Below are 72089 nucleotides of genomic sequence, written 5' to 3'. Positions count from 1 at the left end.
AAATCGCTTAGCTTCTCTGTGCTTCAGTTACCTCCTCTGTAAAGTGGGGATTAAGAGTGTGAGCCCCTGCATGGGACAACCTGATCACCTTGCATCTACCCCAGTATTCAGAACAGTGCTTGGCACGTAGTAAGCACTTAACAAATACCATTATTATTATTATTTTAATTACAAAAGAGAAAATGAAGAACATTTGGATACCACCCTGATCCACATTTGCTTTGCACCCGATCATTTATTCTAGTGAAGAGTACTAGCCTGTTGAGAGGGCTCAGTGGTAGAAACCACTGCTTCAAGAGAAGCAGGTCTTTGACAGAACTACTGTTTCAAGAGACATAGCGGGGTTTAATAGTTAGAGCAGGGGCCTGAAGGTCAGCAGGACCCAGATTCTAATCCTGGCTCTGCCACCTGTCTGCTGTGAGACCTTGGGCAAGTCTTTTCACTTTTCTGTGCCTCAGTTACCTCATCTGGAAAAATGGGGATTAAGACTATGAGTCCCATGTTGGGCAGGGGCTGAGTCCAATCTAATTAGCTTTTATCTACTCCGGGGCATAGTAGGGTGTCTGGCATATAGCCCGTAGCAAATACAATTTTAAAAAATGTTCACACACACACACACACACACACACACACACACACACACACACACACACACCAAAAAACCTTGAGCCTGGTGCCACTTTGGTCCAAGAAGGATTCTGGCAATGCCCAAAACATGACTTATGCACAGTTGCCTGCAAGATGAACACTATCTCCTTCCTATTTCAATGCTTGTGTCACACACCCCCTTCTCTTTCTCCTCCTCCTCACCTGTATTTAATCTTCCATTTTTAGTCTTCATTTCTCAAAGAACTCTAAGATAACTTCAAAGAGTCCACTTCAAAGCTGCCCCTCTGAGGAATACCAAGCCACCTCAGTCTTAGGTTTTGGGATCTTCAGGCTTTTATTTGGTGATATGTTTTAAAGGAAAGATAGTGAATAGAGGTTTTTGCTATTAAAAATGTGTGTAGTTTAGAAAAATCAGGATATTAAAAACTACTCAGCCTGAGATGACCTCACAGGGAATGAAAAAGTATTGTTGTTTGTCTCAGTGTCTTAATGCTGGTAGTGTAATTCAGAGATGAAATCTGAATTTGTAGGAAGCATTTTCTAAGTGGCCCAGGAGGCTGAGAATGTTGGATATGGCAAAGAAGTCTTGGTTCAGATCTCTGGAAGATGAGAATTCCTTTGGTTTGGTTCGATTATCAGTCAGTCAATCAAAGGTATTTACGGGCTCTAATCCTGGTTCTGCCACTTGTCTGCGCTGTGACCTTGGGCAAGTTATTTAACTTCTCTGTGCTTCTGTGACCTCATGTGTAAAATGGGGATTAAGACTGTGTGCCCTAGGTGGGACAGGGATTGTGCCCAGCCTGATTAATTTATATCTACCCCAGAGCTTAGTACGGTGCCTGGCATATAGTAGGGAACTAACAATTCCATTAAAACCCCCCCCAAAAAAAACCTGCTTGGGAGAGTACAACACAGTTAATAGACACGTTCCCAAAATGATGCAAGTGTGAAAAGAAGTAGCCTGGAAAATGAAGGTTTGGTGGAATTCATGTGGGCTGGGAAGATGTCTACCAAGTCTGTAGTACTCCCTCAAGCACATAGTACAGTGCTCAATAAATACCACTGATTGATTCTCCCTTTGTGTCATTTAAAAACACGATAGGAAGCAACATAGGGGAATCACCTATATGAGGGGGCAGAAACCTGGTTTTATGGATGAATAATATCTTGACATTTTATAAAGCCTTCATTTTTACTAGTTATCATACAGTTTATTCCACTTTGCACTCAGAACATCTTAGGAGATAGGGAGGATCTGATCCCTTTTAGACTGTGAGCCCACTGTTGGGTAGGGACTGTCTCTATATGTTGCCAACTTGTACTTCCCAAGCGCTTAGTACAGTGCTCTGCATACAGTAAGCTCTCAATAAATACGATTGATGATGATGAGGAGGAGGAGGAGCAGCAGCATGGCGTAGTGGGTAGAGCATGGGCCTTGGAGTCAGAAGGTCATGGGTTCTAATTCTGGCTCTGCCACTTGTCTACTGAGTGATCTTGGGCAGGTCACTTTACTTCTCTATCACCTCAGTTTTCTCATTTGTAAAACGGGGATTGAGACTGTGGGCTCCACGTGGGAGAGGGACTATGTCCAACCTGACTTGCTGGTATCTACCCCAGCGCTTAGTATAGTTCAGGCACATAGTAAGTGCTTAACAAATACCATTAAGCACTTAGTATATTGCTTTACACATAGTAAGCGCTCAATATATATGATTGAATGAATGAGGTGCATGTGGTATTGTCCCCATTTTACAGATGCAGAACCTGAAGGCCAAGGAGGTTCAGGGGCTTGTCCAAGATCCCCCAGTAGACCAGTGGCAGATGAGGGAGGTTGAACTCCTCTGCCTTATACACCTCGAACAGCCTACCCTGCCACCGCAGAGCACTGTATGCCACAATTCCCATTCCCTGCATGGCAGGGAGTTGGCAGGGACTGAGTCAAATAGGTTTAAGTGCCCTCTTAAACCCCCTGGGCTCAAGAGTTTTCTCCATCACCCACCAATATAGATTCTGGGAGACTGCCATGCTTTATAACTAAGAACTGTTTTGCTTGGCACAAGAACTATTCATTTACTTGTCTTTACGTTGTTGTTTTGGTTGGTTTACTCTTGTTGTTTGCAACACATTGTTAGCATTGTTCTCAATCTGGCCACGCCCACCTATATTGTAAATACCATATTGGGCAGGGACTATGTGATATTTGCATCTACCCCAGCTGGTAGCATAGTGCTTGGAGCACACTACTTAATTAATTAATGATGTCATGTATTAAGCACTTACTATGTGCAAAGCACTGTTCTAAGCACTGGGGAGGTTACAAGGTGATCAGGTGGTCCCACAGATGGCTCACAGTCTTAATCCCCATTTCACATTTCACAGATGAGGTAACTGAGGCACAGAGAAGTGAAGTGACTTGCCCAAAGTCACACAGCTGACATTTGGTGGAGCCGGAATTTGAACCGATGAACTCTGACTCCAAAGCCTCTTTCCACTGAGCCATGCTGCTTCTCCAACTTTATGCATACCATTACTTCCAAAAACTAACTAACCTGAATGCAGGCCTTCCAAATTCAGAGTATCCTACCCTTTCCACTAGACCACAGTCTTCCAAACCCCTTAGGTTCATCTCTGAAGATGATTTGAATACTCTGTTCCCTCAATCCTGCCCCCTCTTAATAGTAATAATAATAATAATGGTATTTGCTATGCACTTATATATGTCAAACACAGTTCTAAGCCCTCTTCCTCCTTTCTCTCTACCTCCACTACTTGGATTTGCTCATCCCTTCAACCCTTTCTTTTCCTTGCAAATTTTCCATTTCAATTAAACAAACTAATGGCTGTTTTTGAGTCTACTGTGTGCCACACACTGTACTCTTTGGGAGAGCACAATTGAAGAAGACAACTAGGAAAGGAAAAGCTCATCCCATATTTGGCCCAAGGCTTTACTCAAATGGTTTATCAATATGTTCTCTAGGTTTTTTGACTGTAATCGCTTATAGAGAAGGGATGGGGCTGTGGTTGCATTTCATTTCTGTATGGTCCAGCACAATACTATGTGGAAGTGGGGCTAAGATTTGTTCTGGTTCTTTGGATGACACTGGGAGTGATGCAGAAAACCCTAGGCACAAAACTCTGTGTCTCTTTAAAATCCTTCCTGTCCAGAAACACCCATCTGGGGCTACTTTCTGTGGATTTGTCTGGAATTGAATTAGACACGGAAGAGTGGTTGCTTGGGTCACTCTATGTAGAGTAAATAGTTTTCTGCCTTACTGATCAATCATATTTATTTTACAATGTGTGCCCAGCACAGTACTAAGCGCTTGGGAGAGTACAATATAACAGAGTTCATAGACACCTTCCCTGTCCACTAAATCATCTCCAATGTTCCCAGAAATGCCCTGATGAGATTAGAGAAGCTGCTCTAATACAGCAAATCTGCTGTGTCCTAAAGCGGTGGTCAAATAAAGCCATAAGAGCACCGGCCTGGGAGTCAGGGGACCTTGGTTCTAATTCCAGCTCTGCCTTGTGCCTGCTGTGTGACCTTGGGTAAGTTACTTAACTTTTCTGTGCTTCAGTTACCTGATTTGTAAAATGAAGATTAAATATCTGTTCTCTCTCTGACTGAGACTGTGAATGTTGTGTGGGATAAAGGACTTTGTCTGACATGGTTACCCTCTCAGGGTCACATCTGGAGAGTTTCCAGTACTCTGCCAGTCTCAGCTACGGGAAGGAGAGTCAAACAGAGGCATACACGTTCTATTCCTAGCTTGAGCAGTGGCTAGCAAGTAGAAGGCAATCTGCTACAAGTCAAAACTCATCTTTCCTGGGCAGCAGTGGCATGGGGGAGTGTCAAGGGCAGGGACACAGGTTTACTGAATGGGAGGAGGCAATGGTAAACCACTTCCATATTTTTACCAATTAAAGTTTATGGCTACATTACCAGAACGATTGCAGATGGAGATGGGTTGTTCTGGGAGAGATGTGTCCATGGCATCGCTATAGGTCAGAGATGGCTCGACAGCATAAGACTGACCTGATTATCTTGTATTTTCCCCAGCGTTTAGAACAGTTCTTGACACATATTAAACAATAATCATCATTGTTTTTTGATGAAAGTAGTGTACACTGGGGGTTAGAGACTATTTTGGCTCCCTTGATTAACCATCAATGGAGCATTTGAGTTAGAATACGGCAGGACAGACTACTCTGATGTTTCATGGACAAGTAGCTCATATAAATTTGAGATGTCAGTAGTGAGAATGTTCATTATCTATGTGTTTTCTTGGCAGGAATAGTGACTCTCATCTGTGTGCTCACTTTTCCCGTAGACTGAATGGAGAATGAAAACAATGTGACAGAATTCATTCCTTTGGGACTTAGAATCCAGGGATGCATAAAATAATACTTAGCATGTTTTTAGCTGTCTACAGTGTTACTATGATTGGCAACTTGCTCATCATGACAAACATAACCAGCAGCAAGAATCTGGGATCTCCCATGTACTTTTTTCTTACTCATCTGTCCTTCATAGATATGATTTGTTCTTCTTCCTTAGCCCCCAAACTGATTGCAGACTTTTTCCGGGAGAAAAACATCATCTCCTTTGAAGTTTGCATGACCCATGTCTACGTGGAACACATCTTTGGAGGTGCTGAGATCATCCTTCTCACAGTGATGGCCTAGGATCGCTATGTGGCCATCAGTAGGCCTCTGCACTACCTGACCATCATCAACAGGCAGTTATGCAGGCTGCTGGTGGGGGTCGTCTGGATGGGGGGATTCTTCACGCAAAGATCCAGATTCTCTTCACGGTGAGATTACCATTCTGTGGCCCCAGTGTGATCGATCACTTCATATGTGATCTGTATCCTTTGCTGAAATTCGCCTGCAGTGACACTCAAACCCTCGGTCTCTTCGTAGCTACCAACAGCAGGGTGATCTACCTGTTCAATTGCATCCTTTTGATGCTTTCCTATGTTGTCATCTTACACTCCCTGAAAACTCACAGCTTGGAAGGCAGATGCAAAGCCCTCTCCACCTGCATCTCCCACATCACTGTTGTTGTTTTATGCTTTACTCCCTTTATATTTGTGTATATGTGACCCATGACCTCTTTGCTTGTAGGTAAAACCGTGGCTATATTTTATACCATGGTAGCCCCCATGCTAAACCCCCTAATCTACACTCTGAGAAATGCAGAGGTGAAGAATGCCATGAGGAAATTTTGGCGAAGAAAAGTGTCAAGTCTCAAGATAAATGGTCCAAAATGAAACTCATGTTCACACAAATGAGAGAAGCAGCTGACTTTCTAAGAGAAAATTGATCAAGAGAAATGTGGCCATTGGGGTTCGTGGTCAGAAATTTTAATTGTGTATTCCCTTTCCTTATTTAGAAACCTCTCAAGATTTTAGGTGCTTCTTTCCCATCTTCTTTCATCCATGTAAAGTGTGTGGTCTTAGCTTTCTACAGGAAATAATAATAATAATTCTGATATTTGTTAAGTGCTCACTGTGTGCCAAGCACTATACTAAGAGCTGGGGTGGATACAAGAAAATTGGGTAGGACACAGTCTCTGTCCCACATGGGGCTCACAGTCTTAATTCCCATTTTACAGATGAGGAAACTGAGGAACAGAAAAGTGAAGTGACTGGTCCTAGGTCACACAGCAGACTTTGGCAAAGCTGCTCTGCAGTGGCAGAGCTGGGATTAGAACCCACTACCTTCTGACATCCAGGTCCGTGCTCAATCCACTATGCCATGCTGCTTCTCAACCAACCTGCTGCTAAAGTTTGGGGTCTGTTTTCTGGATAAACACTACTATCTACTCTAATTTACCCTCCCAAAAAAGTCCCACCCAAAGCCCCCCAAACAGTAGCATTATTAATAGTGTCTTTGTCCTAGTGTTCTATTAGACCAGTTGTGTCTAGCTATAATCAGTAAAGGGTATCTGTGACCAGAGGGATAATATAAAAATGTAATGCCCTAGATGGCACACAGAGATGTTCATGCTTTTTTGTTTATGGTATTGGTTGAGTGCTTGCTATGTGCCAAGCACTGTTCTAAACGCTGGGGTAGATACAAGGTAATCAGGTTGTCCCACATGGAGCTCACAGTCTTAATCCCCATTTTACAGATGTGGTAACTGAGGCACAGAGAAGTTAAGTGACTTGCCTAAGTCACACAACAGACAAGTGGCAGAGCCAGCATTAGAACACACATTCTCTGATTCTGACAAGGACGTGCTTGTTCCACTAAGCCACCGTACTTCAGGATAATTTCAAATGGAGTCTTCTGCTGTTCACCATGTCCAGGTGGACTTGCAGAGGGTGCAGAGGTCTAAAAAAGAGCAGTTCAGGCTGTTAGCATTTTGAGGGTCAATCATGCTATTTGCAAAACTGCATCCAGTTTACCAGAGGGATAACTACTGAGAACATTGCTGAATTCTTCAGTTTCTTTGTACATTCCCTCCCACTGAGGGAAGCTTTGAGATGACAAATCAAAGTACTCTAACTGCAAGGAGAGGAAAAACATGCAAATAAGAATCAGAGAAAACTGGGGTGAACTCATCAGTGTTCAACTCCCACCTGACTCTCATCACTTAAACTCAGTCCCAAGCTCCCAAGTGAATGCCTCTTTTTGAGTTTTCTGATGCTTCTGGAATTCTAACCAGGCCTATTTTCTCCCAGAGGAAGATCATCTGGCTCTAGTCCTACCTACTATCACACAATAGGTGTCAGTGAATTGGGAGAGGTGAGTGAGCCAAAGAGTGTGGATGGATCAGGAACTGAGGAGCATCAGTTAATCAAAAAAGTTTATTGAGAACTTACTGGGTGTGAAGCACTGCATTAATTGATTGAGAAAGTACAATACAAGAGTTGGTATATGTGATGCCTGCTCACAAGGAGCTTATACCTACAGGAGCAAGGCCTGCTGGTGGTAGACTAGACTATCCCTTTTTTAGCAATCAATCAATGATATTTATTGTTTACTGTGTGCAGAGAGCTGGACTAAGTAATTGGGTGAGTATAAGGGAGAGAAGTAGCATGGCCTAGGGGAAAGGCCACGGGCCCGGAAGTCACAGGACCTGGGTTCTAATCCCATCTCTGCCACTTGCCTGCTGTATGACCTTGGGCAGGCCACTTAACTTCCTGTGTTTCAGTTCCCTCATCTGCGAAATGGGGATGCACTACCTGTTCTCCCTCATACCTGGACTGTGAGGCCCATGTGGGACCTGGTCAGTGCTTAGTACAGTGACTAGCACACAGTAAGTGCTTAACATATACCAGAATTATTATTTTCTCATATCTACACTAACAGTTCAGTGATTGACACATACTAAGCACTTAACAATTGCCATCATTATAATTATTATTACAACAGAGTTGGTAGACACATTCCCTTCCCACAAGGAGCTTACACACATCAGTGATGTCTGAGGAAGACTCAGCTGAATGGCACTTGAGTAGAAAAGGGACATTTTCAGGGGCAAAGTGTGTAAGAGAGAGTCTCTCTCAATAACACACTCGTGGATGCAGCCTCAACAATGGTAAGGCAATCTTGCACTGTAAATCCAAGAAAAGGTATGGAAAGGTGAGATCAGTTTAGGAAAAGGAAGAGTTTGGGAAGTATTCCCTCTGCTTTGCCCAAAGCATCTTGTTTGGATTCAGCAGTTAAATTGAATGCAGTATTCTAAATGCTTACATGGATTGGTCTTCTGAGCTCCTAAATCTGCTCACTGTGACAGCAGCATTTCAAAATGTTTTTCTCGAATAAGCTTACTAAGTCTCAAAGCATAAAACTCGTCTGTGTCTCCATGTTCTTACTCTATGCATCTGTCGATGAAACCTGCATTTATGATGCTGGCACCCACTCAATCCCTCTTCATCCCTTCCCAATAGAGAAAAAAGTTTTGTCAGTCAATCAATCAGTGGTAGTTTTGAGTGCTTACTGTGTGAAAGCACTGAACTAAACGCTTGGGAGAGTACAGATGGGGACACTGCTTGGCATACAGTAAGCACTTAAAAATGTCATCACTATTATTATATAACAGACATGTTCCCTTCCCACAGTGAGCTTACAACCTAGAAGGACTGGTCCACATGTTATCATTTAAGGTGTTGAATAAATGTTCTTGAATCATCAACTCATTTCTCAGCTAGACTCAGTCCTTACTCACTTGTATCTAGAAATGGCACCCTGTGATAATATAACAGGAAGCAGCATGGTGTAGTGGAAAGACCACAGGTCTGGGAGTCAGAGGACCTGGGTTCTAATCCTAGCTCACAACTTGTCTGCTGGGTGACCTTAGAAAAGTCACTTCACTTCTCTGCTCCTCAGGTAGCTCAATTGTAAAATGGGGATTCAATACCTGTTCTCCCTCCTACTTAGACTGCAGGCCTCATGTGCGACAGGAGCCGACCTGATGGATTTGTATGTATATCAGGGCTTAGAACAGTGCTTGACACGTAGTAAGTGCTTAGCAAATACCATTGAAAAATCCCATTTTTTTCTGTTCCTTTTTCATGGTGACACCTGAACGAAGCGACTCCTATATCTCTAGTGTCCCTAGAGAACGAATATGAAAAGAGATAAGACAAAGAATCAATAAATCATATTTATTGAGCACTTATTGTTTGCAGAGCACTGTACAAATAAGTTAGGAGAGTACAATATAACAGAGTTTGTAGACACATTTCCTGCTCACGACAAGCTTAGGTTCTAGAGGGGGAGACAGTAGAATCAGGTAGAACTATTATGGAATGCAGAAATTCTTATTAATTTTCTCCTCAAAATTATGGCCTAGAAGACAACAGTCATTGTTCTGGAGTTCAGTCATTTAGTCATATTCCTATTGGGCACTAACTGTGGTACTCTTGGCGTTCATGACTGAAATTCAACCTTCAGCTAGATGTTCCAAGTCTGAGCCTCAGAAGATCTGTACCTGTCATAGAGGATGGCCAATTCAAGAAAACAACCAGAACCTTCCCTCTTGTCTCCAGAGAAACAGACATTCATATTAAGTGTATTCTGCAATGAGCAATAAAACCCCTAAATGACTAGTTTTGTCTGTTCTTCAAACATTGCTTGCCAAGAGATTTTTTGAAATAACTCGGCTCCCTCAGCAGAGAGAGATATTTAATATTGTTGATGTAACAGTTGTGGATTTATTGAAAAATGGGTCACTTGGCAGGATTACCTAAGGAAAATGTCAAAAGACTGTTTTTCATGTTGATCCAAATGCTTTATGTTTCTGAGGAGAACTCCATTTCCCCAGAATTGAATTACTGAACAATAGTGATTAAAACTCATGATATAGATGCAAAACTGAATAAAAGTAAATGTAATTTAGCTCAAAGGGAATTTCAATTTGCTGGGTGTTGGTGTTAAAATTAATCAAAATGTAATACAGGTGAGCAAGTCTCACAAAAGATAAGAGTAACAGGTAATGATGAAATATTTGGCTTTTCTGGCAAGTACATTTCATATCTGACACAAGAAACAAGACATTTAAGACCTTTCAAAGAGGATAAATAGCACAAGAGTCAAAAGGTATTGAGTAAAAGAGCATTGTCACTACAGTATCCCGAAAGAGAAACCAAAATAATAATGGGTGGCCAAAAGCAAAGACACAGTACAACAATATCCATGTAATAATGTGGAGCAGAAAGGTATCAGGAGCATAAGAACCTAAATCAGTCAATGGTATTTTCTTTGCATTTACTTAGCAGAGCACTGTACTAAGCCCTTGGGAGAGTACAATAGAACCTAAAGTTGAGACAGTGACTAAGCTCAAATGAAAACAGAACTCTTCTTATTTATAATTGGTAAAAAACCGGTAATAATAATTGTCTGAAACTGGAACATCACCCCACAGTTACAAATATTAAATTATCAGTTATAGGTATATGATATATCCTAGCAGCCTGGCATAGAGGATAAAGCAAGGCCCAGGAGTCAGAAGATTATGGGTTCTAATCCCGGCTCCACCACTTATTTGCTGTGTGACCTTGGGCAACTCACTTAACTTCTCTGTGCCTCAGTTACACCATCTGTAAAATGGGGGTTGAGAATATGAGTCCTATTTGGGACAGGGACTGTGTCCAATGTGGTTTGCTTGTATCTACCCCAGCACTTAGTACCGTGCCTGGCACATAGTAAGCTCTTAACAAATATCATTGACATTATTATTATTTGTGAAATGCCTCAAAAATATCAACAATGACTGTGGATTAGGAAATCCCGAGACCTTGGTTAAAAGTGGTAATTGATCTCTTTTAATATAAGGGAAATGTGTGCTTTACTTATTAAAATTCCAATTTCCTAAATGTGAAATGCTGATTAGCATTATGGAGAGTGTAGTAACTAGAATTAAGACTATTTTTGTAAGTCAATATCATTGTTGTAGCATTGCATTCAAAAAAATTGAATTGGATTTAAATTTCCTGTGTATAACTGCCTGTCTAGGATAATTCCTGGGTATAGATTTATCAAAGAAGGGGCAAAATAATTTTAAAAAGACTATTTGTCAAAGCTAAACATTTAGGAGAGAGCTTCATTTGGCCTTAGGAAATTAACACCATATTTGGCAATAGGACCAATCACAACCAGAGTTTTCTTTCTGGAAGCGAAGTCATAGCCACACTTCCAATTAATTTAGAGGTGAAATGGGTAACAAAGGGGACATTTAGTAGAGATAGGATGTCAAGAAAACAAAGCAAGAAATTCAAGGATATGCTGCAGAATGGGTGAAAACATAAGGAATTTATATCTACTTGTATTTTGGGTTTAAGGATGCCAATATTGAGATTCTTATTGGGCTATATAAGTGTGACTAACAATTCCTTCCACACTATTGGCATGTAAAGTTGCTTCCTTTCCCCCTTTTTGGATATTTGCAAAGTGCTTACTACAAGTCAGGCACTGTTCTAAGCACTGGGGTAGATGCAAGGTGGTCAGGTTAGAAACAGTCCATGTTCTACATGGGGCCCACAGCCTTAATCCCCATTTTACAGGAGAGGTCACTGAGGCACAGAGGAGTCAATTGACTTGCCGAAGGTCACACAACAGACAAGCAGCAGAGCTGGGATTAGAACGTAGTTCTTCTGACACCTAGGCCCCTTGCTACACTATTGTGTTTGTCATCCTCAGTTTTAACCAGTGAATCAATGCCATGTATTAAGCACTTACTATGTGCAAAGCACTGAATTAAGCTTTAAAATAATAATAATAAATATGGTACTTGTTAAGCATTTACTGTGTGCCAAACACTGTTCTAAGCACTGGGGTAGATACAAGGTAATCAGGTTGTTCCACGTGGGGATCACAGTCTTAATCCCCATTTAACAGATGAGTGAACTGTGGCACAGAGCAGTTGTGACTTGCCCAAGGTCACACAGCAGAAAAGTGGCGGAGCTGGGGTTAGAATGCACGTCCTCTGACTCCGAAGACCATGCTCTTTCTACTAAGCCACACTGCTGGGAAAGTACAACATAATAGAGTTGGTAGAAGTGATTCCAGAACACAAGGACTTCATTTCTAACTGCTGAATGCCAGGCTGATCTGGCAGCTTCTGCTGTCTCCCAGATGATAGACACTATGCCACATTATTTGGGGTTTTGTTTCACTTGATCTTGAAAGCATTTCTGCTTCTGATCAATTGATTAATCAATTGATTGATTCTGTTGCAAACCCTTCTTATGGTTACCCTATTTCAGCTCACCCAAAAACAGCTGTTTGGGTTTCTTGGGTCATCCATTTTCCTACAGCGTCCCACCCAGTGAAGGAAACAAAGGGACCAGAATCGATATTGAGTGTTTACATAAGAAGCAATGTAATAAGGGCTTGAGGAGGGGGTGATACTTTGATGCCGATGGATTGCCTGTTTTCCAGGACCATGTTGTTTGTGACCCTCTCTAGTCATTGGATACTAAGTACTGTTCATAGGCAGAGTTGTTGGAACTTCTCTAGAAGTCAGATGTGGCATCTGTTTGTTATGGTATTTGTTAAGCATGTACTATATGTCTTATACTGTTCTAAGCACTGGCGTAGACAGACCTTTATCAGATTAGGCACAGTCTCTGTCCCAGATGGGGTTCACAGTCAAAGTACATGGGAGAACAGGCATTGTATCCCTATTTAAAGTTGAGGGAAATGAGGCAAAGAAAAGTTAAGTCCTTTGATCAAGGCCACACATCAGGTAAGGGGCAGAGCCGGGATTAGCACCTAGATAATAATAATAATAATAATAATAATAATAATAATAATAATAATGGTATTTGTTAAGCAATTACCCTGTGCAAAACACTGTTCTAAGCGCTGGGGGATACAAGGTGATCAGGTTGTCCCACGTGGGGCTCACAGTCTTATTCCCCATTTTACAGATGAGGGAACTGAGGCACAGAGAAGTGAAGTGACTTGCCGAAAGTCACACAGCTGACAAGTGGAATAGGTGGGATTTGAACCCATGACCTCTGACTCCAAAGCCTGGGCTCTTTCCACCGAGCCATGCTGCTTTTGATCCCAGATCCCCTGACTCCCAGCCCCATGGTTTTTCCAATAGACCATGCCGTTTCTCTCTTTTGTGTAATATAATTGTTCCATTTTAATTGCTCCATCCACCTTCAGATTCATTTGGATCTGGATGCCATGAAGGCTCCTACTCTCTAAAAGGAAGCATTAATGATCTTGATTCTGTTTTCTACTTCTTTTTCTATTTTTCCATCATTTAAGGATGTAAAGAATTGAGAGTCAGTATTTAGGTATGTCACTGTTGAAGATTGTTGTTTGTATATAGGGCTGTAAATAACCTTGATTTTCAAATGAATTACTAGTCCACAGAAATTTGCTGACAAGTGGTTCTTAGAGAAGCGGTCCCTAGGAAGAGCTCAAGCCTGAAAATCAGAGGATCCGAGTTATAATCTTGGCTCTGCCATATGTCTCCTTTGTGACCTTGGGCAAGTCATTTAACTTCTCTATGCCTCAGTGACCTCATCTACAAATGTAATGTCTGTCTCCCCTCATAGACTGTAAACTCCCAGTGGGCAGGGATCATGTATACCAATTCTGTTGTATTGTCCTTTTTTAGGGTCTTAAGTCAGTGTTTTGCACACAGTAAGCATTTAGTAAATACCATTGATTGATCTCAGAACCTTCTCCGACCCATTATTCCGTAGAGCTTTAGGGTAAAGCACCCTCTCAGGATCGCATTTGGAGAATTTGCAGTACTCTACCAATCTTGGCTTTGGGAGGGTGAGTAAAGCAGAGGCATACCCATTCTATTCCTGGCTTGGGCAGTGGTTAGCAAGTGGAGGGCAATCCGCTGCAAGTCAAAACTCACCTGTGCCAGGTAGCATGGGAGAGAGTCGAGGGCAGAGACTCATTTACTGCGAGGAAGAAGGCAATGGTAGACCACTTCCATATTTTAACCAAGAAAGCTCTATGGCTATGCTACCAGAATGATTGCAGATGGAGGAGGGGCAATCTGGGAGAGAAGTGTCATCTTCCTACCTTATTATTACCATAGCTTGTTAACTGTTAGCTACCCTCTGCGATGCCATCACCTACTTATATCATTGCTACTGTGTTATTGCTTCTGCATTTCAATTGTTAAGCTCCCGCTGTGCTGTCATTTACCCTGCTGACCTCACAATGAACTATCAATTCCCTTGCTCCCAACTGCCATTCCCATTCCTCTCCCCTTCCCCTCTCCCACCCAGCTTTTTCTCTCCCTTTCCCCCCCACCACCGCTCCCCCTCGCCCCCTACACAGGATCCCTCTGTACCTGCGCCAACCCTCAACTCCTCCTTCCCAGCCCCCCTCCCCTCCTCCCCACCCCCACCCATCCCAGTTTCCCTTTCCCATTGCCACCCCTCTTCCCACTCTCCCCGCCTAGGCCCCCGCCAACTCATCGCAATCCAAACCCTCCCCACCCCTCGCACCTTTCCCCCTCCCTCCCTTCCCTCCACAGCTGCTTCCAAGTGTGGCCTCTGGAACCCCCGCTCCATTATAGGTAAGCTCCCTTTCATTCTGGACCTATTCCTTTCCAGATCTCTACTCCTCCTCGCCCAAACTGAAACATGGTTGTCTCCGGACGACACGGTCTCTTCTGCTGCTCTCTCCAGTGGAGGCTTCTTCTTCTCCCACTCCTTGAGACTCACCGGAAAGGGAGGAGGTGTCGGTTTCCTTCTCGCACCCCAATGTCGCTTTCGCACTATCCCTCCTTCCCCTTCCCTTTCCTTCCCTTCCTTTGAAGCCCACATTATGCGCCTCTACCATCCCCTCCAGATTACTGTAGCCGTCATCTACCGCCCGCCCCGGCCCCACCTCCAACTCCTTTAACGATTTTGACCCCTTCCTCACCTTCCTTCTCTACTTTTCCATGCCCACTCTGATCCTTGGAGACTTCAACATCCACATGGATAACTCTGGTGACTCCTCTGCCTCCCACCTTCCATCTCTCCTTGACGTTGCCAACCTCTTGCTCCACCCCACCTCGCCCACTCACCAACTTGGTCACACCCTCGACCTCGTCATCTCCTACCGCTGTACTATCTCCACCCTCACCAACTCTGAAATCCCACTCTCTGATCAGAACCTTCTCACCTGCCTCCTCACTCACACTCCTCTCCCCTGTAAATCTATATTACTACCTCACAGAGACCTCTGCTCTCTCGACCCCATTCATGGTTCTAAGCGCATCACACCCCACCACGCCTCCCTTTCCTCTCTACCCAATCTTGATTATAAAATTACTGCTCTCAACTCTACCCTCTCTACTCAGCTCGACTCCCTCGCTCGCCTTTCCCTTCGCCGCTCTCGTTCCACTAACCCACAGCCCTGGATCACGGCCACTGTCCGCCTCCTTCGCTCTTAAGTTCGAGCTGCTGAACGCTGCTGGCGAAAGTCTAAACACCATGCCAACCTCGTTCACTTCAAGTTTATCCTTTCCTGCCTAAACTCTGCCCTCTCCTCTGCCAGACAAAACTATTTCTCCTCCCTTATTGACACCCATGCCCATCATCCCCGTCAGCTCTTCCATACATTTAACTCCCTTCTCAGGCCCCCTGTTCCTCCCCCTCCTCCTTCCTGCACCCCCAAAGATCTGGCCTCCTACTTCATTAATAAAATTAAATGCATCAGGTCTGAGCGCCCCAAAGTCACTCCCCTCCCCTTCTACAACCCCCCGGCTCTCAACCCTCTCTGCTACTCTCCCATCCTTCCCAGCAGTACCCTCAGATGAGATCTCCTCCCTCCTCTCAAGTGCTACTCCGGCCACCTGTACTTCTGACCCCATTTCCTCTCATCTTATGAAATCTCTCGCTCCGTCCCCACTCCCTTCCTTAGGTTCCATCTTCAATTGCTCACTCTCCACTGGTTCCTTCCCCTCTGCCTTTAAACATGCCCACGTCTCTCCCATCCTAAAAAACCTTCTCTTGACCCCACCTCACCTTCTAGTTATAGCCCTATCTCCCTCTTACTATTCCTTTCCAAACTCCTTGAACGAGTCATCTACACGCACTGCCTCGAATTCCTCAACGCCAGCTCTCTCCTCGACCCCCTCCAACCTGGCTTCTGTCCCCTACATTCCACGGAAACTGCCCTCTCAAAGGTCACCAATGACCTCCTGCTTGCCAAATCCAATGGCTCCTACTCTATCTTATTCCTCCTCGACCTCTTAGCTGCCTTCGACACTGTGGACCACCCCCTTCTCCTCAACACGCTATCCAACCTTGGCTTCACAGACTCTGTCCTCTCCTGGTTCTCCTCTCATCTCTCCAGCCGTTCATTCTCAGTCTCTTTTGCGGGCTCCTCCTCCCCCTCCCATCCCTTTACTGTAGGGGTTCCTCAAGGGTCAGTTCTTGGTCCCCTTCTATTCTCTATCTACACTCACTCCCTTGGTGAACTCATTCGCTCCCACGGTTTCAACTATCATCTCTACGCTGATGACACCCAAATCTACATCTCTGCCCCTGCTCTCTTTCCCTCCCTCAAGGCTCGTATCTCCTCCTGCCTTCAGAACATCTCCATCTGGATGTCTGCATGCCATCTAAAACTCAATATATCCAAGACTGAACTCCTTATCTTCCCTCCCAAACCCTGCCCTCTCCATGACTTTCCCATCACTGTTGACGGCACTACCATCCTTCCCGTTTACAAGCCCGCAACCTTGGTGTCATCCTCGACTCCGCTCTCTTGTTCACCCCTCACATCCAATCTGTCTCCATAACCTGCCGGTCTCCCCTCCGCAACATCGCCAAGATCCGCCCTTTCCTCTCCATCCAAACAGCTACCCTGCTCGTTCAGTCTGTCATCCTATCCCGACTGGATTACTGCATCAGCTTCCTCTCTGATCTCCCATCCTCCTGTCTCTCCCCAATTCAGTCTATACTTCACGTTGCTGCCCGGATCATCTTTGTGCAGAAACGCTCTGGGCAAGTTACTCCCCTCCTCAAAAATCTCCAGTGACTACCAATCAACCTACACATCAGGCAAAAACTCCTCACTCTCAGCTTCAAGGCACCCCATCACCTCGCCCCCTCCTACCTCACCTCCCTTCTTTCCTTCTAAAGCCCAGCCCTTACCCTGGGCTCCGCTGCCGCTAACCTCCTCAGTGTGCCTCATTCTCGCCTGTCCCACCATCGACCCCTGGCCCACGCCCTCCCCCTGGCCTGGAATGCCCTCTCTCCTCACATCCGCCAAGCTAGCTCTCTTCCTTCCTTCAAAGTCCTACTGAGAGCTCACCTCCTCCAGAAGGCCTTCCCAGACTGAGCTCCCTCCTCCCTCTTCCCCTCCTTCCCCTCCGCATCCCCCTGTCTTACCTCCTTCCCCTCCCCACAGTACTTGTATATATGTATATATGTTTGTACGTATTTATTACTCTATTCATTTTACTTGTACATATTTATTCTATTTATTTTATTTTGTTGATATGTTTTGTTGTCTGTCTCCCCCTTCTAGACTGTGAGCCCGCTGTTGGGTAGGGATCATCACTATATGTTTCCAACTTGTACTTCCCAAGCATTTAGTACAGTGCTCTGCACACAGTAAGTGCTCAATAAATATGATTGAATGAATGAATGAAAGGTGCCCATGGAGTCACTGTGGTTTGGAGATGACTCAACAGCCTAAGACAAGACAATAGGGTAAAACCACCCCCAAATGAATAAGCATCTCTCATTGAATTAGAATGTATGGCAACAGTGGGCAGGGAAGACATGGCTTCTTCATATTTTCCTATTTCAAGCATTAAGTACAGGGAACAGCATTTAGTGTAGTGCACTCAGTGGGTGTTCAATAAATACTTTGTCATAATTCTCCCATCATTATTATTATTATTTAAGTGCTTACTCTGAGTCAGCTATTATACTAAGTGCTGGGGTAGACACAATCTAATCAGCCAGGATGCGGTCCCTGCATCACATGGGGCTCACAGCCTAATTAGGAGGGAGAACAGATTTTTCACCCCCAATTTACAGATGAGGCAACAGAGACGTTAAGGGACTTGCCCAAGGTCACACAACAGGCCACTGGCAGAGCCAGGATTAGAATCCACTTCCTCCAACTCCCAAGTCTATGCTCTTTCCATTAGACCATGCTCCTCCGCATTCTTTAATGACACTCCTCTCCTTTATTCTCTATACTTACATTAGGAATGGCTATAAATGAATGACAAGTAGCCAGAGGATGGTGGTAAAACAACATCTAAAACTGGAAGATTTCCAAATTAACAAAGAAATGATGTTAATCTGACCTCTGACCTAAAATCTATGAAAACCATCGACCAATTTTCCCTTGATCAATACAATGTGTGTTCTTCAAAAAGGGGGGCAAGAACATTCTGCAGCTGATTTCCTCATTCATATTTATAGCCCTTTTCCTAAGTTGCCACTTATTCAAGGGGAAAAGTAACTGTTTTGCTCAGTGACTTTCTAATGGCATTTATCATCTCTGCATTTCTCAACGTGTAGATGAAGGGATTTAGCATGGGGGTTATCATAGTATAAAATACTGCAACAGCCTTGTCAATGGATGTGGTTGTTGTGTGCTGCACATATTCAAAGATACATGGAACAAAGAAGAAGATGGACAACGGTGAAGTGGGAGGCACAGGTGGAGAGAGCTTTGAGCCTACCCACGGCACTTTGGGTCTTCAGAGAGTGCAAGATGAAGGCATAAGAAATCAGCAACAAGACAAAGATTAAAACGCACATCCTGTCACTGTTAACAACAACCAGGAGGCGTAAGGTGTGAGTATCAGAGCAGACCAGTTTCAACAAGGGGTATAAATCGCATATGAAGTGGTCGATAACATTGGGGCCACAGAATGGTAAGTGCACCAGGAAGAGAATCTGTACTGTGGCATGAAGAAAACCTCCGACCCAGGCCACGGCCACCAGTGAGCTACAGAGATGTCTGCTCACGATGGTTGTGTAGTGCAATGGCTTGCATATCGCCACGTAACGGTCATAGGCTATCACCATGAGGAGAATGATCTCAGCCCCGCCAAAAAAATGCTCTCCAAAGACCTGGGTCATACAGCCTTTGAAGTAGATGATTTTCTTCTCAGAGAGGGAGTTGACAATCAATTTAGGTGTGCTGACTGAGGAATAGCAGACTTTGATAAATGACAAGTGAGCCAGAAGGAAATACATGGAGGAATCCAGAGTCTTACTGGAAGCCACGATTACCACAATGATCAGATTTCCCACCACGGTGACAATGTAAATGAAAAAAAACACAACAGAGATGATTGTCTGCATCCTTGGATCCTGTGTGAGTCCTAGCAGAATGAATTCTGTCACATTGCTTTCATTTTCCATCAACTTAAGGTAGGCAATAAGTACACAAGTGAGAGCTGCAGATTCGGTAAAGAGAACAATGATCCTTGTTAGGTTTGTCTTGAGATGATTAAACGATGCTTCATAAATGAGCTCAAAACACTTACATTCATTCATTCATTCAATCAAATTTCTTGAGTGCTTACTGTGTGCCGAGCACTGTACTAAGCTCTTGGAAAGTACAATTCAGCAGTAAAGAGATCATTCACTCATTCATTCTTTCAAACGTATTTATTGAGCACTTACTGTGAGCAGACCACTGTACCAAGCGCTTGTGAAGTGCAAATCAGCAACATATAGAGGATGGTCCCTACTCAACAACGGGCTCACAGTCTAGAAGGGGGAGACAGTCAGCAAAACAAAACAAGTAGACAGGTTATGAAACAAGTAGACAGGTGACATACGTAGACAGGTGACAAAACAAGTAGACAGGTCCTGCCCACATCAGGCATACAGTCTAGAAGGGGGGAGGCAGACAACAAAACAAGTGAACAGGCATCAATTATAAATACAAAGAATTATAGATATATGCACATCCAAAGAAGTAAGCAGGCATCTATATAAATCAATAGAATTATAGATGTACAAATATATACATATGTACATAAGTGCTGTGGGGCAGGGAGGGGGGAAAGGCAAAGGGGGGGCTTTGAAGGGAGGAAGAATGATTGGTAGTTTTGAGGAGGGAGGGCATTCCAGGCCAGGGGTCTGGACGAAGGCCAGGGGTCGATGGCGTGACAGGTGAGATGGAGGAACAGTGAGAAGATTAGCAACAGAGGAGCGGAGTGTGAGGACTGGGATGTAGAAGGAGAGAAGGGAGGTGAGGTAAGAGGGGGCAAGGTGATGGAGAGCTTTGAAGCCAATAGTGAGGAGTTTTTATTCCAACCATTGCAGCTCAATTTTCCATAAACTCTCCTCAAGAGTGGTTTTACTATTCCCAGCTTGTAAATTATGGCATTTATTAAGGGCTCACTATATGCCAAATACTGTTGTTAGGACTAGGGTCATTTTCACACGGGACTATTGAGATAATTGTTTCTCTGCTCAGGGTTCTTTTGCCACCATCCAGCCGGCCACTATTGAAAGTGGGAATTAAATTCAACTCACCAGAATCCAGCTCAATGCTCATGCCCTTGAATTTAGTTTCTTTTCAAAGTCTCAGGGACTGTAAGTTCAACATGGTGTGGCCTTATGCCACCACCTCCCAGAATCACGGGATTTAGAGTGGGAGCCTGTCCATTTTTATCCGGTTTTCCTCTCTGGATCAAGGCAGTAGGGAGGGGACTCCTGGGTCTCTTTCCTCCCAGAAACGTGGAATTTGGAGCTGAATGCTGTTGAAAAATAACCCATTCCAGCTCGAAGCTTTGCAGTTACTGCTAGGATTTGCTGATACACTTCAACAACTAAACGGGGCAGGTGGAAGCATTCCAAAATCAAGACCTTCCTGGACAAACTGTGAAATGCAGTCAACTGTGCAGCATGCAGTAGCCTTCACAACACCGTCCTTTCCATAGATAACAAACTTCCCAATTGTCTGTTCTCTTATCTGCCAGTTAATTAATGCATTTATGACGCCAGAAATGGACTCTATGACTAATATATCCCAGACCTTTAAAAAGGCTCCTAAAAATTTAGCTCGAGTTGTAAATCTAACACCAACTAGATAGGAAACCTGCATGACTTAATAATGATGATAATGATAATAATAGCAATAATTATGTTCCACATACTGTGCTAAGCCCTGGAGTTGATACACGATAATTAGACAGGACACAGTCTCTATTCCAGATGGGTCTCACAGCCTAAGGGGAAGGAAGAATAGCAGACATGAAAAACAGTGTGTCCTAGTGGATAGAACATGGACCTTAGAGTCAGAAGGACCTGTGTTTTAATCCCAGTTCTGCCTCTTATCTGCTGAATAACCTTGGGTAAGTCTATACACTGCTCTGTGCCTCCGTTACCTCATCTGTAAAATGGGGATTAAGTCTGTGAGGCCCAGGCCCAGGTGGGACAAGAACTGTGTCCAACCTGATTTGCTGGCAAATACTCCAGCACTCAGTACAGTGCCTGGCACAGAGTAAGCATTTAATAAATACCATAAAAACATGGCAAAGTCAGAATTAGAACTCAGATCTCCTGACTCCCACTCTCTTTCCATTAAGTCACATTGCTTCTCTTTGCTCTTCTCCTTGGGGTTCACTAAATCCCCCAACCCCAGGATGTGGGGAGAACCATTAAAGCAGGAAGGTGCTAAGTTAAAAATAACTCAATGGAATGCTTCTTCGTGCAGCAATTGGTGAGCACCTGGTGAGCACAGGACTTTGTGCAGGCACAGATTGTTGGGAGATTTGAGAAGGATTTGAACCAATTTGTTAACAAGTCATTCATACTTGGATACACAAGAGGGAAAGTTATGGTTATATGGGGAAAAGAAAGGAATGTTACAAAGTAAGTCCCTAAACATTAGGATCAGATGAAGTAACTGAGGCACAGAGAAGCTAAGTGGCTTGCCCAAAGTCACACAGCAGACAAGTGGTGGAGCCTTCTGACTCTCAGGCCCATGTTCTATCCACTACACTGTGACAGCAGTGGGCAGAGATAAGGGGTTGATGGATTGGGGATTTATAAGGACGTGAGAGGAAGCCTCCCAAAAGCCTCACAAAGCCACTGAAAGCACACACAAACAGGGAAGCAAAGGGAGAGAGAGTCACAAATTGAGAAACAGAGGGATTCAGAAAGGCAAAAACAAAATCTCGGATGAACAGAGATGGGGTCAGAGCCACAGAGCCATGAAGAACCAGAATTCAAAGACACGGAGAGATGTTCAGAAAGAACAGAGAATGCAATATAATTAAAATACAATACATTTTACAAAGCTTTTGAAGCTTTTAAGACCAATAAAGCTAAAAGCTCAACAAAATGTCTTATGTTGTCAATAATCTAGCTTTAGTTTCAGGTTCATAGATTCACTTTCTAAGGCTAATCAATTTCACCAGCATGAGGAAAAACCATCAGACAAGAAATTCTTAAAACCTCTCCTAACCAGAGTCTGTCCAATTGCTAGTATTCTATGTCAAACTCTTTCACCTCTCCTCTCTCAGCTATGCGTGTTTCATAAAGCTCTGATATGAGTCCCCTCTGCATCTACACCCATAATGTCTTGGTGCTTACCTAGTTTCATAGTTTCAGCTACCACCAGCATATGGAAAACTCCCAAAAGCACATATGTATATATCTGTAATTATATATTTATTTATGTGTATTCATGCCTGTCTTCCCTTCTAGACTGTGAGCTCACTGTGGGCAGGGAATATGCCTGTTATATTGTACTCTCCCAAGTGATTAGTACAGTGCTGTGCACACAGTAAGTGCTCAATAAATACAAGTGAATAAATGAATGAACTCACAAATCAACTTCCCAAGCCCTACCCCTCATGTTTAACCTGTAATCCCACATCCCTTTTGCCTCCAAGACATCTCCACTTGGATATCCCACTGGCCCCTTAATCACCATCAACATCAGTGGCATTTATTGAGCACTCACTATGCGCAGAGCATTGTACTTAGTGCTTGGGAGAGTACAATTCAACAGTTGGCAGACATGTTCCCTGCCCAAAATGAGCTTACAGTCTAGAGGGGGAGACAGACATTAATATAAATAAATAATTCATAATATATAATTTAAAGATATGTGCAGAAGTGTCATGTGTTTATTTTCTGTAGTGAGGTCCTTTACTCCCACTATGTACTCAATAAATATTACTACTACTCTTTCTTCTTCTCCCCTTTTTCCTACTCCACTCTTCCTCCCCTCCTCCTCCTCTTCCTCCTATTACTATTACTACTATTATTACTATTGTAGGGGATCTGAGAAGACAGTGACCAGAACAGGTAGAATGATTTTATTTTCTTTAAGAATTGCATCCAACAATAAGAGATTCTGGTGCTCCTACCAGTGATGAGGTTTGAGCCCACAAAGGAAACAGGAACCAGAACTGGTGTAACTAAACTTTCTGAATTTCAATGTGCCAGACGTCTTGCTAAACAATCAATCGACCAATCAAACATACTTATTGAGCACTTACTGTGGGCATGGCATTGTACTAAGCGCTTGGGAGAGTGTAATTTAACAGAGTTGGTACATACGTCTCCTGCTCATATTGAGCTTACAGTCGAGAGGAGGAGAAAGACGTTTATATAAATAAATTAAGGATATGTACATAAATGTTTTGGGGCTGAGGAGGGGATGAATAAAGGGTGCAAATCCAAGTGCAGAAGGGATGCTGAAGGGAGTGGGAGAAGAGGAAATGAGGGCCTAGTTGGACAAGGCCTCTTGTAGATATGCCTTCAAAAAGACTTTATTTCGGGGAAGGGGAGTTTGTGTAACTAGTCGGCAGCCAGCCCATCACTGAAAAACAACTCAAGTAGGAAAGTTTTGATGTAAATGAATGTCAGATCTTGATAGCCTAACATGACTAACTCTCATAATCAGAGTTCGATTGGTGCGAGATTTCAACAAATAGAATGAATTCTATCTCTTTGTTTTCACTTACATACTTTCACCCAACTTTCTATATCACCTCGGTTAATGGATAGCATACCGGACTGATTCTTACATCACTTCAGTCCTCTGCTCAAACATTGGTTTCCAAAAATTCTCTCTTTATCAGTGTGTATCAGTGAACACCAATGTGCATCTCATATACAGGATTTCCATACAAACTATTATTCTCACAGTTCAAGGAGATGCCACAAGTCTTCTTTGAAATTTCTGATCAAAGATGAATTCCTAAACAATAATATCACTTAGTAATATTGTGAAGCAGTGATTCCTGCTGGATAAAGCACAGGCCTGGGAGTCAAAAGGACTTGGGTTTTGCCACCTCTCTGCTGTTGTGACCTTGGATAAGTCACTTAAATTCCCCGGGCCTCAGTTACCGCATCTGTAAAGTGGGGATTAAGATTGTGAGCTCCATGTAGAACACGAACTGTGTCCATCCTGATAAGCTTGCATCTACCACAGCCTTTAGAACAATGCATGGTGATAATAAGGGCTTAACAAATACCATAAAAACAAGAAAAACAAAATTTAGTTGAACTAGTGACTATCTCTCCACAATCAGTTGTTTTGTGATGCCCCACACTTATATGGCATTTACCACGAGAGTATAAAAATTTGTGCAGTGTCATGGCATTATCTGTGGAATTGGTAAGCATATTTTTGAGAATCAGGGACATTGCCAAAATATTAGAGAAAATACAAAAACAGTATTCTTTTTAGATAAATGGCTTCAGATGAGATTTAAAAATATATATATTTAGGAATAAACTGTAAAAGCCAGTGAGGCGGGAATCCTTACCTTGAGTTGCCGTTGTGGATCTTGCTCTTTGGTGAATTTAGGGTTTTACCATCCCAGGTTTTAGATCTTCACATGATAAAGCTGACTAGAGATGAAGGACACTGTGCACTCTTGGGGTAGACAAGTTGGATATGTGGCCACAAAATAAGCAAATCATTTAGGTAAATTTCTCAGGGCAATCAAGCTCAGCTGGCAGCTGGCCTATCACGTTCAGTTCACAAAGACCTTGTGACCGTGTGCTCTGGCAGAGTGCTGAAAACTTAATGCCTGGAAGATAGCTCACTGACCTTCCTCTTTGCAAATCTGTAGCTGCAGAAAATAGGAAAGACCACTAGGAGGAGACCCTTTTATTAATGCCTCTCCATCCCTCCTTCCAGTCTACAACTTCACAATCTTCTCTTTGAGCTGCAGACAGACATTTAAAGGGGATCCCATAGAAGTTCACAGCTTTATTATAATGCTTAGGATTCTCTCTCCTTCTCTTAGAGGAATTACTTTTTTTTCTTGAAGCATGTGCCAAAGCAGTTAAGACCTGGGATACTCGGGAGATTATCTGTGTCTCTGCCTAATCAACTCCTTGAATTTAGGAGCAGCCTTGGGGCCAGTGATGCTGAGTCAGATTCTACAGATGTGTGCAAATAGCAGAGGTATATGGGTGTGCCAAAATGCACATGCATGCCTGTGGGCCATGCACCTGAACTAGATAGGTAGCAGCCCCTGAATCTTGGAGAAGCAGCGTGGTGTGGTGGATAGAGCATGAGCATGGGAGTCAAGAGGTCATAGGTTCTAATTTTGGCTGTGCCACTTGTCTGCTATGGGCCTTGGGCAAGTCACTTCACTTCTCTGGGCCTCAGTTACTTCATCTGTATTATAGGGATTGAGACTGTGAATCCCATGTGGGGCAGGGACTGTGTCCAACCCAATTGGCTTGTATTCCCCCCAGCACTTAGTACAGTGCCTGGCCCCTAGTAAGGGTTTAACAAATACCAATATTATTATTATTGTTATTATTATTACCCCGAGTGAAACAGTGGTATGGAGGGCTGGGGGAATTTCTGGGTGCATGAATTGGGCTGTTGGCTACAGTTCTCCCTGTCTTTCAATCAATCATTCAATGATATTCATTCATTCAATTGTATTTATTGAATGCTTTCTTCGTGCAAAGCACCGTACTAAGTGCATATTTATTGAGCACTTACTGTAGACAGAGCACTGGGCTAAGCCCTTGGGAGAACACAATACGATAACATTTATGGAAAATATCTCATACCTACAATGAGCTTACAGTCTTCTGAAGTGAAGTAAAAGTTCATCAGCTTCAGTCTGGGTGGCTCCATTGTCATTAGTTCCTCTCCCCTATAAAATCTTCATCCTCTCACCTGGGCTTCTCACAAAGCTCTTCCTGAGTCTACAAGGCCTAGCTCTTCTCAGATTCAACTGTCTCAAGCCACCACTATGACCCTTGCTGCCCCACTCCCCTTCTGTTCTCTGTGCCACTATCCCTCTGTCATGTAACAAGGCAATTTTGTTCTACCTGTTCTGGTCGCTATCTTTTCAGACCCCTTCTGCCCTTGTAATAGTAGTAGCAGTTAGACTGTTAGCTCCAAGTGGAACAGTGTCTGATCTGATTAACTTATATCTATTCCAGAGCTTTGTGTTAAACATTGTTTTACATAGTTACTACTTATGAAGAGCCTGGAAAAAGTCATGAAATGTGCTGATGTAACAATTGCCACAAAAATCCAAATTGTCAACTCTATGGTGTTTCCAGTAACAATGTATGGATCTGAAAGCTGGACAGTGAATAGAAAGGATAGAAAGAACATGGATTCTTTTGAAATGCAGTGTTGGAGAAGGCTTTTGCGAATGCCATGGACTGCCCAAAAAACAAACAAATGAATTTTGGAGGAAATTGAACCAAAGTGGTCTTTGGAAGGCCAAATGACTCAACTTATATTAGCATATTTTGGTCACATAATCAGGAGGACTAATTCTCTGGTGAAGACACTAATGCTAGGAAAATTCTGGAAAAACGTGGAAGAGGCAGACCGACAGCTAGATGGATAGAAACCATAACAATGATAAGCAGAAGAACCATTAGAAAGGTTGTGGATTATGTCAGAGGACAGGGCGTCCTGGAGAAAATATATCCATGGAGTCACTATGACTTAGAAATGACTCGGCGGCACTTAATAATAATAATAATAAATGTGTCAAATAGTGTTTTACATATATTAACCCCTTAACAAATACCATAATTAGTAGTAGTAATTGTAGGCAGTAGTAATAGTAGTAGTAATTGTTAAGCACCCGCTGGGTCTGATGCACTGTACAGCCAAACTACAGCCCACGCCCAGAATTGTAACCTCATCCTACATCTGATGGAGGAGGGCCTAGAAGGTAAGTCAGCATCTCTCCCTGCCCACCACTCATTCTACACACATTCCATTCAACTAGCCCCCCAACCCGCCTGCCTGACAACTTTGGCCAGCGTTCCACATGGCTCTGACTAGGAGCCAGGCACAAGCCTCCTACCTCAGAATTGAAAGTTGGGGCCTCCACCACACCTACCCTCTGCTGGTCACTGAGGTCATAAAGGCTTTAATCAGGGTGGATGGATGCACCCTATAGCCTTGGAACTTTAAAAATCTCCACAAGATTTGGACTGGGCCAGCCACTGTGAAGCTGTCCTAGACCTGGCCAGGGCCCCACATCCAGCACTACTGGCGTTTGTCCTTGGAAAATTGTGAGTTCAAAGTAGGGCAGTCCAGCTCAAGGGGACAACTTCGGTAGACAGCATCTCTACCATTTTTTTAATTGCATTTAAGGGCTTACTATGTGTCAAACAGTGTTTGGTAGGTTCAGGCCAATTAGGTCAGATACAGTCCCTGTCTCGCTTGGGGCTCACAGTCTAAGTAGGAGGGAGAACAGATATTGAATCCCCATTTTACAGTTGAGGAAACTGAGGTACCAAGAAGTCAAGTGACTTGCCCAAGGTCACACAGCAAGGAATTGGCAGAGTCAGGATTAGAACCCGGGTCCTCTGACTCCAAGGCCTGTGCTCTTTGTACTAGGGCACACAGCTTCCCTTTCCCCTGATCAACTCTATGGGCAGTAAAGTTTGAAACTGTCAGTGAGGCAAGAGTCCACGTGCGAGACAGGTCATAGGGGAAACTGTAAGAGGGTCTGGGAAACTAAAAATGAGGAGTTAGAGAATGGAGTATCTAGCTCTAGTTCTGGTGGCCGGGGGGAGAGGATTCTTTTGAGTCTCTCTTCTTCTCCCTTTCCTTCTCCACACTGAAAGTCACTTGTCACAGAGATAGAACTAGGATTCCTACCGTCACTACCAACCTGCTGGAACAGGATATCCTGACATTACCATCTCCCCTGACCCATTCCAGTGGCTCATTCCAGAGCCTTTTCTGGCACCTTGTGACCGGCCCCAACTCTACAGGGCTACCTCTATCGTTCTGGGCTGTTAGGGTGCCCTGAGAAGGCTCTCTCAGCCCTCCAGTCGACCCTGTCTCTGGGTTGTCTGAACTGAAACTCTTAATGGTCTTTTGGCTTAATCCTCTTTGTGCGGTACCTTGTGCCTGAGTATCTGAGAGTCCACCTCTGGGCCTATGCCTAGGGACCTTTACTGACCCCCTCCAGATCTGAAAAGGCAGCAGGGTTTTTCTGACCCCAGGGTCCAAAAATATGGAGGTCTTGAATGACCACTTTCTGTTTATGTCGCTCAGGCTGGTGACAATATTAAATGCCAGGTGGTTGTGGTAAGAAACTTTTTTTTTCACTTTTACCCCTGCTCCCGTCTATCTTTATCTCCCTGGGTTGCTCATCCCTAAGTTCTCTTACCGCCTCTCCATCTCTTTCCTCCCTTCCCTCCAGCTCCAAGACCCCAACTATCCTCTCCTCTTACCTTTCTTCCAGTCAGTCAGTAGTATTTATTGAGTTCTTACTGAGTGAGAGAGTAGAATATAACAGAGTTGGTACCCCCGTTCCCTGCCCACAATGATCTTATAGTTTAAAACAGCATGCCTCTTGCCCTTTCTTCCTCTTCCTATCCCTGTCTTTGTTTCAGCACCTCATCGTGTGCTTTTCTCCGGAGATGGTCTATGAAGAAAGTGGGAAGAGAGAAAAGGCAGGTAGGAGATGAGGCTCCTTTGACTCACACCAAACATTTACCATTCATTTTAAGATGCTGCCTTTTGTCTGTGGGGGAATGAGAGGTGTGAGAAAGAGGAGAGAAGGAAGACCTGAATCTGTTCTGCAGGAGGGGCTAGAGATAGAGCAGACCAACACTTTCACATAATTGCCTCTACCACCCAGATTATCCAAAAATTCCCCAAGACGGGTCTTGCAAGCCTATTTCCAGTGTTGTGCTTCTGTTTTGTCACAGCCTCAATTGAAGCAATTAGTGCATTATTTGTGTTGACTGGGCCTGGGTCTTTCTAACCACTGCCCATCACATTGAAACCCCTGGGGATTGTCAGTTTCTAACCTGGGTAGGGCCTGGGTAGAGGGATAGAGTGCCTCATGATCCCAGGACTGTCGTGCCTATAAGGAATTCAGCATAGACATATTAGAGGATGGATCCCTCTCTGCCTAGAGAGAATCCTTTCTTAGTCAATGTTATATATTGGGCACTTGCTGTGTGGAGAGCACTGTACTAAACGCTTGAGAGGATACAATGTAACACTAAACAGACACATTCCCTGCCCACAATGAGCTTACAGTTTGGAAGTCTCTTCTCCAATAGCTGACTCCTCCAAAGGGGAGGACCATTTTGATGGCAGCCCAGGAAACCATCCACACACCCAGGATCACCTAACACTACTCAGGGTTCCATTGCACCTCCATCCTACAAGTGACCCTTAACTGTCTTCTCAGTGGAATGGTTTGCCCTGGAATTAGAGGGAAAGACTCTGCCTCTTGCACCCTTCTAGCGTTTTTTTAATGGTATTTGCTAAGTGTTGACTCTGTGACAGGCACTGTACTAAGTACTGGGGAAGATACAAGCTAATCAGGTTGGACACAGTCTACATCCCACAATGAACTCACGGTCTTAATCCCCATTTAACTAATGAGGTAACTGAGGCACAGAGCAATAACTTGTCCAGGGTCACACAGTGGAGAAATGGCAGAGCTGAAATTATAATCCAGATCCTCTGACGCCCAAGCCTGTACTAAATGCACCAGGCCATGCTGTTTCTGAGCCATTCCAAGTCTGCAAAAAGATTGGCTGATGATACCAGCCTGCACCAGGAGAGACATTCTCCATTTTTGAGCAAGACTGTGAAACATGATGGGAAGCCTCAGTGCATTGGTCATTACTGCCAGATAGAGCCACAGCTTCCCTCTGAAGTGCTTCTAGGCCCGATTAATCAAATGCTTAATAACGTGTTAGGTCTTCTTCTGTGATGGCACTTAGAACCAATACATTCTCTACCAGGTAATAGCTTGTGTCACTGAGAAAAAGGTAAAAACCAACTGACAAGTGTGTCGCTTTCCCTGCTCTTCCCTCGCCACCACAAGCACATCTGTCTTTTCCTTTTATCTCTTTTTTTGTAAATGGTATTTGTTAAGTGCTTACTATTTGCCAGGCACTGCAGTAAGCACCGAGGTGGATACAACATAATCAAGCTGGACTCAGTACCTGTCCCTCACATGGCTCAAAGCCTTAATCCCCATTTTACAGGTGAGGGAACTGAGGCACAGAGAAGTGAAGTGATTTTCCCAAGGTCACACAGGAGATAGTGAAGGAGCAGGGATGCGAACCCGGGTCCTCTGATTCTCAGGCCTGCGTTCTTTCTGAAGAGTCATGTTGCTTCTCACAGTGGATCCAGACTGGTCCCTAACAACTCTCATTTTCAGGAGTAGATGCAGACCTATGCAAACATTGATCCCTCACGTTGGACACTGACCTTTTTAAGCAGCTTTACTTGGGCTGGAATAGATTGCAAAGCAGTCCCAATACGTCTGATTTGATCTTGGTCTCCTCCAAGTTGTTTTTGTTTTCTGATTTGCTTAATCTAGTGCAGAATCATAAATGAAAGCACACTTTGCCTTCATAGCTAAGCATCATGATTATGGATGTGGAATGCTATCATGGATCATTCTTCCTAATACTGTCCCTCTCTCGATTGTTGATTGGAGAAAGATTTAGCATTGGTTTGTTTTGAAATTCACAAGGAGTTCCCATCTTCTATGACCTGCTTCTCAGGAATCAAATTAGGAAACACCCCATTCTACTTTTAATGACTATGACATGTCTGGTACAATGTGATATTCAGTGGAGCTATAGGAAAAAAGACAATAGGAAAAAGACAACACTCTGTTGCTAAAGAAACATTTATTTTATTCTTTAAACTATAACAGGACTGGCTGTGCTATTGAGCAGACTCCTCTCATTTCTCCTCAATCGAGATGAGAGAAGGATAAAAAGATCAATGAAAGCAGTAGTAGCAGGAAAATCAGCTTCTTAACATGTAAAGGTTGCTAAATAAGCTGAAGTGAGGATGAATAACTCTACAGCTAAGAATCTCTTTAGTAGTTCATGTAGTGATATTTCTTGAGCACCTACTGAATGCAATACTCATTCATTCAGTCACATTTATTGAGCACTTACCGTGTGCAGAGCACTGTACTAAGCACTTGCCGAAACGTACTATTCGGGAACAGATAGAGACAATCCCTACCCAACAACGGGCTCACAGTCTAGAAGGGGGAAACAGACAACAAAACAAAACAAGTAGACAGGCATCAGCACCATAAAAATAGCAATACACTGTAACAAGCTCTTGAGAAATACAACAGACATATAAGAAATGTGCTCCACTGAGCTTTGAATGCCCTATACATTTTTTTCTAAAAAGAGTTACCTGAAATCCTCGCTTGGCACTTCCCTCACTTGGACAAATATCACCATTTTCACAGGGTGATGCCTATTTATCTTCAGAAGTCACTTTTCTACTCCATAGTTTCCTGATGGCATTTTTCATCTGCACATTTCTCAGGGTGTAGATTAAGGGGGTTTAGCATAGTGGTTATAATCGTGTAAAATATTGCAATAGCTTTATCCATGGGGAAGGTGGAGGCGGGCCGCATATACACAAATATACACGGAACGAAGAACAGGACAACGACGGTGATGTGGGAGATGCAGGTGGAGAGCGCTTTGTGCCTACCCTCTTTACTGTGTGTTTTCGGGGACCACAGGATCACGATGTAGGAAATCATCAACATGACAAAGCTTAACAGACAGATCAATCCACTCTTCGCAGCTACAAAGAGGCTGAGGTTGTGGGTGTCTGTGCAAGCAAGGTTAAGCAAAGGGTTCAAATCACATATGAAGTGATCGATGACGTTGGGGCCACAGAAGGGTAAATCGACCATGAAGAGAATCTGGATTGTCGCATGCACCAGGCCTCCTGTCCAGACGACCCCCACCAGCACACCACACACACTCCGGTTCATGATGGTCGTGTAATGTAGCAGCTTACATATCACCACAAAACGGTCATAGGCCATCACCGTGAGGAGAATAATTTCAGCCCCGCCAAAAAAATGCTCTCCAAAGACCTGAGTCATACAGCCTTTGAAATAGATGATTTTCTTCTCACAGACAGAATCGGTGATCAGTTTAGGTGTGATGACAGAAGAAAATCAGGCATCGAAAAATGACAAATAGGCCAGAAAGAAATACATGGGGGAGTCCAGAGTCTTAGTGGTGGATATGGTTACCATAATGATCACATTTCCCACCACGGTGATGATGTAGATTATTAAAAAGACAACAAAGATGACTTTCTGCATCCTTGGATTACGTGTAAGTCACAGTAGAATGAATTCTGTCACATTGTTTTCATTACCCATCAACTCAGTGTAGACGTTGAGAGCAGGGGTGAGATCTGCAGATTCTATGTAGAGAATGACGATCCTCGTTAGTTTTGCTTTGAAACAATCAAGTAATAAAACTCTAAGTACCAAATCTCTATCATCTTGTCAATTTTCTCTGAACCTCAAAGGTGGGATGGGAAAGTGTTTACTGTACTCAATTCACAGAGTGGGAAATTGAAGCAGATCAGGTTAACTTACTCCTCAAACCCGAAGGACAGCTACTCTCCCCGACTTCAAAGACATATTGAAGGTACACCTCCTGTAAGGGGCCTTCCCTGACTAAGCCCCCCTTTTCTCTTCTCTCACTCCCTTCTGCATTTTCTCACTCCCTTCTGTTCCCTTTATTCATCACCGCCCCTGCCCCCAGCCCCACAGCACTTGAGTACATTTCGGTAATTTATTTATTTATATTAATATCTGTCTCCCCATCTATACTATAGGTCCACTGTGGGCAGGGAATGTCTATTTATTGTTATATTTCACTCTCCCAAGTGCCCTCCTCTATCCCTCACCCCCAACGATCTGGCCTCCTACTTCATTAGTAAAATTAACTCCATCAGGTCTGAGCTCCCCAGTCACCCCTCCCCCTTCTCCATCTCCCCACCCCACTCTCATTCCTCTCCACTACTCTTCCATCCTTCCCAGCGGTATCTTCAGATGAGATCTCCTCCCTCCTCTCAAGTGATAATCCATCCACAGTGCTTCAGACCCAATTCTCTCTCATACTCTCCGCTACTCTTCCATCCTTCCAAGAAGTATCTTCAGATGAAATCTCTTCCCTCCTCTCAAGTGATAATCCATCCACCTGTGCTTCAGACCAAATTCTCTCTCATTTTATGAAAACTCTCGCCCCTTCCCTCCTTAAATTCCATCTTCAACCGCTTACTCTCCACTGGTTCCTTCCCCTCTCTCTTCAAACATGCCCACGTCTCCCCCTTCCTAATGAAAACCCTCTCTTGATCCCACCTCCCCTTCTAGTTGTCGCCCTATCTCCCTCCTACCCTTCTTTTCCAAACTTGTAGAATGAGTCGTCTACACTCGCTGCCTCGAATTCCTCAGTGCCAACTCTCTCCTTGACCCCCTCCTATCTGGCTTCCATCCCCTACACTCCACTGAAACTGCCCTCTCAAAGGTCACCAATGACCTCCTTCTTGCTAAATCCAATAGCTCCTACTCTATCCTAATCCTCCTCAACCTCTCAGCTGCCTTCGACACTGTGAATCACCCCCTTCTCCTCAACACACTATCCAACCTTGGTTTCACAGATTCCGTCTTCTTCTGGTTCTCCTCTTATCTCTCTGGCCATTCATTCTCAGTCTCTTTTGCGGGCTCCTCCTCCCCCTACCATCCCCGTACTGTAGGGGTTCCTCAAGGGTCAGTTCTTGGTCCCCTTCTGTTCTCTATCTACACTCACTCCCTTGGCGAACTCATTCGCTCCCACAGCTTCAACTATCATCTCTACACTGATGACACCCAAATCTACATCTCTGCCCCTGCTCTCTCTCCCTCCCTCCAGGCTCGTATCTCCTCCTGCCCTCAGGAAATCTCCATCTGAATGTCTGCCCACCATCTAAAACTCAGTATGTCCAAGACTGAACTCCTTATCTTCCCTCCCAAACCCTGTCCTCTCCCTGACTTTCCCATCACTGTTGACAGCACTACCATCCTTCCAATTTCACAAGCCCACAACCTTGGTGTCATCCTCGACTCTGCTCTCTCATCCACCTCACACATCCAATCCGTCACCAAAACCTGCCGGTCTCACCTCCACAACATCGCCGAGATCCGCCCTTTCCTTTCCATCGAAACAGTTACCGTGTTGGTTCAATCTCTCAACCTATCCCAACTGGATTACTGCATCAGCCTCCTCTCTGATCTCCCATCCTCCTGTCTCTCCCCACTTCAATCTATACTTCACGCTGCTGCACGGATCATCTTTGTGCAGAAACGCTGTGGGCACATCACTCCCCTCCTCAAAAATCTCCAGTGGTTTCCTGTCAACCTACACATCAAGCAAAAACTCCTCACTCTCGGCTTCAAGACTCTCCATCACCTCGCCCCTTCCTACCTCACCTCCCTTCTCTCCTTCTACAGCCTTACCCTCACACTCCGCTCATCTGCCACTAACCTCCTCACTGTGTCTCGTTCTCGCCTGTCCCGCCTTCGATCCCCGGCCAACGTCCTTCCCATGGCCTGAAATGCCCTCCCTCCACACATCTGCCAATCTAGCTCTCTTCCTCCCCTCAAAGTCCTACTGAAAGCTCACCTTCTCCAGGCGGCCTTCCCAGACTGAGCCCCCTTTATCCTCTCCTCCTCCCCATCTCCCCTGCTCTACCTCCTTCCCCTCCCCAAAGCACTCGTATATATTTGTGCAGATTTATTACTCTATTTATTTTACTTGTACTTACTTTCTATTCTATTTATTTTGTTAATGATGTGCATATAGTTATAATTCTATTTGTTCTGACGATTTTGACACCTGTCTACATGTTTTGTTTTGTTGTCTGTCTCCCTCTTCTAGACTGTGAGCCCGTTGTTGATTAGAGACCGTCTCTTTATGTTGCCAACTTGTACTTTCCAAGCGCTTAGTACAGTGCTCCGTACATGGTACGTGCTCAACAAATATGATTGAATAAATGAATGAATGAATAAATGAATGAATGCTTAGTACAGTGCTCGGTATACAGTAAGTACTCAATAAATACTATTGTATTAATGAATGAACTTACCCAGAGGTGTCCTAAATGGTCAGTGGAGGAGTTGGGAACACAGTCAATATCTTCAGAGCCTTTTCGATGCAGTCATCCCTGAAGTACACTTTGTTTTATTTCTGTGCCCTTTTCAATAGACATGAAACTTAGTAATTCTTACTATTCCAGTCTCATAAATGACAACTGATAATCTCATTCACATTCCCCCTAAGAGAAAAGTGCATTAGGCTGTTGGTTCAGGACCTAGACTGTGAGCCCACTGTTGGGTAGGGACCGTCTCTATATGTTGCCAACTTGTACTTCCCAAGCGCTTAGTACAGTGCTCTGCACACAGTAAGCGCTCAATAAATACGATTGAATGAATGAATGAAGAGGATGATAAACCAAATGTTTAGCAGACAAGAAACCTATAACCTTTTTGTATTCCTCTGATGTTCTTCTGTGATCATTTCTCTTCTTATGGCAGCTTTAGGTTTCTTCCTTCTTCTTATGAGATCAGTGTACATTTATTTTCCAGAGAAAGGAGGAAAAAAAGACAGTTCTGCCAAGGAAGCAGATTGTAGGTAACCCAGGAATCTCACATAGAAACATAAACTCAGAATTTAATGTAAAACTTGCAGACTATCTTCCAATTGATGAGTGATAACTGTTACCTCTCCAACCTCTAGTGGTGGTAGGGCCAAGCTTAAAGTCTTTGTTATAATTTAATGTGTGGGTATTGGTACAAACAAAGCATTGGAAGGTGGTATCCAAACTTGCAAAAGCTATCAAGCTCTGGGAAAAGACTTGAATAGTGGTTGTGAGCAGGAAATATGTCCGCTTATTGTTATACTATAATCTCCCAAGTGGTTAGTACAGTGGTTTGCACACAGTACATGCTCAATAAATAAGATTGATAGTCCTTTTATTTAAAGGTATTTGTTAAGTAATTATGATGTGCCAGTACTGTACTAAGTGCTGGGGTAGATAAAAGTTGATCAGGCTGGAGTCAGTTCCTGCCCCACATGCAGCTCATGGTCTTAATATGTATTTTACAGATGACATAACTGAGGCACTCAGAGGTTAAATGCATTGTCCAAGGTCCCACAGCAGACATGTGGTGCAGCTGGGATTAGAACCGTGGTCCTTCTGATTCCCAGCCCGTGCTCTATCGCTGAGGCCATGTTGCTTTCTAGGTCCTTGGTGGCAAATGTTCAACAGCCCCATTAGAACAAGGAAACTCAGATAGGTCACAAAGTGGATAATGAGTAGATGAGATTGGATATAGGAAGCGATCAAGATTGTGTGCTCATCAAAGAGACACCAACAAGATTAATAATAATAATAATAATAATAATAATAACAGTAATTATGGTTTTTGTCAAGCACCTACTCTGTGATAGACAGTACACTATGCGCTGGGGTGGATAAAAGTAAATCAGGTTAGACACAGTCCCTGTCCTACGTGAGGCTCACAGTCTCAATACTCACTTTACAGATGAGCTAATTGAGGCCCAGAGAAGTGAAGTGACTTGCCCAAGATCACACAGCAGACAAGTGGCAGAGCTGGGATGAGAACCAAGAACTCATCATCTTTGTTGATGAAAATATCGGAGGTTTAAAGACTACATACCCAAAAACAGGAAATGCATCAGCACCTCTGAGTTCCTGATGATCAAAACAAAACAAATGTCTACAAATTCTTGCCATTGGATTTATAGTTTAGGCTAGGTTATGCAGATAAACAATTGTGGGATACCAGGGTGGAAGAGACCAGGTACATGCTGAATGCCACAGTCTAAGGGCAATGGAGAACAAGGAGGGAATTGCCATTTTACAGATGAGGAATCATAGGTACAGAGAAGTGAAGTGACCTGTCCAAGGTCACACAGAAGACAAGTGACCGAGTTAGGTTAGAACTCAGGTCCTTTGACTCTCAATCCCATACTCTTTGCACTAGGCCACACTGCTCCCAGTTGCAATATGTTTATAAAAGAATCATTTCAAGACAATAACAAGCGAGTGTTGGGTATAGATCTAGAAAGATACCTGGATATTTTTGTAAGCTATAAGAATAGTAAAATAATAATAATAATGATGGCATTTGTTAAGCGGTTACCGTGTGCAATGCACTGTTCTAAACTCTGGGGGGCAATACAAGGTGATCAGGCTGTCCCACGTGGGGTTCACAGTCTTAATCCCCATTTTACAGGTGAGGTAACTGAGGCTCAGAGAAGTTAAGTGACTTGCTCCAAGTCACACAGCTGACAAGTGGTGGAGCCGGGATTAGAGCCCACGACATCTTACTCCCAATCCCGTGCTCTTTCCACGGGCTTCTTTAATAGAAAGAGAATCTATTTGTAGACATCACCAAAAATATTAAAGAGTAATGATGAAAATGTGTATTTTTGAATGTGAATACAAACTAAAATTCAGGAGGGCTCGAAAACTTACATTAGTCAGATTTGTTGATGCTGAAAAGGTCTGAAAAATTGGGGCTTTATCCTATCTCTCTGCTTACCTCTTAGCATGATAGAGTCCTTTACAGATGAAAGACAAGATAGGCCCTTAAAACAGAAAATTCAGATTGTCTAGCCACAAAGTCAGCAGTCAGCAATTCATTTTAGTAAATCTTCTTAGGGAAATGCATTAGTGGTAGAAATTCATATCCTGTTCGCTGAACTCCTTTGCTCATTAAGGAGGCAGGACAATGAATAGATCAGGAAGGACATTCTGAATTTCCCCTTTTCAAATCTATTACCACAATAAAGGAGAGAATTGGAGTTAATAGCTCTCCCTCCAGCCCCACCCTTAAATTGCTCTTACTCAGATTTTTCTGTGTGTTGCAATATGACATTTAAAGTTGCCTCTATAGGAGTGTGGGGACTATTACTTTACCTTACCTTACCTTATCTTACCTTACCTTACCTTATTCTTACCTCCCTTTCTAGTAGCGTCTCTATACCAAAAGTAGTAGCTAAGACTTACATGAATTTGGCTAGTTCTTTGGGAAAATACCTGTATCCTTGACTAATTGGTTCCTTTCATTATGAGCCTCGTCTTGTAAAAGTTCTTACTCTGTGATAGACAGTACACTATGCGCTGGGGTGGATAAAAGTAAATCAGGTTGGACACAGTCCCTGTCCTACGTGAGGCTCACAGTCTCAATACTCACTGTACAGATGAGCTAACTGAGGCCTAGAGAAGTGAAGTGACTTGCCCAGGATCACACAGCAGACAAGTGGCAGAGCTGGGATGAGAACCAAGAACTCATGATCTTTGTTGATGAAAATATCAGAGGTTTAAAGACTACATACCCAAAAACAGGAAATGCATCAAAATGAAATGAAAGGGGTACCGGTTATTATTATAGACTCTGACATTAGCTCCCATAGTGGGGGGCGGTGAGAGGGCTCAGAACCCTGTGGATATGTTTGAACAATAACAACCTAAAAGGTTGCATCATTTGAATGGACTGTCCCAGATGTATGTCTATTCTGTGAATTCAGAGAGGATTTCTGCAGTCCCCCAATGAATTTATCACCTTCCATGTGAGCCTAACTGGGTTTCAGACTCTGAAGAGACTCTTGGGGAGGAAAACACGAGCAAGGTGAATTTTTACTGTGGAAAAAACACCTGCCAGCAGTTCATTCAACACTGAAGTTCACAAAAGGGGATCATTGACTGGCACACTTCCCTTGAGAGCTTTTGATAGAATAGAGAGCCTTCCCATCTCCACCATTCGAATGGCAGGGCCACCCCAGGTGATTGACAACTGCTGCTGGGCAGTCCCCCAAGTCTTCACTCTCAGTCTAGAAATTCCCAGCAATGAGGAGCCTCTATTCACAGGCTGGACCAGTAAAGAGAGGCAACCAACATACCACCTGGATAGATAATAATAATAATTATCGTATTTGTTAAGCTCTTACTCTGTGCCAGACACTGTACTAAGTGCTGGGGTGGATAGAAGCAAATCAGATTTGACAGACCCCAGATTAATTCCGGGCCAATGGGGAGGAAGACCAGGAAGAATGCTGTGAGCTTTCACTCCTCTACACACTCTCAACCTGTGCCTGGAGGTTAAGAGATGCTAAGAGAACAGGCTTCTCTGCCCTTTCTCTGATAATCTCAATGATATTGAGGAAATTTTCCTGGAGCCTGCTGGTGGCAATGGATCAGGAGAGTGGTATTAGGCACACTTGCTGTTGTGAGTAAAGATGAAAAGCAACCAGCACTTGAACATACTGCAGAAACTCCCAAATCTAACAGCCACTATTTGAGCTGTACCAAAAAGATTTATCCCTTCTTTTGTCTTCTGTCCAAAAGAATTAAACTCTTCTGTCTTTCTTCCATATCATGCCCATCGGTTGTATTGTTTTTTTTCATGATATTTGTTAAGCACTTACTATGTGTTACTACTGTTATAAGCTCTGGGATAAGTACAAGCTAATTAGGTCAGAGAGAGTCCCTGTCCCACAGTCTAAGTAGCTCACTCATATATTTGGCCTTTTAGTTGTCACTACTGTGAATCTTAATCTTTGTAATACTTCTTGTCTCTTATGTTGCCACTTTAGCTTCCCTGAAATCTCACAGCTCTGAGGGGAGTTGCAAAGCTCTCTCCACTTGAGCTACCCACATCACTGTGGTTATCTTATTTTTTGTACATTTTATCTTTGTATGTGTGCTACCTACATTCACCCTGCCTATCGATGAGGTGACAACAATATTTTATTCTATTATAAGCCCCATGCTAAACCCCTAAATCTACATTCCAAGAAATTCAGAAGTGAAAAGTTTCATGGAAAAGAGGTATGGTGCAGGAAAGTGACCGGTTATCAACCATAAATGTCTCATTACCAAATTAATTTATTGGTATATAGAGAAATTTGTTAAAAGAGGTTTTCTGCTGATTTTTTTAGGAGTAATTTCCCCGCTATTGATTAGGAAGATGTTGGACAATGAAATAACTAGATCATAAATGCAGACAAGCACACTGTAACCCTTCTCTCCCAAGTTTCATGTTCATATTAATGTCAGTCTCCCCATCTAGACGGTAAGCTTATTATGGGCAGGGAATGTGCCTGCTAATTCTCTTGTATTACATTCTCCCAAGTGCTTAGAACAGTGCTCTGCACATAGTAAGCACTCAATAAATTCCACTGCTTGCCTGCTTGCTTGCTTGATTGATTGATAGAGAGAATGGGTGATCCAAAAGTCAAGTCAAGGAAATCAAGTCTTCTCCATGTTCAGTAGCTGTCACAAGGGAGTAGAGGAGAACACCTCCCCACCCCCAAACCTGGACTCAGCAATGTTGAGATGCTTTTAGGTCTCTATACCTGCCTTGGGAGAATGATTCGGGCTGGGAAATAGGGAGGGTTAGAGTTGTGGTGATTTGATGCGGCAGTCATTAGCTCCCCCCAAATGCACAGAACTAGCCTTTCACTTCACTGATTTATCAGGTTTTTGAGAGGCCCTACTTTGGCCAGCAAGCAGCCAGGACTGCTGTATGTGAAATGGCCAATCAGTTTTCTGAAGTAACCAAATACAAACCTCCTATAGAGACGGAGAGGGATAGAAGGAAGAGTTTTGTTCTTTCCAGCAAGAGGGAAAGAATCAAACTTTACTTATAAACTTCGATTTCAAATTTTGCTTACAAATGGGTTTTACAAATTTTAGATCCTGGTGGACATGCTCCCTCTAGTTATTTGTAGCATATCTCTTGATGTTGCCATCAATATCTCAAGAGCCAAATTCTTCCTTCCCACTGATCCTGGTGCCAGGTCATACTTGTTAGTTGCTGCACTCAATACCGAGTCCCAAAAAGGGTGTGGCCTCCATGGTATCCTCAGCAGTATACATAGGAAATAGTAATAATAATTATAATTGTTATATTTGTTAAATGCTTACTTTATGCCAGACACTGTACTGAGTGCTTGTGTGGTTATAAGCAAATCAGGTTGGATGCTGTCCCTGTCCCATGTGGGGCTCACAGCCTCAATCCCCATTTTACAGGTGATGTAATTGAGGCTCAGAGAAATGAAGTGATTTACACAAAGTATCACAGCAGACAAGTGGTGGAATGTGTTTTTAGACTGTGAGCCCACTGTTGGGTAGGGACTGTCTCTATATGTTGGCAATTTGTACTTCCCAAGCGCTTAGTACAGTGCTCTGCACATAGTAAGCGCTCAATAAATACGATTGATGATGATGATGATGATGTGTTGAAATGATGTTAGGTCTTTTCCCAGCAGCAGGTACATAACGGACAGAGGAGGGGGTGAGGCGTAGTGCTATTTGCCTAAGAGGCATATGATTGGATAATAGATGTATCTGGGATCTCCTACCTGACTAACCTCCATCTTGTTAGAGGGGATGATTTACATCTTGCTAATGAGTTGACAATTCCTTTGGAAGATTTCCCAGTTCATTCATTCATTCATTCATTCATTCATTATATCATATTTATTGAGCACCTTCTGTGTGCAGAGCACTGAACTAAGCACTTGGGAAGTACAAGTTGGCAACATATAGAGACGGTCCCTACCCAACAGCGGGCTCACAGTCTAGAATGGGGAGACAGACACCAAAGCAAAGCATATTAACAAAATGAAATATATAGAATAGTAAATTTGTACAGTAAAATAGAGTAATAAATATGTACAAACATATGTACAGGTGCTGTGGGGAGGGGAAGGAGGTAAGGCGTGGGGATGGGGAGGGGGAGGAGGGGGAGAGGAAGCAGGGGGAGAGGAAGGAGGGGGATCAGTTTGGGAAGGCCTCCTGGAGGAGGTGAGCTCTCAGTAGGGCTTTGAAGGGAGGAAGAGAGCTAACTTGACAGAAGTGCCGAGGGAGGGCATTCCAGGCCAGAGGGAGGATGTGGGCCGGGGGTCGACGGCAGGACAGACAAAGAACGAGGCACAGTGAGGAGGTTAGCGAATGCAATCTGAAGTAACCTGGGAGGGTTTGGGTTCTAAACATGGCCGTGCCACTTGTATGCTTTGGGAACTTGGGCAAGTCATTTCTCTGTGTCTCAGTTACCTCATTTATAAAATGGGGATTAGGTCTGTGAGCCCCATGTGGGGCATGTACTGTATCCAACCTGATTAGCTTGTACTTACCCCAGCACATATTACAGTGCCTGTAAATACTGTGATTTATTTATTCATTTATTTATTTATCTATTTATTTGTTTATATTAATGTCTGTCCCCACCTCTGGAACGGTGAGCTTGTTGTGGGACAAGAATGTGTCTGTTGTTATATTGTATTCTCCCAAGTGCTTAGTTTAGTATAGCACTTTACACAAAGTAAGCACTCAATAAATACAATTGAATGAATGAATGAATGCCTGGCATACAGTAAGCATCTAACAAATACCATTAAAAAATAAAACATTACAAAACAAAAGAAAAAAACAAACTCTGCAGCTTCTTACCTCTTTTGACCAAGACATAGTGGAGCATATGGGATGTGGTGTCAGCCAGTCAGTAAATCATATTATCAAGTGCTTACAAGTGTGTAGAGCTCTATACTAAGTGCTTGGGAGAGTACAATATAACAATATGAGACATATTCCCTGCCTACAATAATCCTACAGTCTAGAGGGATAGACAGACATTAATGTAAATAAAATTACAAATGTGTATGTAAATTCTGTGGGGCTGGGAAGGAGGATGAATAAAGAAGGGAGCAAGTCAAGGCACTGCAAAATGTAGTGGAAGACGAAAGGAGGGCTTAGTCAGGGAAGGCGCTTTGGAGGAGATGTACTTTCAATGAGACTTCAAAGAAGGAGAGTGTAATTGCCCATTGGATATGAAGAGGAAAGATATTCCAGGCCTGGGGTGAGATGTGGGCGAGAGATCGAAGGAGAGATAGACGAGATCGAGGTACAGTGAGGAGGTTGGCATTAGTAATAGGAAAATGAAGTCTTCAGGAAGATCCTAAATGAGCTGGAGCCTTGTGTGTTTTGAAAGGCCACTTGAATGGACACCATCTCTACTGCTGACTGATTCCCATTCTTAAGTGGATGTTATCTACATAGACCTTCAGTGGAGATGAGCTGGCATTTGCGGATAATTTTTTTCATCCATGCATTCTGCCAGAATTAATGTATTAATTTTGGCTAAATCCATGAAAAGCCCTTGAAATATTGTGTGAAATATTCCTTCTTCACAAAATGTGATCACTGGAGGCCAGGAGTTGGGTACGTTTGGCAATGGAACACAAAGCATCCAGGAATAGAACTCATGAATCTGGACAAAACTGTCCATCTGAAAGACTCTTGCCAATCAGGCAAACAGGGAGGCAAGGTTGGAGTGCAAGCCCAACTTTTGCCTGAATTTAAAGAGATATCTGTTAAACTGTGAACAAAATAGGACATTCAGTAAAACCAAGTGGACTTACCATACATAATAAGACCGATTGTTAAATAAACCTGGAATGGATTAATTTTAATAGGACCTGTGCTCTCTCTCTTCCGTACATTCAACTCCCTTCTCAGGCCCCCGGTTCCTCCCCCTCCTCCTTCCCTCACCCCCAACGATCTGGCCTCCTACTTCATTAACAAAATTAAATCCATCAGGTCCGACCTCCCCAAAGTCTCTTCCCCCCTTTCTCCAACCCCCCGGCTCTCAACACTCTCTGCTACTCTCCCATCCTTCCCAGCGGTATCCTCAGAGGAACTCTCCTCCCTCCTCTCAAGTGCTACTCCGGCCACCTGTGCTTCTGACCCCATTCCCTCTCATCTTATGAAATCTCTCACTCCATCCCTTCTCCCCTCCTTAACTTCCATCTTCAACCGCTCACTCTTCACTGGTTCCTTCCCCTCTGCCTTCAAACATGCCCATGTCTCTCCCATCCTAAAAAAACCCTCTCTTGACCCCACCTTACCTTCTAGTTATCGTCCCATATCCCTCCTACCATTCCTTTCCAAACTCCTTGAACGAGTTGTCTACACGCGCTGCCTAGAATTCCTCAACAACAACTCTCTCCTCGACCCCCTCCAGTCTGGCTTCCGTCCCCTTTATTCCACGGAAACTGCGCTCTCAAAGGTCACCAATGACCTCCTGCTTGCCAAATCCAACGGCTCATACTCTGTCCTAATCCTCCTCGACCTCTCAGCTGCCTTTGACACTGTGGACCACCCCCTTCTCCTCAACACGTTATCTGACCTTGGCTTCACAGACTCCGTCCTCTCCTGGTTCTCCTCTTATCTCTCCGGTCGTTCATTCTCAGTCTCTTTTGCAGGCTCCTCCTCCCCCTCCCATCCTCTTACTGTGGGGGTTCCCCAAGGTTCAGTGCTTGGTCCCCTTCTGTTCTCAATCTACACTCACTCCCTTGGTGACCTCATTCGCTCCCACGGCTTCAACTATCATCTCTACGCTGATGACACCCAGATCTACATCTCTGCCCCTGCTCTCTCCCCCTCCCTCCAGGCTCGCATCTCCTCCTGCCTTCAGGACATCTCCATCTGGATGTCCGCCCGCCACCTAAAGCTCAACATGTCGAAGACTGAGCTCTTTGTCTTCCCTCCCAAACCTTGTCCTCTCCCTGACTTTCCCATCTCTGTTGACGGCACTACCATCCTTCCCGTCTCACAAGCCCACAACCTTGGTGTCATCCTCGACTCCGCTCTCTCATTCACCCCTCACATCCAAGCCGTCACCAAAACCTGCCGGTCTCAGCTCCGCAACTTTGCCAAGATCCGCCCTTTCCTCTCCATCCCAACCGCTACCCTGCTAATTCAAGCTCTCATCCTATCCCGTCTGGACTACTGCACTAGCCTTCTCTCTGATCTCCCATCCTCGTGTCTCTCTCCACTTCAATCCATACTTCATTCTGCTGCCCGGATTATCTTTGTCCAGAAACGCTCTGGACATATTACTCACCTCCTCAAAAACCTCCAATGGCTACCGATCAATCTGCGCATCAAGCAGAAACTCCTCACCCTGGGCTTCAAGGCTCTCCATCACCTCGCCCCCTCCTACCTCACCTCCCTTCTCTCCTTCTACTGCCCAACCCGCACCCTCCGCTCCTCCACCACTAATCTCCTCACTGTACCTCGCTCTCGCCTGTCCCGCCATCGACCCCCGGCCCACGTCATCCCCCGGGCCTGGAATGCCCTCCCTCTGCCCATCCGCCAAGCTAGCTCTCTTCCTCCCTTCAAGGCCCTGCTGAGAGCTCACCTCCTCCAGGAGGCCTTCCCAGACTTAGCCCCTTCTTTCCTCTCCCCCTCGTCCCCCTCTCCATCCCCCTGTCTTACCTCCTTCCCTTCCCCACAGCACCTGTATATATGTATATATGGTTGTACATATTTATTACTCTATTTATTTATTTATTTATTTTGCTTGTACATTTCTATCCTACTTATTTTATTTTGTTGGTATGTTTGGTTCTGTTCTCTGTCCCCCCTTTTAGACTGTGAGCCCACTGTTGGGTCGGGATTGTCTCTATGTGATGCCAATTTGTACTTATCTTTGTTTTTGTTTTCGGGACTGATAATTTTGCTTCCTGTTGTCAAGATATAACACTGGATATTTTCCTAAGGGAGCATTCTATTTTTCAGCTTCAACTCCTTTGTCCCTTAAATTGTACACCTGTTGTGGGCAGTGAATTTGGTTACCAATTCTGTTATATTTTACACTACCGAGCACTTAGTACAAGGCTCTGCTCAGAGGAAGTACTCAATAAATACCACTGATTGATTTCTGTCTATTAACAACGTTACCAACCTAAAGTGCCCACTGATGCTATCTCCACTTGACAAATGTGTGAAATAAAGGATACAAGAGTCAGACAAGCACATGAACAATCTTTTTTCATTCATTCATTCTATCGTATATATTGAGCGCTTACTGTATGTCCAGCACTGTACTAAGCACCTGGGAAGTACAAGTTGGCTACAGGTAGAGACGGTCCCTACCCAACAACGGGCTCACAGTTTAGAAGAGGGAGACAGACAACAAAACAAAACATGTGGACAGGTGTCAAGTCGTCAGAATAAATAGAATTAAAGCTAAATGTGCATCATTAACAAAATAAATAGAATAGTAAATGTGCACAAGTAAAATAGAGTAATAAATCTGTATAAATATATACAGGTGTTGTGGGGAGGGGAAGGAGGTAGGGCGGGGGGTTGATGGGGAGAAGGAGAGGAAAACGGGGTCTCACTCTGGGAAGGCCTCTTGGAGGAGGTGAGCTCTCAGTAGGGCTTTGAAGGGAGGAAGAGAGCTAGTTTGGCGGATGTGTGGAGGGAGGGCATTCCAGGCCAGGGGGAGGACGTGGGCCGGGGGTCGACAGCGGGACAGGCGAGAACGAAGTACAGTGAGGAAACTAGTGGCAGAGGAGCGGCGGATGTGGGCTGTGCTGTAGAAGGAGAGAAGGGAGGTGAGGTAGGAGGGGGCGAGGTGATGGAGAGGCTTGAAGCAGAGAGTGAGGAGTTTTTGCTTGATGCGTAGGTTGACTGGCAGACACTGGAGATTTTTGACGAGGGGAGTAACATGCCCAGAGCGTTTCTGCACAAAGATGATCCGCGCAGCAGCGTGAAGTATAGACTGAAGTGGGGAGAGACAGGACGTTTGGAGAGGAGGCTGATGCAGTAATCCAGTCGGGATAAAATGAGAGACTGAACCAGCAAGGTAGCAGTTTGAATGGAGAGGAAAGGGCGGATCTTGGTGATGTTGCGGAGGTAAGACTGGCAGGTTTTGGTGACGGATTGGATATGAGGGGTGAACGAGAGAGCAGAGTCGAGGATGACACCAAGGTTGTGGGCCTGTGAGACGGGAACGATGGTAGTGCCGTCTACAGTGATGGGAAAGTCAGGGAGAGGGCAGGGTTTGGGAGGTAAGATAAGGAGTTCAGTCTTGGACATATTGAGTTTTAGATGGCGGGCAGACATCCAGATGGAGATGTCTTGAAGGCAGGAGGAGACACGAGACTGAAGGGAGGGAGAGAGAGCATGGGCAGAGATGTAGATTTGGGTGTCATCAGCGTAGAGATGACAGTTGAAGCCGTGGGAGCAAATGAGTTCACCAAGGGAGTGAGTGTAGATAGAGAACAGAAGGGGACCAAGAACTGACCCTTGAGGAATTCCTACAGTAAGGGGATGGGAGGAGGAGGAGGAGCCCGCAAAACAGACTGAGAATGAATGGCCAGAGAGATAAGAGGAGAACCAGGAGAGGACAGAGTCTGTGAAGCCAAGGTTGGATAGCTTGTTGAGGAGAAGGGGGTGGTCCACAGTGTCGCAGTCAGCTGAGAGGTCGAGGAGGATTAGCATAAATTAGGAGCCGTTGGATTTGGCAAGGAGGAGGTCATTAGTGACCTTTGAGAGGGCAGTTTCTGTGGAGTGTAGGGGACGGAAGCCAGATTGGGCGGGGGGGGCGGGGGTCAAGGAGAGAGTTGGCTTTGAGGAATTCGAGGCAGCGGGTGTAGACGACTCGTTCTAGGAGTCTCTTTCGCTTGAAATACACAAACAAATGAGCCTGAAAATTTCCCCCAAAAATTATCTGAACGATTTTCTCAGCTATCTTCTCCAAATCACCAGGGAACATTTGGTTCAGCGCTTAGAACAGTGCTTTGCACATAGTAAGCGCTTAATAAATGCCATTATTATTATTATTATTATTATTATTATTATTATTTGGTTGTAAGGTTCTAGTGACTGGCAATTTGACGATGGTTATAAGAGGAACGGAAATGATTTCTGTTTTGGGATCAAAATCCAGTGAAAATTTGTTTTTCCTTCCATGTATCAATACTCATTTTTCTAAAGCAAAATTCAGTTTGGCATCATCCTGGGCAAACCTTCTGCAAGGAGAGAATGGTCATATTCTCATGAGGCTGATTAGACAAAACGTTATAAGGTTACTGAATATCTGTACAATCCAGCTTAAATGTGAGAGGAGAAACAGTGTACCTAATGAATCGGCTTCAGAGCAGATCTAGAGCAAGGATGGACAAATCGAGTCAGGCAGAGACGTTTGTCACATTCTGGGCAAAATACATTCTTTTGACTGACCTAAAGAAGTCACTACATTTTTAATGCACTTTGAAGTCCTTCTTCATAAAAGATCCAGATGTTCTGAGAGGAGGATCTTGAGCTAATATTGTAGAGAAAGATGGGCAACCAAAGGAAATTGGACAAAAATTCATTGCTGCTCTAAATCTGGACTTTATTCCAAGGAAAGAGGTCTCAGGTCAGGTTTGGGTTTATCCAGAAGCCATTTTGGATCTTATGAAATCTCAGACCTGGTGCTTTTCTAATTTCTAGGATTTTATATCTTTGGCAGTGGTAAGGAAACAAAGCTGGGCAACATGGTTGTGGCTGGAACGGAGTGGCCACCCAGTTCCTTTCACTTAACTGTGTTAGGCTTGTGTCTGTTCTACCTCAAGGGGAATGTAACTGGAGCAAGCCATTGCTAGAGTTGGGTGAACAGGTTACAGAGGAAGAAATCCACATCTACGAAGGTACAGAAAGTGAATGTTTGGATGGGTCTTTAATCACTCCTCTAAAGCAAAACAGTCACACTTTGTTTTCACCTAGGAGAAATCAGGATACTGTAAATTGATCAATTTACTGAGCATTTACTGTGTGCATAGTTCTGTACTAAGCACTTGGGAGAGTACAATCGAATTAGTAGGCATGGTCCTTGCCCTTAAGGAGCTTGCATTTTAGAAGGGGAAACAGATACTGAAATAATACTGAAATAGTACTCAGATACTGAAATACTGAAATAGTACTCACTCACGTGGTGAACTCATTCTCTCCCATGGCTCAAATTTTCTACTGGATCCCCTCCAATTTTGCTTCCGTCCCCTACACTCCACCAAAACTGCCCTATAAAAGGTCACCAATGACCTCCTTGTGGACAAATCCAATGGTCCCTACTCTATCCTAATCCTCCTTGACCTCTCAGCCCACTTTGACACTATGGACCACCCCCTTCTCCTCAACACGCTATCCACCCTAGGCTTCACAGACTCTGTCCTCTCCTGGTTCTCCTCTTATCTCCCTGGACGTTCATTCTCAATCTCCTTCGTGGGCTCCTCCTCTGTTTTGAAAGCCAACATTTCATGCATTACCTTTTGAAAATTTTTTCTTGCTCTTAGTCAGAGAAAGGAAAGCTTATTGTTTTGACCCGAGCTCGTTACCTGAATGCGAATTCACTGATGTAGCAAGGACGCTGCACTAGGTTCTGGCTTTTATCTGGTTTTTATTTGCCCTCTAATTCCAATTCAGCCACTGAGTTGCTATTATACCTCACTAAACCTCATTTTCCCCTTTGTAAAATGCAGAAGCTAAAGAGTTCCATCTAATAACACAGTGTTTGCAGGGAAGAAATGAGATAATAGAAACCTTTGAAGTCCTACAAAGAGCAGCTCCGCTTGTATCCAAGACTTCCTCATTTGTAATTGTCATTATATTTGCAGGTAAACAGGCTCTCACTTCGGAGCTGACCTCCTCCACAGGAAGAAATGGAATACAAAAGCCACGTGACTGAATTCATTCTCCTGGGACTATCCCAGAATCCTGAGGTGTGGAAAGTGTTATTTGTGTTTTTTTCATCATCTACATGTTGACTACAGTGGAGAACATGCTCATTGTCGTAACGGTAATCGCTAGCCAGAATCTATGCACCACCATGTACTTCTTTCTAGCCTACTTGTCCTTGATGAATACCTTTTACTCTACTGTCATGGCCCCCAAGATGATCGTAGATTTACTCTATGAGAAGAAAACCATCTCCTTTAAAGGCTATATGACCCAGCTCTTTGTGGAACAATTTTTGGAGGTGCAAAGGTCTTTGTTCTGGTGGTTATGGCCTATGACTGCTAGGTGGCAATTTGTAAACCTCTGTATTATATAACAAACATGAATCGGTTGGCTTGTGGACTGGTGGTGGGATTTGCCTCGGTGGGAGGCTTTCTGCACTCAATGGAGCAACTTCTCTTTATGTTTCAGTTGCCTTTCTGCAGCCCCAATGTCATCGACCACTTTATCTGTGATAAGAACCCTCTGTTAAAACTCGACTGCACCGATACCTACATCAACGGCCTAACAGTGGCTGGCAATGGTAAGGTCATCTGTGTGATCATCTTTCTGTTGCTACTTCTCTCCTACGTGGTTATCCTGAGCTCCCTGAAGTCCCTCAGTTTGGAAAAGAGGCACAAAGCCCTCTCGACCTGCAGCTCCCACATCACTGTGGTTGTTGTATTCTTTGTTCCCTACATTTTCATGTACGTGAGGCCTGTGTGCACCTTCCCCATAGAAAAATCAGTGACCACATTCTTTACTATTATCACCCCCGTGATGAATCCCTTAATCTACACTCTGAAAAATGCAGAGGTAAAAAATGTTGTGAGGAAGCTCTGGAGGAGGAAAGCCTTTTTAAATTGACATAATAATAATATTACTAATAATAGTATTTGTCAAGTGCTTACTATTTGTAAGGCACTGTACTAGGCTCTGAGGTGAATACAAGCAAATCGGCTTGTTAAGAACTCATAGTGAAAATAAATTTATTCATATGGAGGACGAAAATAGCAACAGAATCATACATTCAATCGTATTTATTGAACGCTTACTTTGTGCAGAGCACTGTACTTAAGTACTAGGGAAGTACAATTCAGCACAAAATAGAGGCAATTCCTGACCACAATGAGCTAACAGTCTAGAATGGAGAGACAGACATCAAAACTAGTAAACAGGCATCGGTAGCATCATTAAAAATAATTAGAAGTATGAATATATACACATCAATAATAAAAAAATAAATAGAATTATAATTATAAATATGTACATATAAACACAAATGCTGTGGGTCACAGAAGAATGTAGAGGAAAGCAAGTAAGTTGGGGCGATGGGGAGGCAGAGGAAGAGGGGGGCTTAGTCTGGGAAAGCCTCTTCTAATGCCTATTCTGTGTTCAAAGGACACCTGAGAAAAGAGCAGATGTTTCTGAATTTGTAGCAATTTCTTACGTTCAGGCATCTCACCACCTGTTCCTGTTCCTAGATTTGGTTTGCAAGTCACAGAACAGGTTTCTGAAAGCTTTATTCCTGTCTGAGTTCTCAGATGCTCCAAGGTGTCGCCAGGGCCATCGATGTCTCACAGCAAGCTGAACATAGCTCTTTCATTCCTGGGTCATTTGCATCACACCACTCTAGATGATTTCTCTTGGCCTTGTCCAAGGTCTAAACAGTTGCCTGCAACAGCTTCACCGAGTTATTTCCATTATGTTTGTTGCTGTTTATGGTTTGATTTATTTTTTCAGCACGGTTCCTAGCAGGATTCCCAGCTAGAACCTGCTAGAGTTCCTGGCTGCTACCTTCTTCCTCTTGGAGTTTAGTGGTTTGGAGACCAGTTTTTGCTCAGTGTGAGTGTGGAGCACATGAGTCGATGGTCCATCCAAAGTTCTTCTCAGTACGTGGTGGCTTCTGTGATCTGGACATCTTTGAGATCCCTCTCTTGAACTATAATGGAGAAACTACAAAGTGGCCTACAGAAATCTGGCCAATAATGTGAATTGTTTCTGAATATATCTGAAGAAGAGACATTTTTCTGTGGATTTAAGAATTTTTCTCGCTCTTCATAGACTCAGAAGAGTGGAAAGGACCTCAGGGAGTTCAACGTGGGCAAGTCACTTCTAGATGCCTCAGTTTCTGCAACTGGAGAATCAATATCTGTTCTCCCTCCTGCTTTTACTGACAGCCCCATATGGGATAAAAACTGTGTCGACTGATTAACCTGTATCTACAGAAGCACTTAGAATATTTCTTGACACATTCATTAATTCAACTGTACTTATTGAGCACTTTCTTTGTACAAAGCATTGTACTAAGCACTTGGTACAATGAGAGTACAATAGTAAGCACATAGTAAGTATTTAACAAATATCGTAAAAATATAATATTTTCCCCTGCCTATGTACATTATCAACATGCATTGGGGATAATAATAATAATAATAATAATAATAATAATAATAATAATAATGGTATTTATTAAGTGCTTACTATGTGCAAAGCACTGTTTTAAGCTCTGGGGTAAATACAAGGTAATTAGGTTGTAACACGTGGGGCTCACAGTCTTAATCCCCATTTTACAGATGAGGCTGAGGCACAGATAAATTAAGTGACTTGCCCGAAGTCATACAGCTCTCAAATAGCGGAGCTGGGATTAGAACCCACGAACTCTGACTCCCACGCCTGTGCTTTTTCCACTAAGCCATGGGATCTGTGCCTTTCTGGAAAGTACTAGGGACGAATTCTCAGTCAGCACACCATTATGCTGCCTAGTGGCTCTCACTGTCAGGAAATTCTTTTTCAAAAGCAATTCAAATTTCTTAGGATAGCTTTGAGGTCCATTATCTTATTCTTTCCTCAGTGGATATCAAGAACAATTAATCACCAACCTGCATGTAAGAGCCATTCACATATTTGAAGAAACTAATTAACTCACCTTAGGCTTCTACAGTCTGAATAATCCCCAGTACCTTAGCCTTTCCTCATGGGCATTTTCGTTCCTAAACCTATGTCTTTATGCTACTCTTCTCAACTTTTCAAGTTCTCAACATCCCCTTTCAAACGTGGAGACCAAAAGTGTATTTGAATTAATCAACCAATCAATGATATATTTTGAGTGCTTATTGTGTGCAGAGCACTAAGCTCTTGGGAGAGTACAATGCCATAGATTTGGTAGAAGTGTTACCTGACCACAAAGAATTTACAGTCTGAAGGAAGGAGACAGATATTAAAATAAATTATGAATACGTACATAAGTATTGTGGGCTGAGGGTGAGGTGAATATCGTGTGCTTAAAGGGTACAAATCTAGGTGCAAGAGCTAAACAGAAAGGAGAGCTTACAGGGGAAATGAGGGCCTAGTTGGGGAAGACATCTTGAAAGAGTTACAATTTTAACAAGGCTTTGAAGGTGGAGAGACTGGTGGTCTGTCAGATTTTCAGGCCAAGGCAGAGAGAGGATGTGGGAAAGAGGTTAGTGGCTAGAAAGATGAGATCGAGGTACAACGAGAAGGTTAGTATTAGAGGAGCAAAGTGAGTGGACAGGGTTGTAGTAGAAAATCAGTGCTTCTAAGACATATTCACTTGGAAGATCAGCTGCTATCTTGAACTCAACATATCTAAAACTGAACTCATCTTCATTCCCCAATCCACTTGTCCATTCGACTTTTTCATAACAGTTGACAACACTACCATCCTCCCTATCTTTGAAGCCTGCAATCTTGGCAATGTCCTGTCCCATTTCTCTTTCATCTCTCACATTTACTCTGTCAATAACTCCTGGCATTTTTCCTGCTACTACATTTCCCAAATCTGCATCTTCCTTTCATCAAAAATGGCCACCACTCTGGTCCCAACTCTTGACAGATCCTGGCTAGACTGTTGTTTCAGCCTCCTCACCAATCTCCCTCTGTCTGTCCAGGCTCTACCCTTTCTACTTCCCTCTGCTTCCCAGGCCATTTTTCTATACAGTTCTTCACTCCCAATAAATTCTGAGTACTTGTTCGTCTCTACATCTAGCAAAATCTCCTGACTACTTGTGTAAGGCTCTACTCCAGCTCAGGTCTTCTCATAATAATAATAATAATAATTGTGGTATTCATTAAGCACTTACTATGTATGCTTAATGTGCGCTGATGTGCGCTTGGGTGGATTCAAGCACGTAAGATTGGACACAATTCCTTGTCCCACGTGGGTCTCACAGTCTTAATCACAGATGAGGTAACTGAGACACAGAGAAGTTAACAGTTTTGCCCAAGGTCACACAGCAGACAAGTGGCAGAGCAGGATTAGAACCCATGACCCTCTGACTCCTAGGCCTGTGCTCTATCTACTATGTCATACTGCTTATTTATCGAGATTTTTGCTCGGCTACTCCCCAGCCTGAACTTTACATTCCTTCCAAAAGAATCTGGGAAGATGCTGATCGTGAGGGCAACTGAGAGCATTTCTGTGCTTTCAGAAGATAACTAATCGTTTTCATCTCCATTAAGTTTATTTAAATAAAACTCATTTACCTCCCTCTTTCTTGGCTACCTGTTGAATATTGTATATGACTCAGGATATTTTTGGTGTCTTTAAATATTATCAGTATTTATTCTACTTTGCATTCATTGGATGAACTTCAACCACAACTAGTTTATTTTAAAACTAGTCTTCCCAGAAGTCACAAGGGCCAATTTGGGGAAGATAGGTCTGAAAGTATTCTCCTTAATCATGTTAATTTGGTCTAAACCCAAATGGAGCATTCCCATTGATATAAGTTTTATCCAAAAGATTCTACTTGAGGGGTTTCACTGACAAAACAGGATTCTGCTTGACTTCATTCATCCCTTTTTCTATTGGCATCAAGAGGACATGGACTGGGCCATGTCTTCCTTGGGTGAGAAGGAACTTGGTAAATACCCAAAAAAGTGAATCAAGAATCAAGAAACTATAAGTAGAGCACTTATGAACATACCTTTTAAATTTTATATTATAAATTATGCATTTATATTAATGCCTGTCTCCCCAAATAGACTGTAAGCTCACTGTGAGTAGGGAACATTTGGCCAACTCTGTTGTATATTTCTCTTCCAAGTGCTTAGTACAGGTTTCTGCACATATTAAGTGCTCAATAAATGCCATCGTTAATGATGATGATGATTAATAAAGAAGACTACCATATCTTTTGGGAAATTTTGATTAGAAGAAGGCAATGTAGCATTAGACTTCAGACCAAAGTGAAGATTTGCAACTACCATAAAGGCACATCTGTTTCCTTGAGCTCTTCCATCAGGATCCCTTCTTGGAGCAAAATGGATAACAACCAAGGTATCCTGTTTAACTTGTACATACCTCAGCACTTGGAACAGTGCTTGGCATATAGTACGTCAGTGACTTCTTAGCTATATTTGCTAGTAAGCTAAGTAAATTAAGCTCTAGCTAGCAAGTGATTGACAAAAACACAATTAAGGAATTACATCCGAGTCACTGCTGTTTGGTACGTTCCTTGAAGGATCAATGACAATGCTATTTGGCCAAATCCCCCAAGGAAGCTTGTGGATCAAGCTTGTTGTTTAGCTCCTTTATTGTACATACCATGGAAGTACATATGGGAGACATTGTTAAATTGTGTTTCTCCCAAGTGCTTAGTAAGGTGCTCTGCACATAGTAAGTGCTCAATAAATACAAATGAATGAATGAATTACTTTTTCCTCCACTCTCCTTACGCATGGACACGAGAACATTCTTGGACATTTCTGTCCTTTGTGTTTACTTGGCTATCACTGTCAATTGAATATTGATCCTAGCCATATCCTATCAGAGGCTAAGTCATCAGCTGTAAAGCTGTCGGGATTCTGCCATCCGAATTGTGATTCTGTTATGTATTTCTCTAGGCAGTGGAGTTACACACTAGAAAAATGACTGGAGAAATTCCTCTCTCGCTTCCAGAAGCTGTGTGAACTGACTACTTATAATCATCACAATCACAATGGCCTTTGAGTATGAAAGACAACTGTATATATATGGTTAGATGATCATAGATGTGAAAGAGAACAGAAAGAAGGATCATTTACCAGAAAGAGGGAACTTGAACTTTTGTTTCACTGGACTAGTGTCAGAACCTTGCTCAAGTTACTTGTAAAATGGAGGTGACTCATCTCTGCCTCTCAAAAAAGTACCAAGAATAAGTGTCCTGAGCTAATTAAAGCAAGATATTAAAAAACATTCAAATATCTACTTTCATAATAACTGCCTTTTTTAACGGAATTTTCCAAATGACTAAGTTTGCTATTTTGGGTCAATCAATGATATTCATTGAGTGCTTACTCTTTGCAGTTGCACTATACTAAGCTCTTGGGAGAGTACAGTGCAACAGAGTTGGAAGGCACGAACTTCCAGTCTAGAAGATCTGCCCTTCTGCAGGTACTTCTGGGCATGAATTATGCCCGTAAGAGTCCATCATCCTTATCCTTCTCCACCTGAGCCCCAGGCCCCGCCTCCTCTCAGGTTACTGCTTCCACAAAGGGAGAGGCTTTGGCATTCAATGCTTCAGTTCTCCTCCCGGACAAATTAAGGTCTATCTAGCAAGTCATAAAAGGAACAGATTCCGGAGGGACATAAACGTTTCCTCAAACACTTGACCAAAACAAAGCCCAGTGTAGATACACTTTGGCAAATGTTCTTAACAAGGGAGATTAGTCATTCCTCTGAGAGAGTGAAAATTGGTACTTAACTAGGTCTCTGAACTTTGAATAAGGTAAAATATCTGTTGTGAGAAGATGATTAGAGAGCTGATGGTGACAAAAAACAGACTGAGTTAGCCATGCTAGCCTAGTTTTGACTCGAAATGGCAGGGCAAGCTTCCTCCTGTTTTCTGAGGACAGGGAGATGTACCAAGTTCTGATCAGTCCCGCAGGGAACAACTGGGTCCTTAGGTCACCTAGGACACAACATTCTTTGAAGTCAGTGCCTGAATTAAGTGCTGATGTTGACTTTCTAACCTGAAAGTGGACGGGTGCTTTGTATTCTGAAGTTCTGCAGTACCTGAGAGAGTCAAAGCTGGAAAGAAAAGCCAACTCAGACACAGGACATACTCTACTTTCAGAATGCAGCAAACGTAAGATTTGAATATTGGCTTATGTTTGGTTTTTATTTCCAAAAACAACTCACAATTTTTTTCTTTGTCTTAAATAAATGCAATGCAGACACCATCAACTTTGATCTTGTCATCTATTGTTAAAGTGTGAATATTATTAATAACGTCTGAATGAACATACCCAGGGCCAGCTCTAACATACAGTTACCTCATCTATAAAATGTGGATTGAGACTGTAAGCCCCACGTGGGACAGGGACTCTGTCCAAGTCGATTTGCTTGTATCTTCCCCAGTGCTTAGAACAGTGTGTGGCACATAGAAAGCACTGAACACAGTCCCTCTTCCACATGGGGATTGCAGTTTCAGTCCCCATTTTACAAATGAGGTAATTGAGGCCCAGAGAAGTGAAGTGACTTGCCCAAGGTCACACAGCAAACAAGTGGCAGATCCAGGGTTAGAACCCTTGACCTCTGAGTCCCAGGCCTGTTCTCTAGCCACTATGCCATGCTGCTCCTCATCTCACATTTAGCCCCCCAGAACTTAGGCACATATCCATAATTTATTTATCTATTTTAATGTCTGTTTCCCCGAATATACTGTAAGCTCCTTGTGGGCAGGGAACATGTTTACCAACTCTGTTGTATTGTGTTCTCCCAAGCACTTAGTACAATGCTCTGCACATAGTGTACGTGCTCAATTAGTGAGTGATTGATTATTACTTTTACATTCCTAATCTCCCCTTCAACATTCCTCTGTCCCTCTAGTATATCATTCTGATCTGTTCATCCACACATTAATTCGAACCTTCTGAACCTACTAATATTATCCACCAGCATTTCTTCCTGTTACAGTGAACAGTTACAGAGAAGTAGCTTGGCCTGTGGACAGAGCACTGTCCTGGAAGTCAGAGGACCTGGGTTCTAATCCTGCCTCTGCCACATGTCTGCTGTGTGACCTTGGGCAAGTAGCTTCACTTCTCTGGGCCTCAGTCACCTCATCTGTAAAATGGAGATTAAGACTGTGAGCCCCATGTGGGACATGGACTGTGTCCAATCTGGTTAGCTTGTACCTTCCCCCGTGCTCAGTAAAGGGCCTGGAACATGGTAAGTGCTTAAAAAGTACCATTAAACAAAAACAAAATACAGTGAAGGTGAAATGCTCACTAGTGCAGAGTGCAGTGTTTTCTTTTGTTTGGTTTGAACCATCCTCCCAAAGCCTTGAGGTTTGTCACCTTCTCCTCATGTGGTGTTATTCGCTCCCCACTTCTAGACTGTAAACCCGGTGTTAGCAGGGATTGTCTGTATTTATTGCTGAATTATACTTTTCAAATGCTTAGTCCACTGTTCTGCACACAGTAAGTGCTCAATAAATATGACTGAATGAATGAATAAATGAATGACTACCAATTCCAGATTTGCTCTGTCTGCATCCTTCATAAGTTTATTGACTTTAATCACACCACCTCTCAGATTTGAACGTTAATGCTTTAACTCTCTCTTCACAAGGAAGCTTCATCACCTCTCCGATCATCTCTGTTGCTCTTCTCTGGTTCTTCTCAAGCTCCACTTTATCTTTCTTAAGATGGAGTAATCAGATAGAAAGTCAACAGTTACTTTGAGATCTCTTCCCTGAACCATGCTTGATAACTCTGAGTCCATTATCATATAATTGTAATTCGGATTGTTTCTCCTTAGGTGGATCACCTTTTCCTTGCTCACCTGAAATTGCTCTCTCCCTTTTAAAATACATCAACCATTCTATAGACTAGTAAAATATCTGCCACCATCTTCCTCTCCCCTGTTGTAGTAAAAACGAGGCTACGAATATTTCTGACAGAAATACTAGTCTGGTACACCTTTATTTAAACAAACTAGTGTCTTTGGGCACCTGAAAAATGGTTCATTGTCTTTTCAAATATGTATATATCCTCTAGATTGTGAGCTCGTGGTGGAAAGAATATATCTACCAAACTTGTTGTGTTATAATCTCCCAAGTGCTTAGTATTGTGCTTTGCACACAATAAGCACTCAATAAATATGATCTGATTGATTGATGTCCATCTTTTCTTTCTTTTATTTTTCTGTAATTTTCTTTGTGTCTGACCCCCAACTAGGCTATAAGTTCCTTGAGAGTGAAAATTATGTTTTAGAAATCTGCTATACTGCCCCAAGCATTTAGCACAGTAATCTGCACAAAGAAGATGCTCAACAGATACTTTTGATTGATTGATTGATTGATGGACTGTTCTAACTTGATTAGTTTGTATCTATCTCAAAACTTAGTAATCAATCAATCAATCAATCGTATTTATTGAGCGCTTACTATGTGCAGAGCACTGTACTAAGCGCTTGGGGAAGTACAAATGGGCAACACATAGAGACAGTCCCTACCCAACAGTGGGCTCACAGTCTAAAAGGGGGAGACAGAGAACAGAACCAAACATACCAACAGAATAAAATAAATAGGATAGAAATGTACAAGTAAAATAAATATAACAAATAGAGTAATAAATATGTACAACCATATATACATATATGCAGGTACTGTGGGGGAAGGGAAGGAGGTAAAATGGGGGGGATGGAGAGGGGGACGAGGGGGAGAGGAAGGAAGGGGCTAAGTCTGGGGAAGGCCTCCTGGAGGAGGTGAGCTCTCAGCAGGGCCTTGAAGGGAGGAAGAGAGCTAGCTTGGCAGAGGGGCAGAGGGAGGGCATTCCAGGCCCGGGGGGATGACGTGGGCCGGGGGTCGACGGTGGGGACAGGCGAGAATGAGGTACAGTGAGGAGATTAGCGGATGGAGGAGCGGAGGTTGCGGGCTGGGCAGTAGAAGGAGAGAAGGGAGGTGAGGTAGGAGGGGGCGAGGTGATGGAGAGCCTTGAAGCCCAGGGGTGAGGAGTTTCTGCCTGATGCGCAGATTGATTGGTAGCCACTGGAGATTTTTGAGGAGGGGGAGTAATATGCCCAGAGCGTTTCTGGACAAAGATAATCCGGGCAGCAGCATGAAGTATGGATTGAAGTAGAGAGAGACACGAGGATGGGGAGATCAGAGAGAAGGCTGGTGCAGTAGTCCAGACGGGATAGGATGAGAGCTTGAATGAGAAGGGGTAGCAGTTTGGGATGGAGAGGGAAGGGCGGATCTTGGCAATGTTGCGGAGCTGAGACCGGCAGGTTTTGGTGACGGCTTGGATGTGAGGGGTGAATGAGAGAGCGGAGTCGAGGATGACACCAAGGTTGCGGGCTTGTGAGACGGGAAGGATGGTAGTGCCGTCAACAGAGATGGGAAAGTCAGGGAGAGGACAAGGTTTGGGAGGGAAGACAAGGAGCTCAGTCTTCGACATGTTGAGCTTTAGGTGGCGGGCGGACATCCAGATGGAGATGTCCTGAAGGCAGGAGGAGATGCGAGCCTGGAGGGAGGGGGAGAGAGCAGGGGCAGAGATGTAGATCTGGGTGTCATCAGCGTAGAGATGATAGTTGAAGCCGTGGGAGCGAATGAGGTCACCAAGGGAGTGAGTGTAGATTGAGAACAGAAGGGGACCAAGCACTGAACCTTGGGGGAACCCCCACAGTAAGAGGATGGGAGGGGGAGGAGGAGCCTGCAAAAGAAACTGAGAAAGAACGACCGGAGAGATAAGAGGAGAACCAGGAGAGGACGGAGACTGTGAAGCCAAGGTCAGATAGTGTGCTGAGGAGAAGGGGGTGGTCCACAGTGTCAAAGGCAGCTGAGAGGTAGAGGAGGATTAGAACAGAATATGAGCCCTTGGATTTGGCAAGCAGGAGGTCATTGGTGACCTTTGAGAGGGGCAGTTTCCGTGGAATGAAGGGGACGGAAGCCAGACTGGAGGGGGTCGAGGAGAGAGTTGTTGTTGAGGAATTCTAGGCAGCGCATGTAGACAACTCGTTCAAGGGAGTTTGGAAAAGAATGGTAGGAGGGATATGGGGACTATAACTAGAAGGTGAGGTGGGGTCAAGAGAGGGCTTTTTTAGGATGGGAGAGACATGGGGCATGTTTGAAGGCAGAGGGGAAGGAACCAGTGGAGAGTGCGTGGTTGAAGATGGAAGTTAAGGAGGGGGAGAAGGGGATGGAGCGAGAGATTTCATAAGATGAGAGGGAATGGGGTCAGAAGCACAGGTGGCCGGAGTAGCACTTGAGAGGAGGGAGGAGAGTTCCTCTGAGGTTACCGCTGGGAAGGATAGGAGAGTAGCAGAGAGTGTTGAGAGCCGGGGGGATGGAGAAAGGGGGGAAGAGACTTTGGGGAGGTCGGACCTGATGGATTTAATTTTGTTAATGAAGTAGGAGGCCAGATCGTTGGGGGGTGAGGGAAGGAGGAGGGGGAGGAACCGGGGGCCTGAGAAGGGAGTTGAATGTACGGAAGAGCTGGCGGGGGTGATGGGCATGGGTGTCAATAAGGGAGGAGAAATAGTTTTGTCTGCCAGAAGAGAGGGCTGAGTTAAGGCAGGAAAGGATAAACTTGAAGTGAACGAGGTTGGCATGGTGTTTAGACTTTCGCCAGCAGCGTTCGGCAGCTGGAGCATAAGAGCAAAGGAGGCGGACAGTGGCAGTGATCCAGGGCTGTGGGTTAGTGGTGCGAGAGCGGCGAAGGGAAAGGGGAGCGAGTGAGTCTAGCTGAGTAGAAAGGGTAGAGTTGAGAGCAGTAATCTGATCATCAAGACTGGGTAGAGAGGAGGAGGGCGGCGAGGTGGGGTGTGAGGGCGCTCTGAAAGATGGGTGGGGTCCAGAGAGTGGAGATCTCTGTGAGGGAGTAATACGGATTTACAGGGGAAAGGAGTGTGAGTGAGGAGGCAGGTGAGAAGATTATGATCAGAGAGAGGGATTACAGAGTTGGTGAGGCTGAACACAGTGCAGCGGTAGGAGATGATGAGGTCGAGGGTATGACCAAGTTCGTGAGTGGGCGAGGTGGGGTGGAGGAAGAGGTTGGCAGCCTCAAGGAGAGATAGAAGGTGGGCGGCAGAGGAGTCGTTAGGGATATCCATGTGGATATTGAAGTCACCGAGGATCAGAGTGGGCATGGAGAAGGAGAGAAGGAAGGTGAGGAAGGGGTCAAAGTCGTTAAAGAAGTTGGAAGTGGGGCCGGGAGGGCAGTAGATGATGGCTACAAGAATCTGGAGGGGGTGGCAGAGGCGAATAATGTGGGCTTCAAAGGAAGGGAAGGAAAGGGAAGGGGAAGGAGGGATAGTGCGAAAGCGACATTGGGGGGCGAGAAGGAAACCGACACCTCCTCCTTTTCCGGTGAGTCTGGGGGAGTGGGAAAAGAAGAGGCCTGCACTGCAGAGAGCAGCAGAAGAGACTGTGTCGTCCGGCGACAGCCATGTTTCAGTTAGGGCGAGGAGGAGTAGAGAACTGGAAAGGAAAAGGTCCAGGATGAAAGGGGTCTTACTTAAAACGGAGCGGGGGTTCCAGAGGCCACACTTGGCAGCAGCTGTCGAGGGTGGGGAGGGAGGGGGAAGGGTGCGAGGGGTGGGGAGGGTTTGGATTGGGATGAGTTGGCGGGGGCCTGGGCGGGGAGAGTGGGACGGGGGGTGGCGATGGGAAAGGAGAACTGGGATGGGGTGGGGGGCGGGGGAGAAGGGGAGGGAAGGGGCCGGGAAGGAGAAGCGGAGGACCTGCGCTGGTACAGAGGAATCCTTGGTAGGGGGGTGAGGGGGAGTGGTCTTGGTGGGTGAGAGGGAGGGAAACAGCTGGGTGGGAGAGGGAAGGGGAAGGTGAGGAATGGGAATGGCAGTTGGGAGCAAGGGAACTGAAAGTTCATGGTGAGGTCAGCAGGGCGAGTGACAGTACCGCGGGGGGGTTAACAATTGAGATGCAGAAGCAATTAAACAGTAGCAATGATAAAAGTAGGTGATGGCATCACAGGGTGTAGTTAAGCAATCAATATGCTATGGCAATAATAGAATTGGCAGATAATGATGCCACAGAGAGCAGATACAAACTATTAAGAGCTGGAGTAGGGTGGGCCAGTTAAGGGCGGTCAGGGAGCAGAGATACCTGGGGAGGGGAGCGAACAGTCAACTAGCATGGGAGGGCTGAGTAGGTGTGAATGAGGTTTTCGTTAATGTAACATGGTGCTAACATGGTGCTAACAAGGTGCTAACAAGGGCTTTTTACCTGGGGGGCCGGGGGAGAGGTCAGTCAGGACCGGACCAGGAAGGGGGGGGGATGAGGGGCACTTTACGGAAGGGCCTCCTAAGTGGGGGGGGTGGAAGCAGGGGGGGGGGCGTCCGTGGGGGCGCTGAGATGGCGGGTGGGTGGGCGGCCGGGCCTCTCGGGAACGGAGTCCCGGGCGTCAATGGCGGCGCTCTGAGGAGAGGAACCTTCCGGGAGCAGCAAGGCCGCGCGGTGTGATGGCGGGCCTCTCGGGAACGGAGTCCCGGGCGTCTACGGCGGTGCTCTGAGGAGAGGATCCTTCCGGGAGCGGCAAGGCCTCGCGGTGTGATGGCGGGCGGACCTCTCGGGAACGGAGTCCCGGGCGTCCCACAGCCCAGTCCATTGATCTCTTCCCACTGTATCTTCCTCACGTCTGGGTCAGGAAGCAGGCCTGCCCCACACCCTGGGCTGGGGCACAGAACTCCACCCATCTGCAGGATGCACTCCTCAGCACCATACCGCTGGTAACGGGAGTACCACGCAGGGAAGAGAATAGCCGAGCACAGGGTCATGGAGAAACTGGTGATCATTCAGTCTTGTCACGCAGTACAAGTGGAAACAGTCCAGGGAAATGACATGATGGTACATACACTGGAAAACCAGCACAGGACTCGGATTATTCGAGCTCGGTGGAGTCAGCTGTTCTCACCCACGGAGGTTGTTCCTACCCAGCACTCGCTGGTGCTTAGTACAGTGCTTAGTACTTAGTACTTAGTACTAAGTACTTAGTACTTAGTACAGTACTTAGTACTTAGTGCTTAGTACAGCACTCACGAACATAGTAAGTACTTAACAAGTTCTATAAAAAAGGATCCGGTTTGTGTGAAGTGGTATTGGAATGCACATTTTTTTTTATATTTGTGGTACTTCCTTGTTAGATGGAAAACTCTTCAAGGACAGGAAGTGAGCTTTCTCCTCCCTTGTCTTCTGAACAGAGCTGGTGCTTAGATACTCAATCAGTGCTGCTATGTGACTGTGCAACTGGAAAAGTTGAAACCTGGAGGCCCCTTTTAGCCTAATTATTTTGGAAATCTGTCAAAACTTCAACAATAGAGAACCTTCAAATGTCTTCTTATTTGGTCAGTATGATTCCAATATGGATTAGATTTTTATTCTCTTTCTAGATAAACCAACTCTTACCCATGTCCGTCATGGAAAACATGGAGAAAAAAATGTGACCGAATTCATCCCCCCGGGTTTTACCAAAAGTCCGGACAGTCAGAGAACATTCTTTGTCATTTTTCTCTTATCCTATCTTGTCACCGTCATGGGTAATCTGGTCATCATCACAACCATAAAGGCCAGTCAAACTCTGGGCACCCCCATGTACTTTTTTCTGGCCTATTTGTCCTTCATAGATACCTGCTATGCATCCTTTGTGGCTCCCAACATGATTATAGATTTGCTGCAGGAGAAGAAAACTATCTCCTTCAGTGGCTACATTTCACAGCTCTTTGCAGGTCATCTGTTTGCCAGTACCGAGATCATCCTCCTCATGGCAATGGACTTTAACCACTACATGGTCATCTGTAAGCCCCTGCACTACACAACCATCATGAGTCAGCACGTGTGCGGCCTGTGGATGTGGGTGGTCTGGACAGGAGGTTTCCTTCATACAACCATCCAGATCCTCTTCATGGTCCAGTTGCCATTCTATGGCCCTAACGTGATTGATCACTTCATCTGTGACTTGCTCCCTTAATTTAAGTTTGCTTGCACCAAGACCCAGGTCTGCCGCCTGATAGTCGTGGCCAACAGTGGTGTGATGTGTACCTTAAGTTTTCTCCTGCTGGTCTTTTCTTACGTCATCATCTGGCACTCCCTGAGGACTCACATTTCTGCAAGGAGATGGAAATTCCCCTCTACCTGTGTCTCCCACATTGTCATAGTCGTTTTGTTCTTCTTTCCATGTATTTTCATGTACATAAGGCCCATGTGCACTCTCCCTTTGATCATGTCGGTGGCCATGTTTTACACTATCGTCACCCCCATGTTGAACCTCATCATCTACATCATAAGAAATGTGGAGGTGAAAAGTGTCATGAAGAATCTGTGGAGCAGGAAAGCAAATTGAATTATTTCATTTATGCAAGCGGTTAGGTGACAAGAGGGTTGACCTGTGAGACTGAGAAGGGACAGGAATTGTTCAATGATTCCAGATCATCTGGGGCATGAACATAAAAGTCTGGGCTCATTCTGGGCACAGATACAGAGGGAAGAATCTCTGAATGGAGGCAGGGTTGTCTTGCCACAAGCCACTTATCTCGTCTCCTTTTGGTGTAGTTAGGAATACTATCATGACAACGGTCACTTCTTGGGGCCCAGTTCATGTCCTCCCTTCTCCTCCACCCCCAAGATGCCCCCAAGCTTCTAGCTAGGGCCAGCAGATTGGAAGCTGGAACAGTAATGTTTAGTCCTTATAAGGAGGGTTGGCCATGCACTCCCTTTCATAATGGGACCACACTGAAGACTCCTTTAACACTATCAAAGTGTTATTGGCAAGACATGTAGGCTCAAACCTCTGTAAGATGGAAACAGACCATCCTGTGCCCCATAGTTTAAGGAACTCAGTAATAATGATATTGGTATTTTGTTGAGCGCTTACTATATGCCAAGCACTATACAAAACACTGGAGGTGGTACAAGATCATCAGCGTGGATACAGTATAGTGCCAGTTAACTCGCTTTGTCCTGATCTTGTCTATCTCACCTCCATCCCCTTTCTCACATTCTCCCGTACTCCCCCCCCAACAACCAGTTTGGAATTCCCTCCCTCCTCCAAATTTGCCAGACTATCACTCTCTTCACCTTCAAAGCATTATTAAGGTCACATTTCCTCCAAGTGGCCATCTCTTTTTAAGCCCTCTTTTCCCCGACTCGCTCTCCCTTCTGCATTGTCTAAGCATTTGGATCTGAGACCTTTGGGCATTTGATATTCACCTCACTCCCAGCCCCAAAACATTATATACGTGTCTATAAATTATAGGTAATAAATGATTTATTTACATTAATGTCTCACTCCCTCTCATAGACTGTATGCTTGTTATGGGCAGATACTGTGTCTACTATGTCTATTTTGTCTGAAGTATTGTACTTTCCCAAGCACTTAGAACAGTAAGCACTCAATAAATACTACTGATGATGATGATTATTATTATGATTATGATGATGCTGGGACAGGAAAGACTCACACATTGGCAGCAATTCTTCCACAAATTTTAGAATGTTGGGAAGGCTATGGAGGTTACTATGGTTGTGACTGTTGGTTTCTGACCCATGAGGAGCCGGTAGCTCTGCTTCTCTAGGTACAGTACATGTTACTCTTGGGAAACTCCATGTGGGGTTGCGGTGATGGGCTGGAAAATTCAGGAAAACAGATCAATAACAACTATCCCTTATGCTGACTTAACCAGATCACGCAGTTTCTGAATTTTCTCAATTGTCTCAATGTTTTAACCACAAAGACTAGGACCCTATTACGAGAGAACTTAGAATATAATTTGGACATGATCACGAATACATTGGAAATATTTAGCTGTTAGGATTAAAACATTCAATCTTATACCATGAAAAAAGCTAGCGCCCCCTGTGCATCACACAGTGAGCTTTGCATTCATTCATTCATTCAATCGTATTTATTGAGCGCTTACTGTGTGCAGAACACTGTACTAAGTGCTTGGGAAGTACAAGTTGGCAACATATAGAGATGGTCCCTTCCTAACAATGGGCTCACAGTCTAGAAGGGGGAGACAGACAACAAAACAAAACCTGTGGACAGATGTCAAGTCGTCAGAACAAATAAAATTAAAGCTCGATGCACATCATTAACAAAATAAATAGAATAATAAATGTGTACAAGTAAAATAGAGTACTAAATCTGTACAAACAAATACAGGTGCTCTGGGGAGGGGAAGGAGGTAGGGCAGGGGGGATGGGGAGAAGGAGAGGAAAACGGGGGCTCAGTCTGGGAAGGCCTCTTGGAGGAGGTGAGCTCTCAGTAAGGCTTTGAAGGGAGGAAGAGAGCTAGCTTGGCGGATGTGCAGAGGGAAGACATTCTAAACCGGGGGAGGATGTGGGCCAGGGGTCGACGGCGGGACAGACGAGAATGAGGTACAGGGAGGAGGTTAGCGGCAGAGGAGCGGAGGGTGCAGGCTGGGCTGTAGAAGGAGAGAAGGGAGATGAGGTAGGAGGGGGCAAGGTGATGGAGAGGCTTGAAGCCGAGATGAGGAGTTTTTTCTTGATGCGTAGGTTGACTGGTAGCAACTGGAGATTTCTGAGGAGAGGAGTAACATGCCCAGAGCGTTTCTGCACAGAGATGATCTGGGAAGCAGCAGGAAGTGTAGACTGAACTGGGGAGAGACAGAGATGCATGACATCTTCGATTCCCCCACCAGAGACCAAAGCAGTTGGTCAAATACCTTTCACCCACCGTTGTGGGCAAGGACTACCAACTCTGTTACATTGTATGCTCCCAAGTGCTCAGCACACAGTAAGCACTCAATAAATGCAATTGATTGATTGATTGATTGATAGGATCTCCCACCCATGCATCCCACAGCATCAATATGTAAAAGGTGCCGTTTTTCAGAAACAAGCACTGTTTATACAGAAATCACAAACCAAAAATGCCCCAGAACAGAACCGTGGTTTTTATTTTCACACTTTTAGCATTAAATGTTTTTATTTCTTGCATCTCCCTTATATGGGCCACTGAACCATTTGGGGAAGTATCATGCGTTTTCAAAAAAAGTAATTTGAATACAATTTTAATACGTTAGAGCTAAATGGCTAGGGATATGGATTTTGTCTCCATCAATTGACCAGAGGAAAGCACAGGGCGACTGCTTTTTCTGGCAACTTTTACTCATGGGGGACATAAGGCTAGTCTTGAGAGGCTGAGGGCTTGGTTCATCATTAGGTGCCCGAACTTTAAACGGAGCCCCCTTTAAATAACTCTTGTATTGGGAGGAGAAAAACTATGCCCAACTATTCCACTGAAGGACAGACACTACAGAAGGGTGAATCCGATGAGTTGTGTAGAGGAATCTCCTCCTTATGTTAGAACACCTAATGTGCAGAGACAGGTTGAAGGCGAAGCTGCTGGACCATCAATTGGGCACTCAATAGAACTATTTCCAAAGAGTTCATGGGGTTTTTGAGAGCAAATTCTTGAGCCACTGCTGTAGGGAGAGATTGGTAATCCAGGGAAAATGTACCGAAATCTGCTAGAGGTTTCTGAAAATCTGCACTTCTAACTTTGAAGATATTTTTTTTCCCAAGGGCACCTTCTAGACAAATCAGAATGGAGTACTTTGTTTTCCAAATCTCAGCCGGATTCCCACCCAGAAAATGAAAAGAGGGACTGAGGAGTGCCCTTGGGCTGGTATCAGGAAGGGGAAGCTAGAATTCTTTTCTTTCTCGACTATATCTTGGGTTTTTCCAGGACTTGTTGAAGGACCTCATCAATTTAGCCAGGCCAGGAGCATGGACTAGGAGAAAGACACTAAGGCTGGGAGTCAAAAAACCTGAGTTGTAATCAATAGTCTGTCACTTGCCTGCTGTGTGACCTTGAGCAAGTCACTTAACTTCTCTGTGCCCTAGTTTCCTCAACTCTAAAATGGGGAATAAATACCTCGTTTCTTCTTAGACTTTAAACTCCATATGAGACAAGACTGTGTCTGCTATTATCTTGTATCTACCCCAGTGCTTAGTACAAAAATGCACCTTACAACTACTATTGTTCTTCTTCTTATTATTATTGATCATGTAATCAGCCTTTCATTTGATATGAGCACCCTAACCGAGCTAATCTCTACGTTTCTTTTACCTTCAACAAAGTTTTTCTTTCCATTCTTATTTCACTGAAAGAAATTAAAATAAAACACTTGGTTCTTAGTTATCTATTGTGTAGTGTATATTTAGATTCTCTATAAGAAGGAAGAACAGAACTTCTACTTGTGAGGGAGGTGAAAATCTCACAGTTGGTACTCAATAAATATCAACAGTTTCTAGGGGAAGAACAAACACCTGGACTAGGGAAAGCTCTCTGGAAGAAGGGTTTGAATAAAGAGCCACCAATCCTTTTTGTCCCTAAGAAGCTGTTTTCCCTAGACACTCTCTGGATCAAGATTATCAAAGACTCTTGTCCCAGTCCTAATTTCACACCTATGCTTGCAACTAGAAGACAGTTCTGGGATTTTATATTATTGGAAGAAAAAAGAGAAATAAAAACACAAACCATCCAGTTTATTGATGTGTGTTTGTGCTTTTTCTCTTATACATTCATATTCATTCATTCAATCGTATTTATTGAGTGCTTAGTGTTTGAAGAGCACTGTACTAAGCTCTTGGGAAGTACAAGTCGGCAACATATAGAGACTGTCCCTACCCAACAACGGGCTCACAGTCTAGAAGATGGGCTCACAGTCTAGAAGACTGTGACTGTAACAATGATCAATCATATTTATTGAGTGCTTACTTTGTGCAGAGGACTGTACAACAGAGTTGGTAGACATGCTTCCTTTATCCTGTAGAGCATGAGAATAATAGGGATTCAGAGAAGATATGGACACATTTTACGGATATTAGTCTGGGAACCGAACTAATCTGGTGATGTTGAGGGGTAAAGTGTGTGGCTTGCTAATCCATAAATCACCATGAGAAATGATTGTTTCTGGGGCCTTCCCCTTATTGAGCATAAAGCCATATTTGCTTCCTGGTATCATGTTGAGTACAGTGGAAGCATGTTTCAAATTAATGCCAGTAGCTTCAGTGAAAAGCAGGCTGAATTACCAAAGGAATTTTTCTTCTTCGTAGTAATAAGGTTTTGCTCTTGGGAAACCACAGGATTCTATTGACACTTTCTGTTGATTCCCCCCTTCCTTGCATGGTCCCCAAGGATGCACAGCTTCTCCTCTTCACATATAAGGTGGGGGTGAGAGTGGGAGAGGCTAATGTTGATGGAATTTGGTCACTGGAAGTAAGGGAAAGTGGAGGGAACAAAGACTTGGCAGAAGATTACTTGTTAAAGGGGAAGGAAAGAGGCAAGTTGGAATTCTGAAAGAGAAGGATTATTTTTTATTGTTGACTGGAAGTGATCACCGGTGGTCATCGAGTCCATCCCACTGTATCCAGGAAGGTTCATCCTTTCATTTCAGAGGAAAAACTACCTTCTTTGATTGTATTCCTTAAAACTATCTTGGAAATTATTTAAGGAGAAAAAAAGAACAAGACCCTGATATTGTATCTTAGATTGATGTACTGCTTGGTGGAATAAATGAAGAAAAGAAAAGATATTAATTGGAGATTGTTTGCTGCCTGTTGGCTGGAGACAGCTAAACTTGATAAATAAAACAAGTTCACTGTTTTAACTTGCTACTTCACCTAAATCATTTGTTTGTGGGGAAACCATTTTAAGCTTTCTGTAAAATTCTTATGTGGATTAAAATCTGTAATCTAATTCCCAGGGTCACTTTGACACTTCTGGGGAGGAAGAAAATTTTTTCTGCCTGAAAATTCCTGAATGTCCCAGACTTTTCATGCAAATAATTGCTCTAAATTTCATTTTACAATTCAAATGAACCCCTGAACAGCAAATAAAGGGGTGTAGGTCTTTGATTTCATTTTGACAGATGCTAGGATGGGTTTTGATCCTTAGAGAAATGCCAAGAGGCTGACTCCCATGGAGATAGATGGAAAAAGAAGTTTTTCCCTAATGGGGCCTAAAGCAGAGTCAATATCTTGTTCTTATCCTTGGCTTCTTAGGCCCAAGAATCCCTCTCTTTGCTTCTCCTAGACATCTTCTTCCTTAGCTCAACCCTCCAACAAATTTGAAGGTTTTTTCTGAATTCCTTTAGCTTCCACTCCAAGTTGTGCAGGGCAGTGGGCAAAGGGATTCTGCTGCTTCAGTTCAATTCAGTTCAATTATATTTATTGAGCACTTAATCAATCAATCGTATTTAATGAGCGCTTACTGTGTGCAGAGCACTGTACTAAGCGCTTGAGTTATACAAAACACTGTAGTAAGTGATTGGGAAAACACATTGCTACAATAAAGAAACACATTCCCTGCCCACAGTGAGCTTACAGTCTAGAAGGGGTGACTTGATGTTGTTGACTTGAAATGAGGGGAGTAAGGAGCAAACTCTCCCTCATGACAATGTGCCGGTTAAAGTCCTTCTTTCTCTCAGTGTGTCTCCATTAGTAATCAAGGAAGTGGTAAAAGACAGACAGAAATCACTAAAGATATAGAGAAAGGAGGGAGGGAGGGAAGGAGGGAGGCAGGGTGAGAGAGAAGGAATGTGAGTGTGGATGTGTGTATTAGTGCGTGTATGTAGGTGTGGAAAATAACTTGCCATCAAAATTGGACCTGAGAGTTCAAGGGGCAAATCAAATATCAGGTTGAAAGTATTCAAATGAATCCATCTGTGCCTATTCCATTCAGGTGGCAGCTACTATTTTCATCCGCTAATATTCAGGACAGCTAGCTAGTACCTTTTTTTTAATGAAGTTCGTTAGCCTTTGTTGCAGTTAACCTGTAGAAAGTTAAGGGGCCCTGACTCTGGAGAATCCAGATAATTTTTCCCGGAGATTGGGGCCCAGACATGCCTCCTGACTTAGCACGGGCTGGATCCTGGGCATTACACACTTCACTTTGCCCCCACCTTGTCGTGGGGTGGGAATGCTGCCTCATATCAACATGGCAGTAGGTGGAGGAACAGGGCAGGCAAGCGACATTGTGTTGCTACCAGGGATCTGGAGGTGAGGTTGGGGGTTGGTGAGGTGAGTGGTGCTTTGCTTGCCCGCTGATGCTAATTTAGCATCCAATTTTAGGTTCGGTCCTGAACAATTCTGGTCAAAAAAGTGAATTTTCTACAGAAAACCTCCTTTTGGAAAGGATGCCTGTTCTAGGAAACTTTTGCCTGTTGCTCCGAAAGA

General features: G+C 44.0%; 1 non-coding gene and 4 pseudogenes across 1 annotated transcript; 3 read left to right on the top strand and 2 right to left on the bottom strand.

Annotated features, from left to right (window-relative positions):
• The first annotated feature begins 4282 nt into the window (after nucleotides 1-4282).
• On the top strand, nucleotides 4283-4420 carry LOC119921526. The gene has a single exon (XR_005448558.1). It is a non-coding gene; the product is annotated as a small nucleolar RNA SNORA7 (small nucleolar RNA).
• Nucleotides 4421-6990: 2570 nt separating this feature from the next.
• On the bottom strand, nucleotides 6991-19430 carry LOC119921426 (annotated as a pseudogene).
• A 12322-nt stretch (nucleotides 19431-31752) lies between these two features.
• LOC119921455 lies at nucleotides 31753-32683 on the bottom strand (annotated as a pseudogene).
• A 17185-nt stretch (nucleotides 32684-49868) lies between these two features.
• LOC119921223 lies at nucleotides 49869-50790 on the top strand (annotated as a pseudogene).
• Nucleotides 50791-63662: 12872 nt separating this feature from the next.
• On the top strand, nucleotides 63663-65226 carry LOC119921424 (annotated as a pseudogene).
• Nucleotides 65227-72089: the final 6863 nt, after the last annotated feature.

Source organism: Tachyglossus aculeatus (assembly GCF_015852505.1).
Source record: "Tachyglossus aculeatus isolate mTacAcu1 chromosome 12 unlocalized genomic scaffold, mTacAcu1.pri SUPER_6_unloc_2, whole genome shotgun sequence".
NCBI lineage: Eukaryota > Metazoa > Chordata > Mammalia > Monotremata > Tachyglossidae > Tachyglossus > Tachyglossus aculeatus.
The sequence above is the reverse complement of the archived record's forward strand: the minus strand, read 5'-3'. Positions and strand labels throughout refer to the sequence as shown.